The sequence below is a fragment of the Lichenostomus cassidix genome, unplaced genomic scaffold, assembly GCF_008360975.1.
Source record: "Lichenostomus cassidix isolate B80296 unplaced genomic scaffold, HeHo_3.0 HiC_scaffold_36, whole genome shotgun sequence".
NCBI lineage: Eukaryota > Metazoa > Chordata > Aves > Passeriformes > Meliphagidae > Lichenostomus > Lichenostomus cassidix.
Window position 1 is genome coordinate 70,488 of NW_028147270.1, and position 67,910 is coordinate 138,397.

At 38.1% G+C, this 67,910-nt stretch overlaps 5 protein-coding genes across 9 annotated transcripts in view; 2 read left to right on the forward strand and 3 right to left on the reverse strand.

Annotated features, from left to right (window-relative positions):
* Positions 1-512: 512 nt before the first annotated feature.
* PABPN1 (poly(A) binding protein nuclear 1) lies at positions 513-11,832 on the reverse strand. Its single transcript, XM_085044415.1, has 7 exons — positions 11,434-11,832; positions 9,620-9,734; positions 8,379-8,446; positions 6,880-6,986; positions 5,151-5,238; positions 2,198-2,349; positions 513-750 (listed from the first exon to the last, which is right to left on the reverse strand). Exons 1-7 carry the CDS (start codon positions 11,803-11,805, stop codon positions 711-713), a joined length of 942 nt encoding a protein of 313 aa, XP_084900541.1. The 5' UTR covers positions 11,806-11,832; the 3' UTR covers positions 513-710.
* Positions 11,833-15,082: 3,250 nt separating this feature from the next.
* SLC7A8 (solute carrier family 7 member 8) lies at positions 15,083-34,192 on the forward strand. Of its 2 annotated transcripts, XM_085044412.1 has the most exons (12): positions 15,083-15,280; positions 17,492-17,696; positions 19,611-19,728; positions 20,101-20,134; positions 21,797-21,922; positions 23,214-23,367; positions 25,841-25,964; positions 28,349-28,452; positions 29,894-29,990; positions 31,210-31,359; positions 33,000-33,183; positions 33,924-34,192. In XM_085044412.1, exons 1-12 carry the CDS (start codon positions 15,163-15,165, stop codon positions 33,992-33,994), a joined length of 1,485 nt encoding a protein of 494 aa, XP_084900538.1. In that variant the 5' UTR covers positions 15,083-15,162; the 3' UTR covers positions 33,995-34,192. The 2 variants fall into 2 exon arrangements, with proteins under 2 accessions (XP_084900538.1, XP_084900539.1); XM_085044413.1 differs by lacking the exon at positions 20,101-20,134 and having other exon boundaries at positions 19,611-19,762.
* A 2,537-nt stretch (positions 34,193-36,729) lies between these two features.
* On the forward strand, positions 36,730-45,646 carry DHRS1 (dehydrogenase/reductase 1). The gene is made up of 9 exons (XM_085044561.1): positions 36,730-36,940; positions 38,067-38,184; positions 39,180-39,239; positions 40,068-40,169; positions 41,806-41,876; positions 42,749-42,800; positions 44,086-44,220; positions 44,879-44,934; positions 45,454-45,646. Exons 1-9 carry the CDS (start codon positions 36,798-36,800, stop codon positions 45,566-45,568), a joined length of 852 nt encoding a protein of 283 aa, XP_084900687.1. The 5' UTR covers positions 36,730-36,797; the 3' UTR covers positions 45,569-45,646.
* Positions 45,647-47,188: 1,542 nt separating this feature from the next.
* On the reverse strand, positions 47,189-56,254 carry NGDN (neuroguidin). Of its 4 annotated transcripts, none has more exons than XM_085044557.1 (10): positions 56,179-56,254; positions 54,790-54,861; positions 53,144-53,536; positions 52,434-52,509; positions 52,024-52,076; positions 51,585-51,696; positions 50,644-50,794; positions 49,372-49,504; positions 48,362-48,428; positions 47,189-47,280 (listed from the first exon to the last, which is right to left on the reverse strand). In XM_085044557.1, exons 1-10 carry the CDS (start codon positions 56,224-56,226, stop codon positions 47,261-47,263), a joined length of 1,125 nt encoding a protein of 374 aa, XP_084900683.1. In that variant the 5' UTR covers positions 56,227-56,254; the 3' UTR covers positions 47,189-47,260. The 4 variants fall into 4 exon arrangements, with proteins under 4 accessions (XP_084900683.1, XP_084900682.1, XP_084900685.1 ...); XM_085044556.1 differs by having other exon boundaries at positions 52,425-52,509; XM_085044559.1 differs by lacking the exon at positions 53,144-53,536.
* A 1,433-nt stretch (positions 56,255-57,687) lies between these two features.
* The window catches only part of ACIN1 (apoptotic chromatin condensation inducer 1), a 35,218-nt gene continuing 24,995 nt past the window's right edge, over positions 57,688-67,910 (reverse strand). The window contains exons 14-21 of the mRNA XM_085044418.1: positions 67,683-67,856; positions 66,275-66,479; positions 64,987-65,135; positions 63,096-63,203; positions 62,459-62,566; positions 59,859-60,237; positions 59,269-59,369; positions 57,688-57,973 (exon numbers count right to left, since the gene is read on the reverse strand). Coding sequence (XP_084900544.1) covers positions 57,716-57,973; positions 59,269-59,369; positions 59,859-60,237; positions 62,459-62,566; positions 63,096-63,203; positions 64,987-65,135; positions 66,275-66,479; positions 67,683-67,856 — 1,482 coding nt within the window. The 3' untranslated portion in view covers positions 57,688-57,715. The remainder of the gene's footprint in view (positions 57,974-59,268; positions 59,370-59,858; positions 60,238-62,458; positions 62,567-63,095; positions 63,204-64,986; positions 65,136-66,274; positions 66,480-67,682; positions 67,857-67,910) is intronic.

The following is a 67,910-nucleotide window of genomic DNA, read 5'->3' on the forward strand; positions in this document are numbered from 1 at the left end:
ATAAATTCAATTTTCATTTTTTCCACAAAAAACTCAAACTCAGTTTTTTTTTTTTCATTTTTTTTATTTTTCCCAAATTTTTTTTTTTTTTAATTTTTAATATTTTTTCTATTTTTTCCTCCTCCCTGCCCCTCCCCCCCCCCCAAAATTATTCTTTTTTTCCAAAATTCCCCAAAATTTTTAAATTTTTTAGATTTTTTTCCTCCTCCCTCCTCCCGAAACCCAAAAAAATTTTTTTTATTTTTATTTTTTCATTTCAGTTTTTTTTTTAATTTTTTTTTTTTCTTCTTCTTTTTCCTTCAACCTGCAAAACAAACTTTTTTTTTTGGGGATTTTTTGGGAATTTTTGGGAAATTTTTTGGGAAATTTCTGGAAATTTTTTGGGAATTTTTTGAGGAATTTTTGGGAAATTTTTGAGGATTTTTTGGGAATTTTTTGGGGAATTTTTGGGAATTTTTTGGGATTTTTTGGGGATTTTTTGGGATTCTTGGGGAATTTTTTGGGAATTTTTTGGATTTTTGGGGGGAAAAAAGGAAATTTTTGGGGGAAAAAAATCAAATTTTTTTTTGGGGAAAAAACTTGAATTTTTGGGGAAATTCTCAGGGATTTTCCTGAGTTTTTCCCCAAATTTTTTGGGGATTTTTTTGGGATTTTTTGGGGATTTTTTGGGATTTTTTTGGGGGGAAAAAAGGGAATTTTGGGGTTTTTTGTTAATATGGAGAATACCAGGAAGTGGCTCTGGATCGACCCCTGCAAGAGAAAAATGGAGAAAAAAATGAGGATTTTGGGAAAATTTGGGGAAATTTTGGGGTGAAAATGATGGAAAATAAAAAAAAAATAACAAAAATATGAAATTTTAGCAAAATAAACCCAAAATGACCCAAAATTAGAGTGAAAAATGGGAAAATAAATTGAATTTTTAATGGAAAAATTTGGATTTTTGGTGGAATTTTTTTTTCCTAAAAATCTCAAATTTTTCTTTCTAAAAATCTCCAATTTTTTCCTAAAATCTCCAAAATTTGTCCTAAAATTCTCAATTTTTCCCTCTAAAAATCCCAAAATTTTTCCTAAAAACTCCAATTTTTTTCCCTAAAAATCTCAAATTTTTTTCCTAAAAATCCCAAATTTTTCCTAAAAATCTCAAATTTTTCCGTAAAAATCTCAATTTTTTTTCCTAAAAACTCCAAATTTTTCCCTAAAAACCCCAAATTTTTACCCAAAATCCCTGAATTTCATCCCAAAGATCCCAAAAGTCCCAAAATCCCTGGAATTTGCCCCAAAATTTCACCTGAGAGAAGCAAAAATCCACCAAAATTCAACAGTAAAAAACCCAAAATTCATCCTAAAAACCACAAATTTCGCTCTAAAACCTCCAAATTTTGTCCTAAAAAATCCCAAATTTTTACCCAAAAATCCCAAAATCCCAGAAACCCCAAAATCACTGATTTTGCCCCAAAACCTCCTAATTGTGACCCCAAAAATCACCCAAAATCCACAATAAAAAACCAAAAATTTGTCATAAAAACCACAAATTTTGCTCTAAAAACCCCAAATTTTTTCCTAAAATCCCCAATTTTTTCCCCAATATTCCCACCACCCCAAAGTCCCAAAATCCCTGATTTTTCCCCCAAAACCTCCTAATTGTGACCCAAAAAAATCACCCAAAATCCACAAAAATTCACAATAAAAACCTGAAAATTTGGTATAAAAACCACAATTTTTTTCCTAAAATCCCCAAATTTTTTCCTAAAATTCCCAAACTTTTTTTCCATATTCCACCTCCCAAAAGCCTCAAAACCAGCAGATTTTCCCCCAAAAATCTCACCTCTATGACCCCAAAAATCACCCAAAAATCTCAATAAAACCACAAAAATTAATCGTGAAACTCATAAAATTTGCCATAAAATCCCCAAATTTCGTCATAAAAACCCCAAATTTTTTCCTAAAAATCCCAAATTTTTTCTGCATGTCCCAGACCTCCCAAAAGCCCCAAAATCCTCCTTTTTCCCCCAAAATCTCACTGGTATGAACCCAAAAATCACCCAAAATCCATCGAAAAAACCCTAAAATTCGCTGTAAAAACCCCAAACTTCGTCATAAAAACCCCAAATTTTTTCCTAAAATTCCCAAATTTTTTCTGCACACCCCAGACACCTGAAAAGCCCCAAATTTGGAGTTTTTTTCCCCAAAATCTCACCGGTACCCCCGTCCCCGGGGCCGGGCGTAGCTGCTGTAGAATCTCGAGCGAGAAGAGCCGAAAGCTCCTCCCCCTCTGCCCCGGAATCGACCCCGGGGGAAGCCTCGGTCTGTGCTGCTGATCCCGGGCCGGTTCGTCCTCTTGGGGATCACCTGGGGGGAGAAAAAGCAAAGATTTGGGGAAAAAAAGTGAAATTTTGGGAAAAATCGGTGAAAATTTGGTGAAAATGGGTGAAAAAATGAGGAAAATCTGCCAAAAAACGGGTAAGAAAGGGTTAAAAACGGGGAAGAAAGGGTTAAAAATGGGGAAGAAATGCAGAAATTAGGAACAAAATGAGAGTCAAAATTAGTTTACCCTTTTTGGGATGAGGATTTGGGGAAAAAGAGTGAAATTTTGGGGAAAAAGGAAAAAAAAATGGGGAAAATCGGTGGGAAAATGGGGAAGAAAGGGTTAAAAATGGGGAAGAAAGGGTTAAAAACGAGCTTAAAAATGAGAATTAAAAATTGGTTCGTCCTCTTGGGGATCAGCTTTGGGGAGAAAAAGCAAAGATTTGGGAAAAAAAAGTGAAATTTTGGGAAAAATCGGTGAAAATTTGGGGAAAATGGGTGGGAAAATGGCCAAGAAAGGGTTAAAAATGGCAATAAAAGGGTTAAAAATGAGCTAAAATTGGAGAAATTGTGAGGAAAATGGGAATTAAAAGGAGTTTATTCTGTTTGGGATCATCTGTTGGGGAAAGAAATAAAGATTTAGGGAAAAAATCCAAAATTTTGGGGAGAAATTTTGAAAATTTGGGAAAAATTGCTGAAAAAATGGTGAAAATTGGTGGAAAAATGGCAAAGAAAGGGTTAAAAATGAGCCAAAAATGGAGGAATTGTGAGGAAAATGAGAATTAAAAATTGGTTTGTCCTCTTGAGGATCAGCTTTGGAGAGAAAAAGCAAAAATTTGTGGAAAAGAGTGAAAATTTGGGGAAAATCGGTGAAAATTTGGGGAAAATCGGTGGAAAAATGGGGAAGAAAGGGTTAAAAATGGCCAAGAAAGGGTTAAAAATGACCCAAAAATGGAGGAATTGTGAGAAAAATGAGGATTGAAATTAGTTAGTTTGGTTTGGGATCAGCTGGTTGGGGAGAAAAAGGGAGATTTTGGGGAAAAAAGTGAAATTTTGGGGGAAAAATGGTGAAAAAATGGTGAAAATTGGGTGAAAAAATGGGAAAAATTGGTTGAAAAATGGCCAAGAAAGGGTTAAAAAATGACCCAAAAATGGAGGAATTGAGAGGAAAATGAGAATTAAAATTAGTTAGTTTGATTGAGAATCATCTAAATGGGAGAAAAAGGAAAGATTTGGGGAAAAAAGTGAAATTTTGGGAAAAAATGGTGAAAAAATTGAGAAAATTGGGTGAAAAATGGGGAAGAAAGGGTTAAAAAATTGAAAATAAAATTGGAAAAAATCAGAAAAAATTTGGGAAAATTTGGGAAAAATTTGGGAAAATTTGGGGGAAAATTGGGAAATTTTTTTGGGAAATATTGGAAAAAAATTCTCCAAAAATTGAGCAAAAATACACCAAAAAAGTTGAGGAAAAAATGGTGAAAAATCGGGGAAAAATTGGAAAAAATGGTAAAAAATGAGGAAAAATTTCGGGAAAATGAGGGAAAATTTGGGGAAAAATTGGGAAAATTTTGCAAAAAATTCCTCCAGAAATGGAATAAAAATCCACAAAAAATTGGGGAAAAAAAGGCGAAAAAAATCGTAAAAAATTTGAAAAAATTCACCCAAAAAATTGAAAAAAAAATCGTAAAAAATGGTAAAAAAAGGGTAAAAAAATTTGAGAAAATTTGAGAAAAATTTGGGAAAAATTTGGGAAAAGTGAGGAAATTTGGGGGAAAAAATCCTCCAAAAATTGAGCAAAAAGAAACAGAAAATTTGGGGAAAAAAATGGCGAAAAATTGGAAAAAAAATCGTAAAAAATTGGAAAAAAAAAAGGTAAAAAATGAGGGAAAAATTGGGAAAATTTTGGGAAATATTAAAAATAATTCCTCCAAAAATTGAGCAAAAATACACCAAAAAATTGGGGAAAAACATCACAAAAAAATTGGGAAGAAATGGCAAAGAATTGGAAAAATATCAACGAAAAATTGGAAAAAAAATTACAAAAAATGAGGGAAAATTTGGGGAAAAATTGGGAAAATTTTGCAAAAAATTCCTCCAGAAATGCAGTAAAAATACACAAAAAATGGGAAAAAAAATCACCAAAATATTGAAAAAAAAATCACAAAAAATTGGAAAAAACGGGAAAAAATTGGGAAAAATTAGGAAAATATTGAAAAAAAATCCTCCAAAAATTGCCCAAAAAATTGAGAAAAAAAATCACCAAAAATTGGAAAAAAAAGGTAAAAAATGAGGGAAAATTTGGGGGAAAAAATGGGAAAAATTTGCAAAAAATTCCTCCAAAAATTGAGAAAAAATACACAAAAAATTGGGGAAAAAAGGCGAAAAAATCGTAAAAAATTGGGGGAAAATCGCAAAAAATTATTTTAAAAAATCATTAAAAATTGCAAAAAATGGTAAAAAATTTGGGAAAATTTTGGGAAAAGCGAGGAAATTTGGGGGAAAAAATAATCCAAAAATTGAGCAAAAAGAAACAGAAAATTTTGGAAAAAAAATGGCGAAAAACTGGAAAAAAAATCACCAAAAAATCGTAAAAAATGGTAAAAAAAGGTAAAAAATGAGGAAAAAATTGGGAAAATTTTGGGAAATATTAAAAATAATTCCTCCAAAAATTGAGCAAAAATACACCAAAAATTGGGAAAAAATCACAAAAAAATTAGAAAAAAATCACAAAAAATCGGAAAAAAATCACAAAAAATGGTAAAAAAATGGTAAAAAAATTGGGGAAAATTTGGGAAAAGTGAGGAAATTTGGGGAATTTCAGGAAATTTGAGGAAATGTTTTCCTACCTTGATTTGCCTCCCCCTGAAGAGAGATTCATCCAGAGCCATGGAGGTTCTGACAGATTCCTTGTCCGAAAATTCGATGTAGGCGAAGCTGGAAAATGAAATAAAATTGACCAAAAATTGACCCAAAAATCACCCAAAAATGAGGAAAAAAATCACCCAGGAATTAGTAGAAAATCACCCAGAAATCAACTGAAAAATCATTTAAAAAATCACCAAAAATCACCAAAAAATCACCCAAAAATCACTAAAAATTTACTCCAAAATCAACAAAAAATCACTAAAAAATCACCAAAAAAGCAACAAAAAATCACCAAAAAATCACTGAAAAATCATCAAAAATTGAGAAAAAATTGACAAAAAATTGACAAAAATCACCAAAAAGTCATCAAAAAATCACCCAAAAATCACTCAAAAATCACCCAAACATCACTAAAAAATCACCCAAAAATCACTAAAAAATCACCCAAAAATCACTAAAACATCACTAAAAAATCACTGAAAAATCACTGAAAATTGACAAAAAAATTGATAAAAAAATCACCAAAAATTGACAAAAAATCATCAAAAATCCCTAAAAAAATCCCAAAAAAACCCCTAAAAATCACTAAAAAAATCACTATAAAATCACTTAAAAAATCACTAAAAAAATCACCAAAAAATTAATTCAAAAATCGACAAAAAATCATCAAAAATTGACAAAAAAATCACCAAAAAACCACCAAAAAATCACCTAAAAATCACTCAAAAATCACCCAAAACCACTAAAAAATCACCAAAAAATCACTAAAAAATCACCCAAAATTGACCAAAAAATCACTAAAAAATCACCAAAAATTGACAAAAAATCCCCAAAAATCCCTGAAAAAAACCCCAAACTTCACTCTAAAAACCCCAAATTTTTCCCACATCTTCCAGAGGTGCTTAATTAGCATAAATTAGCATAAATTAGCATAACTTCTCCTACCCCTTGGGGTGGCCGCTGTACTTGTCACACAGCAATTAATAACAAATCACCCAAATTTAATTTAAAAATCACCCAAAAATCACTAAAAAATTACTAAAAAAATTACCAAAAATTGACAAAAAATCAACCAAAAAATCTCTGAAAAATCACTAAAAAGTCAACGAAAAATCACCAAAAAATCACAAAAAAATCATCAAAAGTTGACAAAAAAATCACCCAAAAATCACTGAAGAATCACCCAAAAATCAACCAAAAAATCACTAAAAATTGACAAGAAATTGATAAAAAATCCCCTAAAAATCACCAAAAAATCACTAAAAAATCACTAAAAAATCACCAAAAATTGACAAAAAAATCACCAAAAAATCATCAAAAATCACCAAAAATCAATTAAAAATCACCCAAAAATCACCCAAACATCACTAAAAAATCACTGAAAAATCATCAAAAATTGACAAAAAGTTGACCCAAAAATCACCAAAAATCACTAAAAAATCAACGAAAAATCACCCAAAAATCACTAAAAAATCACTTAAAAAACGACAAAAGAATCCTAAAAATCCCTGAAAAATCACCCAAAAATCAACAAAAAAATCACTAAAAAATCACCAAAAATTGACAAAAAATCACAAAAAATCCCCAAAAATCCCCGAAAAAAACCCCAAACTTCACTCTAAAAACCCCAAATTTTTCCCACACCTCCATGAGTGTATAATCCCCATTAAATTAGCATAAATTAGCATAAATTAGCATAATTTCTCCTACCCCTTGGGGTGGCCGCTGTACTTGTCACACAGGATTGTCACTCTGTTCACAGAGCCGCAGCCATGGAAATGAGCCTCCAGCTCCTCGGCTGTCGCCCCGTAATCCACCTGGAAAACCAAAATAAATGGGGTTAAAATGGGCTTTGGGAGCTTGGGGGAGTTTGGGGAATTTTTGGGAATTTTTTGGGAATTTTTCAGAATTTTTTCGGATTTTTTTTGCGTTTTTTTTTAAATTTTTTGCAATTTTTTGGGCAATTTTTTCCCGATTTTTCGCTAATCCAGGTGCCACAATCCACTTGGAAATTCCCAAAAAATGGGGTTGAAATGGGGTTTGGGAGGCTGGAGGAGTTTGGGGAATTTTGGGGAATTTTTGGGATTTTGTCCAATTTTTTTTGCATTTTTTTTCGAATTTTTTGGGGGTTTTTTCAGATTTTTTAATGGATTTTTTTGGATTTTTAAAAAATTTTCTTGCATTTTTTTTTCAGATTTTTTTCAGATTTTTTTTGCATTTTTTCCTGATTTTTTTCCTTTTCCTGATTTTTTCATTTTTTTTTCAGATTTTTTTTCCATTTTTTCCGATTTTTTTCCGAATTTTTTCAGAATTTTTCACAATATTTTTCATGATTTTCTTGGGATTTTTCTCCTAACTTTTTGCTGGTTTTGCCAATTTTTCGCCTGGAAAAATCAAAATAAATGTTCCAAAAAGGTTTTAGGGACTTTGGGGGATTTTGGGGATTTTTTGGGATTTTTTTTGGATTTTTTTGGGATTTTTTTTGGATTTTTTCCGAATTTTCGCGACATTTTTTGTGATTTTTCTTGGGATTTTTTCCTAATTTTTTGCTGGTTTTGCCAATTTTTCGCCTGGAAAAATCAAAATAAATGTTCCAAAAAGGTTTTAGGGACTTTGGGGGATTTTGGGGATTTTTCTCCCATTTTTTCCTCCATTTTTACCCCCAAAAAATCCAAATTTTTCCCCCCAAAAAATCCCATTTTTTCCCCTAATTTTCTAAAACTTTTAAAATCAAATTTTCCTCAAAAAATCTTTCCTCTAAAAATTCAATTTTCTCCATTTTTTCCCCTAAAAAATCCAATTTTTTCCCCCCAAAAATCCAATTTTTCTCCTATTTTTTCTCCCAAAAAATCCAATTTTCCCCCATTTTTTCCCCAATTTTTGCGCTAAAAAAATCCACATTTTCCCCCCAAAAAATCCAATTTTTCTCCCATTTTTCCTCCATTTTTACCCCCAAAAAATCCAAATTTTTCCCCCAAAAATTCAAACTTTTTCCCCAAAAATCCAATTTTTCCACCCAAAATATCCCAATTTTTTTCCCCAAAAAATATCCAAATTTTCCCCCAAAAAATCCCAATTTTCCCCTATTTTTTCCCCCAAAAAATCCCATTTTTTCCCCATGTCCCCCAAACCTCCCAAATTTCCCAATATTTTCTGGTTTTTTCCCCAAAAGTTTGATTTTCTCCAAAAATAATTGGAATTTTTCTCACGTTTCCCACGTAGATGGATCGAGCATCTGCCTCCATCTTCTCCTCCAGAGACATGATCACAGGGCCAGCTGGAAAATGGGGGGAAAATGGGGTGAAAAATGGGAATTTTGGGAAAATTTGGGAATTTGGGGAAAACCTGGGGAAAATTTGGGGGAAAAAATGGAGATTTTAGGTGAAAAAATGGAGATTTTCGGGGAAAAAATGGAAATTTTAGGTGAAAAAATGGGGATTTTGGGGTGAAAAGTGAGAATTTTTTAAGTCAAAATGGGAATTTGGGGAAAATTTGGGGAGTTTTGGGGATATTTTGGGGAATTCTTGGGATGTTTTGGGAAATTTTGGGAGATTTAGGGGAAAAATTGGGGGAAAAAAAGGAGAGTTTAGGTGAAAAAATGGAGATTTTGGGGGAAAAATGGAGATTTTTAGGGGGAAAAGTGAGAATTTTTTAAGTCAAAATGGAAATTCTGGGAAATTTTGGGGAAAATTTTGGGAAAACTTGGGTAATTTGGGGGAGAAAATTGGGGTTTTTAGGGGAAAAATGGGGATTTTTTTGAGTTGAAATGAGAATTTTTGGACCCAAAATGGGAAGTTTTGGAAGGAAAAATGGGAATTTGGGGTGAAAAATGAGGATTTTTGGGAAAATTTGGGGAATTTTTCCCATTTTTGGGTTGATTCTTTCCCATTTTTTGGGGATTTTTTGCCTTTTTTTCCCATTTTTTGGGTGATTTTTCCCAATTTTGATGTTTTCCAGGTGGATTTTTGCTGATTTTTTGTGGTTTTTCCCCATTTTTGAGCTAATTTTTTCACATTTTGAGGTTTTTTGGGTGTTTTTTTCACACTTTGGGGGGTTTTGGGTCAATTTTTTGTGATTTTTCCCCATTTTTGGGTTGATTTATCTCCTTTTTTGGGGTGATTTTCCCAGATTTTGATATTTTCCAGGTGAAATTTTGTGATTTTTTTCCCCATTTTTGGGTCAATTTTTCCCATTTTTCCTCAGTTTTTGGTTGAGTTTTTCCCATTTTTGGGGGATTTTTTGCCTTTTTTTCCCATTTTTTTCCATTTTTTGGTCGATTTTTTGCCTTTTTTTCCCATTTTTCCTCATTTTTAGGTGATTTTTCTCCATTTTTTAGTCAATTTTTTCCCATTTTTGGGGGATTTTCCCCCATTTTTGGGATATTTTTCTCACATTTCAGGGGTTTTTGGATGGATTTTTGTGTTTTTTGCCCATTTTTTGGGTTTCTCACCATTGCCAGGAGGAGGACTCATGTTCATCTGTTTCTCCACCTCGTTCTGAAGCTCTTTCAGCTTTTCTGCTTCTTCCTCCATTTCCCTCACTCGAGCCTTGATGGCCTCCAGCTCCTGGAAATCCCAAAAAAACCATAAAATCAACCCAAAAGTTTAATTAGGAATCGAAAAATCCACACAGGGATCAAAAAACCCACAATTTTTCCACAATAACCCCAAATTTTCCCCCAAAAATCCCATTTTTCCCTCCAAAAATCTGAATTTTCCCTAGAAAAAATCAGATCTTTTCCCCAAAAATCCAATTTTTCGCCCCAAAAATCGGGATTTTCCCATGAAAAAAATGGATTTTTCCCCCAAAAATCCAATTTTCCCCCAAAAAAATCCAATTTTTCCCCAAAAATATCTTTTATCCCTCAAATTCCCACTTTTCCCCTCAAATTTCAGCTTTTACCCCTCAAATCCCCACTTTCATCCCTCAAATTCTCACTTTTCCATCACAAATCCTCATTTTTCCTCCTCGAATCTCCACTTTTATCCCACAAATCTCCACTTTTAAACCACTTTTCCCTCACAAATCTCACTTTAATCCCTCAAATACTCACTTTTCCCTCACAAATACCCACTTTTAGTCCCTCAAATCCACAATTCTACCCAACTTTTCCCTCACAAATTCCCAATTTTCCCCTCAAATCCCCACTTTTAAACCACTTTTCCCTCTCAAATCCTCACTTCTATCCCTCAAATCCTCACTTTTCCCTACAAATCCCCACTTTTAACCCTCTTTTCCCCTCAATTTCCCACTTTTATCCCTCAAATCCCTAATTTTCGCTCACAAATCCCCACTTTTATCACTCAAATCCCCACCTTTCCCCTCAAATCTCCACTTTTAATCCACTTTTTCCCCTCAAATCTCCACTTTTCCCCTCAAATCTCCACTTTTAATCCACTTTTTCCCCTCAAATCTCCACTTTTCCCCTCAAATCCTCGCTCTTCCCTCACAAATCCCCACTTTTAACCTGTTTTTTCCTCACAAATCCCCACTTATCCCCTCAAATCCCCACTTTTAACCCACTTTCCCCTCACAAACCCACACTTTTCCCTCACAAATCCTCACTTTTATCCCTCAAATCTCCACTTTTATCCCTCAAATCCCCACTTTTAACCCAATTTTTCTCCTCAAATTCCCAATTTTCCCCCCAAATCTCCACTTTTATCTCTCAGATCCTCAATTTTCCCTCACAAATCCCCACTTTAGCCCACAAATCTCAACTTTTCCCGTCAAATCCACACTTTTATCCCTCAAATCCCCACTTTTAACCCACTTTTCCCCTCAAATCCCGACTTTTAACCCCCTTTCCCCTCACAAATCCCCACTTATATCCCTCAAATCCTCACTTTTCCCGCAGAAATCCCCACTTTTCCCCTCAAATCCCCACTTTTATCCCTCCATTTCCCACTTTTCCCCTCACAAATCCCCACTTTTCTCCTCAAATCCCCACTTTTATCCCACTTTCCCCTCACAAATCTCCACTTTTTCCCTCACAAATCCCCACTTTTCCCCTCAAATCTCCACTTTTATCCCACAAATCCCCACTTTCCCCTCACAAGTTCCCACTTTTCCCCTCAAATCCCCACTTTTAACCCACTTTTTCCCCTCAAATCCCCACTTTTTCCCTCAAATCCCCACTTTTTCCCTCACAAATCCCCACTTTCCCCCCACTTTCCCGCCCTTTCCCCCCCTCACGCTTTCCCGCCTTTTCCTCCCCCTCACGCCTTCCCGCCATTTCCCCCGCTCTCCCCTCACGGCACTCACCGGATCCTCAATGGCAGCTTCTCCCGCCTCGCCTTCCCCCAGCCCCGCTTCCTCCTCCAGCTCCTCGCCTCCTCCCTCGTGCTGCGGCCCCGGCACCGAGCCGGACGCGGCGGCGGCGGCGGCGGCGGCGGCGGCAGCTCCGCTCCCGAGCCCGCTTCCCCCCGCCGTCCCTCCCGTCCCTCCCCCGGCCCCGCCGCGGCCGCTCCCTCCCCGAGCCCGGCTCCCCCCTTCGCCCAGCGCCGCCTCCTCCTGCCCCGCGGCCGCCAGCCCGTTGCCGTAGGGCGGAGAAGGCTCTCCGGTTCCGCCGCTAAGCCCCGGGCCTGCGCCGCTCGCCGCCGCGGCTCCTCCGGCAGCAGCCGCCATGGCCGCCATGGCCGCCCGCCCGCGCTGTGAGGGGCCCTGAGGGGGCGGCCAATCAGGGAGCGCCTTACTACATAGTGGGCGAGTCCAGACAGGCATTACCCAATCAAAACGACGCGTCTCTGATTGACGGCTAAACCACCTAATAAAATTCCCGAACATTGAGAACCAATCGCAGCGGGGTGACTCCGCTTCCGCCAATAGGATTAGAGACAGGCGGGGCTAAGCGGCCGACAGCCAATAGGAACAGCGGAAAGCCGGGAGGCGGGAAGAGCGGCAGCCAATGGCAGCGGCGAGGCAGCGGCTAAATCAGGGGTTGGACTGTGGCTAAGACAACCAATAGAAACGCGCCTTACATCGATAGAGGGGCGGCGGCCAATAGGAACTCGCGTAACGGCAGGAAGGGGTGAACCCTCAGCCAATCAGCGCGGGGAGGCGGGGTCAAGGCGGAGCTGACCAATAGGAAAGCACGGGGGGCGGAGCTTGGTGTTAAAGGCCTCACGCCGCTTCTTCCTCGCCTGCCGTTAATTAATTATGTTAATTAGCGCGCTAATTAGCGGGCTAAAACGGGAGCGGGCCTGGTGGCGCGGAGGGGGTTAATTACCGCGTTAATTAGCATATTACCGAGCAACGGGCTCATTAAACCGCCGCGGATCGAATTATTAATTACGATTGAATTATTAATTAGCGGCGCGGAGCTTCATTAGCGGCAAGGGTTAATGAAATCCGGCCGCGGCCCCCTTGAGGCGCCCCGCGGGGTTAATTAACAACCGCTAATCAGCGGGGCGGCAGTTAATGAGTGAGCTATTAACCCGCCGGGGAGCAATTAATGAGGCGTTAATTGCGGTGGGGGATGGGCAGGGCGCTGAGGGGAGGGGGCGTGGCCAGAGCCGGTGGGCGTGGTTTGAAATCCCATTGGGAATAATGGGAGGGGGCGTGGCTTAAGCACTGGGCGGTGTTTACCTTATAAGGAGATTGTGGGCGTGGCTTAAATCCCATTGGGAGCAATGGGAAGGGGCGTGGCTTGTGGAGTGGGCGTGGTTTTACCTTATAAGGCGATTTGGGGGCGTGGCTTAACGCAGAGCACCACAAAGCCTCATTGGTTACAATGGGTGGGCGTGGTTAAGGGAGGGGGCGTGGCTTGGTTGCCATTGGGTTGAATGGAGGGGGCGTGGCCAGCGCTGAGGGGAGGAAAAGAGCGGGAAAAGGCTCGCGCCGGGGGGCGTGGCCAGCGCTGAGGGGAAAATGGCGGGAAGGCGTTGAGGCGAAAATTGGGGTGAGAAAAGGGGAAATTTGGGGTGAAAAATGGGGAATTTGGGGTTTTTGTGAGGGGAGTTGGGGTGAAAAATGGGCATTTTGGGTAAAAAATGGGGATTTGGGGTGAAAAAATGGGGAATTTAGTGTGAAAAATGGGGAATTTGGGGCGAAAAATGGGGAATTCAGGGTTTTCATGAGGGGATTTGGAGTGAAAAAAGGGAATTTCAGGTAAAAAATGGGGAATTTGGGGTGAGAAATGGAAATTTGAGGTAAAAAATGGGAAATTTGGGGTTTTTGTGAGGGAATTTGGGTTAAAAAAATGGGAAATTTGGGGTTTTTATGAGGGGATTTGGGGTGAAAAGTGGGAAATTTGGGGTGAAAATGTGGGAAATTTGGCGTTTCCATGAGGGAATTTTAGATTTTTCTGAGGGAGTTTTGGAGTTTTATGGGGAGAATTTGGGTTTTTTTGAGAAAATTTGCGTTAATTTTCCCCAATTTTGGTCACTTTGGGATCTTTGTAAGGCAATTTTATTGATTAAATATAAAAATTAATATTTTTAAATTGAATTTTTAGTGATTAAAAATAAAAATAATTTCTTTTTAGGAACTTTGTAGTGACTAAAAATGAAAATAATTTTTATAGGAAATTTTACTGATTGAAAATGAAAATAATTATTTTTAGGAACTTTTAGTAATTAAAATAATTTTTTAGTTATTTTTAGTGCTTAAAAATAAAAATAATTCGTTTTAGGAACTTTTTAGTGATTAAAAATAAAAATTATTCTCTTTTAGGCAATTTTTAGTGATTAAAAATTTAAAAATTGAATTTTTTAGGTATTTTTTAATGATTTTATCTCACTTTTTGTCCATTTTTTGCCATTTTTGGGTCATTTTTTACCTTTTTTCTCACTTAACAACCAAAAATCACTTTTAATAATTTTTCCCTTTTATTTTCTCCCCAAATTTCCCCAATTTTGGTCACTTTGGGATCTTTTTAATGATTAAAAATAAAAATTTGATTTTTTCAGTTATTTTTTAGGTATTTTTTAGTGATTTTATGTCACTTTTTGGTCACTTTTTGGTCATTTTTAGTCATTTTTTCGTCATTTTTTTAGCATTTTTTCTACTTTTCTTCCTCCAAAATCACTTTTTATAATTTTCTCTTTCATTTTTCTCCCCAAATTTCCCCAATTTTGGTCACTTTGGGGTTTTTTTTAATGATTAAAAATAAACTATTTTTTTGATTTTTAAAAGTAATTTTTAGTGATTTTTTAGTGATTTTTTTGTCACTTTTTGGTCACTTTTTGTCCATTTTTTGTCATTTTTTGGTCATTTTTTTGCTTTTTTCCCATTTTTATCACTCAAAAAACAGCTAAAATTAAAATAAAATCACTTTTTACAATTTTCTCTTTCATTTTTCTCCCAAATTTCCCCAATTTTGGTCACTTTGGGATCTTTTTAAGGCAATTTTTAGTGATTTTGTGTCACTTTAGGATTTTTCTAATGCAATTTTTAGCGATTAAAAATAAAAATAATTCTTTTTAGGAACTGTTTAGTGACTAAAAATCAAAAAAAGTTATTTTTGGGCAATTTTTAGTGATTAAAAATTTTAAAAAAACGATCTTTTTTGTTATTTTTCAGTGATTTTATGTCACTTTTTGATCATTTCTTGTTCCATTTTTGTCGTTTTTGAGTCTTTTTTTCCCTTTTTTTCCCCATTTTTATTCCTCTAAAATTAATAACAATTTTTTAAAAATCACTTTTTACAATTTTCTCTGTGATTTTCTCCCCAAATTCCCCCAAATTTCCCCAAATTTCCCCATTTTATTTTAAATTTATTTTTATTTTTTTCCCCTTTCCAATCCCCTCCTCCTTCCCCTCCTCCTCCTCCTCCTCCTCCCAAAGTTCACCTCCGGAGGCCGAAGGTCATCCTCAAGAAAACCCCAAATTTTCCCCCCAAAAAAAACCCCAAAAACCCCCAAATTCCCCCCAAAAAAACCCCAATTTCCAACCCCCAAAAACCTCCTTTTCCCCTCATTTCCCAACCGATTTTCACCATTTTTTTTTTGTTTTTCGCCCCAAAAAAAGGAGGAAAAAAACCCCCAAATCCTCATGGATCCCAAAAAAAGGGAAAAATCCCCAAAAAGGGAGGAAGAGGAGGAGGAGGAAGGAGGAGGAGTTGCTCTGAAGAAGGAAATCGGATTGCTCAGCGCCTGCGGCATCATCGTCGGTGAGTTTTTCACCCAAAAATCCCTTTTTTCCACCCAAAAAAAACCCCAAAAATTCAATTATCTCCCACCCGGAATCCCAAAATCCCCAAAAAACCCCAAAACCCCCCAAAAAATCGGCGGAAATTGGGGGAAAATCGGCGGAAAATGGCGAAAAAAAGTTGTTTATTTGGATTTTTTTTTCTCTGTCGTCCCTCGGAAATCCCCCGGAAAGTTTGGGATTTGGGGAAAAAAACCCCAAAAATCTCATTTTTCACCCCAAAACCCTAAAAATTTCCCCAAAACCCTAAAAATTTCCCCAAATTTTGGGGTTTTTTCCTCATTTTTTCCCATTTTTCCTCATTTTTTGTCATTTTTTTTGCTTTTTTCTGTCGTCCCTCGAAAACCTCCCAGAAAGTTTGGGATTTTAGCGAAATTTTGGGGAAAAAACCCCAAAAATCTCAATATTGAACCCAAAATCCTAAAAAACCCCAAAATCCCCAAAAAATCCAAAAATTTTTGGAAAATCTTCCTAAAATGGTGTTTTTCTCACTTTATTTTGCTTTTTTCTGTCGTCCCTCAAAAATCCCCCAGAAAGTTTGGGATTTTCACCGAAATTTGGGGAAAAAAACCCAAAAAATCTGATTTTTCACCCAAAACCTTCAGGATTTGCCGGAAATATTAGGATTTTCCCAAAATTTCGGAGTTTTTTCCTCATTTTTTGTCTTTTTTTTGTCATTTTTGGTCATTTTTTTTTCTGTCGTCCCTCGGAAACCTCCCGGAAAGTTTGGGATTTTAGCAAAATTTTGGGGAAAAACCCCAAAAATCTGATTTTTCACCCAAAAACATTTAGGATTTATCAGAAATATTAGGATTTTCCCAAAATTTTGGTGGTTTTTTGGGATTTTTTCCCAATTTTTTGTCTTTTTTAGTCACTTTTTTTGCTCCTCCATGTTGTCCCTCAAAATCCCCCCAGAAAGTTTGGGATTTTCACCAAAATTTGGGGAAAAAACCCCAAAAATCTCATTATTTCCCCCAAAACACTAAAAATTTCCCCAAAACCCTAAAAATTTCCCCAAATTTTGGGGTTTTTTCCTCATTTTTTCTCATTTTTTCTCATTTTATGTCACTTTTTTTTGCTTTTTTCTGTTGTCCCTCAAAAACCTCCCAGAAAGTTTGGGATTTTTACCAAAATTTGGGGAAAAAAACCCCAAAAATCTGATTTTTCACCCAATTTTCTCTTTTTTCCCAGGAAATATTAGTGGCTCTGCTGCTCTGGGAGCTCCAAAAACACCCAAAATCCCCAAATTTCACCTCAAAATCCATTTTTTTCAGGCAACATCATCATCCTCAGGATCTTCTTCACTTTCCATCCCAAAATCCCCAAAAATTCACATTTTTCCCTCTAAAAATCACATTTTTGGTCATAAAAAAGTCATTTTTTCATGTAAAAACTTCATTTTTTTTGCTAAAAACTCCAAATTTTTTACTAAAAATTCATGTTTTTTTCAGGGATCATCATCGACTGTAAAATCCTTATTTCACCCCAAAAATCCCCTAAAAAATCACATTTTTCCTCCCAAAAATCACATTTTTTGCCATAAAAAAGTCATTTTTTCGCGTAAAAACTTCATTTTTTTTGCTAAAATAACCAATTTTTTTACTAAAATCTTCTTTTTTCCCAGAGATAATCATCGACTGTAAAATCATCATTTCACCCCAAAAATCCCCTAAAAAATCCCAATTTTTCCCTCTAAAATTCACATTTTTCCCTCTAAAAATCACATTTTTCATCATAAAAACTTCATTTTTTCGCCTAAAAACTTCATTTTTTCACCTAAAAACTCGAAATTTTTTACTAAAATCCCCAAATTTTCTCTTTTCTTCCAGGAAACATCATTGGCTCGGGGATTTTCGTCTCCCCCCGGGGAGTTCTGGCTCACTCAGGCTCGGTTGGCTCTGCCCTGGCAGCTCCAAAAACACCCAAAATCCACAAAAATCCCCAAATTTTCCCCCAAAATCCCCAATCCTCCAAAAATTCCCAATTTTCCCTAAAAAAATTCACATTTTTCCTCCGAAAAGTCACATTTTTTGCCATAAAAAAGGCATTTTTTGCCAAAAAAAGGTCATTTTTTGCCGTAAAAAAAGTCATTTTTTCGCCTAAAATCTTCATTTTTTCACCTAAAAACTCCAAATTTTTTGCTAAATTTCTCTTTTTTTCCCTTTTTTCTCAGGTAACATCATTGGCTCTGGTATTTTCGTCTCCCCCCGAGGGGTTCTGGCTCACTCAGGCTCGGTGGGCTCTGCCCTGCTGCTCTGGTTCCTCTCCGGATTCCTCACAGCTTTGGGATCTCTTTGCTATGCTGAGCTGGGAGTGGCCATCAGCAGGCCTGGGGGGGATTATGCCTACGTGGGATACGCCTTTGGACCTCTGGTGGGGTGAGTTTTGGGGGAAAAAACTGAAAATTTGGGAGTTTTGGGGTCAGGAGGAAAAAAACTGCATCAAAATCGACCTTACTATGGCGAAAATGTGAATTTTTTAAGGCATTTTTTGGCCATTTTTTGCCATTTTTCCTGATTTTTTGGGGATTTTTTTTTGATTTTTTGCGATTTTTTGGGGCTTTTTTTGGTGATTTTTGGGGATTTTTTTCTGATATTTTTTGGGGATTTTTTTGTGATTTTTTGGGGTGTTTTGGCGATTTTTTGGTGATTTTTTCTGACTTTTTAGGAAATTTTTTGTGATTTTTTCTGATATTTTTGGGGGAATTTTTCTGATTTTTTGGGGATTTTTTTTCTGGTTTTTTGGGGCATTTTTTGTGATTTTTCGCCATTTTTTGGTGATTTTTTTCTGACATTTTTTGGGGATTTTTTCTAATTTTTGGGGGATTTTTCGCCATTTTTGTGGTTTTTTTCTGACATTTCTGGGGATTTTTTGGGGGATTTTTTTCTGACAGTTTTTGGGGATTTTTCTGAGTTTTTGGGGATTTTTTGCCATTTTGGCTGAAGGTTTCCCAAGGTTCCCCATTTTCCCTCATTTTTTCCCATTTTTTCCCCAAAATTTCTCACTTTTTCCCCCATTTTTTCCCCATTTTTTTCTCCATTTTTCTCCAACTTTTTTCGCCATTTTTTCCCCAATTTTTCTCCCAATTTTTCTCCCAATTTTCCCCATTTTTTCCCCAATTTTTCCCCATTTTTTCCTATTTTTTTCCCCATTTTTTTCCACTTTTTTCCCCAATTTTTCCCATTTTTTGCCATTTTTCCTCACATTTCCCCCAAATTTCCCCAAACTTCGCTATGCTGAGCTGGGATTTTTAACCAATTTCCCCATTTTTCTCCCCAAATTTCTCTTTGTTTTTTTGTGGGATTTTTATGGGATTTTTTTTTTATTTTTATTATTTTCTGGGAATTTTTAGGGTTTTTCAGGTGAATTTTTGGGTTTTTTCAGGTGAATTTTTGGGGTTTTTCAGGTGAATTTTTGGGGTTTTTTAGGGTTTTTAATGGGATTTTTTTGGGATTTCTTTGGGATTTTTTGGGGTTTTTAAATTAGCTTTTTTAGGGTTTTTTTAATAGGATTTTAATGAGATTTTGGGGGTTTTAAAGTGGAATTTTAGTCAGAATTTTTTGGGGTTTTTGGGGGATTTTTTTGGGGTTTTTTCTTCAGCTGAATTTTTGGGATTTTTGAGGTTTTTTAAAATGAGATTTTAATGGGATTTTTTCCTCTCTTAATAGGATTTTTTTGGTTTTTTCCAATGGGATTTTTTGGGGGATTTTTAAAATTTTTTAGGGTTTTTTATTGGGATTTTTGGGGGTTTTTTGTGGGATTTTTGGGGTTTTTTTCTGGGATTTTTTTGGGGTTTTTTGGCAGAATTTTTGGGGTTTTTTCCAGTGGGATTTAATGGGATTTTTTTGGTTTTTTATAGGATTTTTTTGGGTTTTCTTATGGGATTTTTTCTGGGATTTTTTGACAGGATTTAGTGGGAATTTTTGGGGTTTTTTCAGCCAAATTTTGGGATTTTTCTAAACACAATTTTTCTGCTTTTCCCAATAGAATTTCCATGCGAATTTTCCATTTTTCCACCAATTTTTAGGCTTTTTTCACCCAAATTTTCACCTTTTTTCACCCAATTTTTTTTTCCTATTCTCCCCAAATTTCCCCCAGTCGTAATTTTACCAAAATCTGGTTTTTTTCCTTTAGGATTTCCATGAAATATTTCCATTTTTTCACCGAATTTTAGGTGGTTTTTTGCCCAAATTTTGCTCTTTTTTCACCAAATTTTCACCTTTTTTCACTCAAATTTTTTTCTAATTTTTTTCCTTTGGATTTTTAACCAAAATCCCGTTTTTTCTCCCCAGATTCCTGCGGCTGTGGATCTCAGTGCTGGTGATCTACCCAACCAACCAGGCAGTGATTTCTCTCACCTTCGCCAACTACGTCCTGCAGCCTCTTTTCCCCTCCTGTGCCACCCCTGAGGCTGCCCAGAGGCTGCTGGCTGCTGCCTGTCTCCGTGAGTTATCCCAAAAAATCCAAAATTTGGGAAAATTTGGGGATTCCCAAAAAAAACCCCAAAAAAATCCGAGAAAAAACGGCGAAAAAATGACCAAAAACGACCAAAAAATGGCAAAAAACGACCAAAAAATGACCAAAAATTGACCCAAAAATTCACCTGAAAATTGTGATTGATCCCAAAAATGCCAAAATTTGGGAATTCCCAAAAAAAAACCCCAAAAAAATTGGAAAAAATAGCGAAAAATGGTGAAAAATGATCCAAAAATGACAAAAATCGGCAAAAATTGACCAAAAAAGCACAAAAATGGAGTAAAATTGATCCCAAATTCCCCTGAGGCTGCCCAGAGGCTGCTGGCTGCCGCCTGTCTGCGTGAGTTATCCCAAAAAACCAAAATTTGGGAAAATTTGGGGATTCCCAAAAAAACCCCAAAAAAATCCGAGAAAAAACGGCGAAAAAATGGCCAAAAATGACCAAAAAACGGCAAAAAAAGGGTTAAAATTGACCAAAAATTGACCCCAAATTCAGCTGAAAATTGTGATTGATCCCAAAAATGCCAAAATTTGGGAAAATTTGGAGATTCCGAAAAAAAACCCCAAAAAAATCAGAAAAAATAGTGAAAAAGACGAAAAAATGACGAAAAATCGCAAAAATTGGCTTAAAATGACCCAAAAATGAGGAAAAATTGACTCCAAATTCACCTCATTTTGGGATTTATCCTAAAATTTGGGAAAATTTGGGGATTCCCAAAAAAAACTCCAAAAAAATCGGAAAAAAAAATCAAAAAATGGTGAAAAAATGACAAAAATCAGCAAAAAATGACCAAAAATTGACCCAAAATTCACCTGAAGATTTGGAGTTTTCCCAAAAATTCCCAAAAATATGGAAAAATTTGGGAAAATTTGGAGATTCCCAAAAAAAATCCCAAAAGAATCCAAAAAAAATCCAAAAAATGACAAAAATTTGAGTCACTTTTGGGTCAATTTGGGTCATTTTTGGGTCAAATTTCCCCATTTTTTCCTTTATTTTTCCCATTTTTCCCCCAATTTTCTCCAAAATTTCACTTTTTTTCCCCAAATTTTCCCCAAAATGTCCAAAATTTTCACCTGAGCCTCACCTGGGATGAATTTTGGGTCAATTTCTCACAATTTTGGGTCAACTTGGGTCAAATTTCCCCATTTTTTGCTGTTTTTTCCCCATTTTTTTCCCCAATTTTTGCCAAAATTTCACTTTTTTCCCCAGATTTTCCCCAAAATCTCCCAAATTTTTCCCAAATTCTCATCTAAACTTACTTTGGGGAAATTTTGGGTCAATTTTGAGTCAATTTGATCTATTTTTGACTCATTTTTGGGTCGAACTTCCCCATTTTTTGCTCTATTTCCCCCAAATTTTCTCATTTTTCCCCATTTTTCCCCCCAAAATCCTCCAAATTTTATCCAAATTTTCACCTGAGCCTCACCTGAGCTCACCTGGGATGAATTTTGGGTCAATTTATCCCAATTTTTGGATAATTTTGATTCATTTTGAGTCAATTTTCCCCATTTTTGGGTGTTTTTTCTCCATTTTTTCCCATTTTCCCCCAATTTTAAACCCAATTTTCCCATTTTTTCACTTTTTTTCCCCCAAATTTTTACCTGAGCCTCACCTGGGATGAATTTTGGGTCAATTTATCCCAATTTTGGGTCAATTTGATTAATTTTTTCCTCTAATTTCCCCATTTTTTGGTGATTTTTCTCCGTTTTTTCGCCATTTCTTCACCGTTTTCACCCAATTTTCGCCCAATTTTCACGAAAATTTCACTTTTTTCCCCAATTTTTCCCCAAAACATCCCAAATTTTTCCCAAATTCTCACCTGAGCCTCACCTGGGATGAATTTTGGGTCAATTTTGGGTCAATTTGAGATCAATTTGAGTCATTTTTGGGTCGAATTTCCCCGTTTTTCCCTCTATTTTCGCCATTTTTTCACCGATTTTCACCATTTTTTTTTCCAAATTTCACCAAAATTTCCCTTTTTCCCCCAAATTCTCTCTCTAGTGCTCCTCACCTGGGTGAACTGCAGCAGTGTGAAGCTGGCCACTCGAGTTCAGGATGTTTTCACAGCCGGGAAGCTCCTGGCTCTGGCGGTGATCGTGGGAGCTGGGCTGGTGCTCATCTGCCAAGGTGAAATTTGGGGGGAATTTCGGGGATTTTGGGCAAATTTACAGGATTTGAGGGGATTTGGGGAGAAAAAATGGGGTTTGGAGAAAAAAAAATGGAGGTTTTAGGTGAAAAAATGAGGATTTTAGGTAAAAAAATGTGAATTTTGCGCCAAAAAAAAGTGAATTTTTAGGTAGAAAAATTTGGATTTTAAGTGGAAAAATTAGGATTTTTTAGAGAGGAAAAAATGAGATTTTTTAGGTGAAAAAATGGAGTTTTTAGGTGAAAAAATGGAGATTTTAGGTAGAAAAATGGGGACTTTTGGGGGAAATGGGAGCTGGGCTGGTGCTCATCTGCCAAGGTGAAATTTGGGGGGAATTTCGGGGATTTTGGGCAAATTGACAGGATTTGAGGGGATTTGGGGAGAAAAAATGGGGTTTGGGGAAAAAAAAATGAAGTTTTAAGGTGAAAAAATGAGGATTTTATGCAAAAAAATTCGTAAAAAATTCAAATAAAAAGCTAAAAACTCCCAGAAAATTCCCAAAAAATCCCAAAAAATCCAATTTTTTCCTGTTTTATTCCATTTTCCAGGAGAACATTTCTGGCTTCGTCCCTCTCAGGCTTTCCAGAGATCCTTTGCTTCAAAAATTCCCAAAAAATTCCTAAAAAATAATTAAAAATTCCAGAAAAAAATCTGAAAAAATCCTGAAAAAAATTGTTTAAAAGATCAGAAAAAAATCCTAAAAAAAAAAACCATAAAAAACCCAAAGAAAAAGCTAAAACATCCAAATAAAATCCTAAAAAAATCCCAGAAAAATCCTAAAAAATCAGAAAAAAATCCTAAGAAAGCCAAATAATAAAATCCTAAAAAATCCCCCAAAAATCGCAAAAAAACCCTAAAAAATCAAAATAAAATCCTAAAAATCCCAATAAAATCTTTAAAAATCCCTACAAAAATCTCTACAAAAATCCTAAAAAATCCAAATAAAAAACTAAAAAATCCCAAAAAAGAGCTAAAAAATCCCCAAAAAATTCATAAAAAATCAAATTGAGATGCTAAAAAATCAGAAAAAATTCGTAAGAAATCCAAATGAAATCCTAAAAAAAATCCCCCAAAAAAAGCTAAAAAAAAAGAAAAAAAAATCGTAAAAAATCCAAATAAAATCCTAAAAAATCCAAAAGAATTCATTTAAAAATCCCAAAGAATTCGTAAAAAATCAAAAAAAATTCATAAAAAATCCAAATAAAAAGCTAAAAACTCCCAGAAAATTCCCAAAAATCATGAAAAATTTGTATTTTGTTTTATTTTTTCCAGGAGAACATTTCTGGCTTCGTCCCTCCCAGGCTTTCACTCCCTGGGCAGAGCCTGGAGCTGCTGCTCTCTTCTTGGCTCTGCTGCAAGGATCCTTCGCCTTCGGGGGATGGAACTTCCTGAATTATGTCACTGAGGAGATGAAAAACCCTCACAGGTGAGATGGAAAGTTAATTAGGGATTTTGGGGAATTTTTGGGGAATTTTGAATTTTCTGATTTTTCGATTTTTCGATTTCGATTTTTTCGATTTTTTTCCATTTTTTACCAATTTTTTTTCGATTTTTTTTCGATTTTTTTCGATTTTTTTTTTATTTTTTTCTCCAATTTTTTCCCAATTTTTTACGATTTTTCTTCTGATTTTTTTTTTCAATTTTTTGGGGATTTTTCCTCATTTTTTTCCCATTTTTTGGGGAATTTTTCTGACTTTTTCGATTTTTCTGAATTTTTACCAATTTTTCCGATTTTTTTCAATTTTTTCTGATTTTGTGCCAATTTTTAAAGATTTTTTCTGATTTTTTCATTTTTTCGGGGATTTTGGGAAATTTTTTACCAATTTTTTGGGAATTTTTCAGAATTTTTTCAAATTTTTTTTCGAATTTTTTGCGATTTTTTTTCTCATTTTTCCATCCTTCGCCTTCGGGGGATGGAACTTCCTCAATTATGTCACTGAGGAGATGAAAAACCCTCACAGGTGAGATGGAAAGTTAATTAGGGATTTTGGGGATTTTTGGGGAATTTTGGGGAATTTTTCTGAATTTTTTCTGATTTTTTTTCAATTTTTTTTGAAATTTTTTTTCCATTTTTTTCGATTTTTTTAGATTTTTTTTTCGATTTTTTTCTCCAATTTTTTCCCAATTTTTTACGATTTTTCTTCTGATTTTTTTTCAATTTTTTGGGGATTTTTCCTGATTTTTTTCCCATTTTTTGGGGAATTTTTCTGACTTTTTTTCGATTTTTTTTCTGAATTTTTACCAATTTTTTCCGATTTTTTTTCAATTTTTTTCTGATTTTGTGCCAATTTTTAAAGATTTTTTCTGATTTTTTTTTCTATTTTTTCGGGGATTTTTTGGGAAATTTTTTACCAATTTTTTGGGAATTTTTCCGAATTTTTTCAAATTTTTTTTCGAATTTTTTGCGATTTTTTTTCTCATTTTTCCATCCTTCGCCTTCAGGGTTTGGAATTTCCTCAATTATGTCACTGAGGAGATGAAAAACCCTCACAGGTGAGATGGAAATGAGTTAGGAAAATTTGGGATTTTTTGGGGATTTTTTGGGATTTTTTGGGAATTTTTCTGATTTTTTTTCGATTTTTTTTGGATTTTTTTTGGATTTTTTTTTTAATTTTTTCCGATTTTTTTCCCAATTTTTTACGAATTTGTTTCTGATTTTATTCAATTTTTTTGGGATTTTTCCGGAATTTTGGGTCAATTTTTGGTCAAATTTTTGAGTCAATTTTGAGTCAATTTTTGTGTCAATTTTTGAGTCCATTTTGGGTCAATTTTTTGGTGATTTTGAGTCAATTTTGGGTCAATTTTGGGTCAATTTTGAGTCAATTTTTGGGTCATTTTGAGTCAATTTTTAAGTGAATTTTGAGTCAATTTTTGGGTCAAATTTTGAGTCAATTTTTGAGTGAATTTTGGGTCAATTTTGAGTTAATTTTGAGTCAATTTTGGGGTTTTTGAGTTGATTTTTGACCAAATTTTGAGTCAATTTTGGGTCAATTTTGGGTCATTTTTGGGTCAATTTTTGGTCATTTTGAGTCATTTTTGGGTCAATTTTGGTCATTTTGAGTCAATTTTAAACTGACTTTTGACTCAATTTTTTAAGTTAATTTTGAGTCAATTTTGGGTCAATTTTGAGTCAATTTTGAGTCAATTTTGGGTCAATTTTTGAGTCAATTTTGAGTCAATTTTGGGTCATTTTCAGTCAATTTTGGGTCAATTTTTGCTGGTTTTACTCATTTTTTCCCCCTTTTTTTTGCTTTTTTTTTCCAATTTTCACTATTTTCAGACACACAAATAAATAAAACATTTTTTTTGGACTAAATTTTCCCATTTTTGTGTGTTTTTTCCCCAGAAACCTGCCCCTGGCCATCGCCATCTCCATCCCCCTGGGGCACTTTGGGTCATTTTGGGTCAATTTTTGGTAATTTTAGGTCATTTTGGGTCATTTTGAGTCAATTTTTGAGTGAATTTTGAGTCATTTTTTGGGTCAATTTTTGGTCATTTTGGGTCATTTTTTGAGTCAATTTTTGAGTCAATTTTTGAGTGAATTTTGGGTCAATTTTGAGTCAATTTTGAGTCAATTTTGGGGTTTTTGAGTTGATTTTTGACCAAATTTTGAGTCAATTTTTGAGTCAATTTTGGGTTAAATTTTCGGTCAATTTTCAGTCAATTTTAAATCAAATTTTGGTCAATTTTAAATCAATTTTTGGGTCATTTTTGAGTCAATTTTGAGTCAATTTTAACTCAATTTTGAGTCAATTTTGGGTCAATTTTCAGTCAATTTTGGCTGGTTTTACTCATTTTTTCCCCATTTTTTTTGCTTTTTTTTTTGAATTTTCCCTCTTTTGGGACACCTGACCATTTTTTAATCTAAATTTTCCCATTTTTGTGTGTTTTTTCCCCAGAAATCTCCCCCTGGCCATCGCCATCTCCATCCCCCTGGTCACCTTCCTGTACATCGCTGCCAACGTGGCTTACCTGGCAGCTCTGAGCCCCAGGGAGATCCTGGAGAGCGACGCCGTGGCTGTGGTGAGACTGAATTTGGGGTGAAAAACGGGAAATTTGGGAAAAAAGAAAAAAAAATGGTGAAAATCGGTGAAAAAATGGCGAAAATAGAGCGAAAAATGGGGAAAAAATGAGAAAAAAATGAGATTTTTTAGAGCAGAAAATGGAGGAGAAATGGGAAAATTAAGAGGAACAATTTGGGGAAATTTCAGTGAAGATTTGAGGCCAAAATTTGGGGAGAAATGGTGAAAAAATGGGAAAAATTGGTGAAAAAATGGTGAAAATCAGTGAAAAAAAGAGGATTTTAGAGCAAAAATGGTGAAATTTGGAGGAAAAATGAGTGAAAAAGTTGAGGAATTTAGGATGAGAAAAATGAGGAAATTTGACCAAATTTGGGGAATTTTGGGGATTTTTGGGGGAAATTTTGAAGGAATTTGGAGAAAATTTGGTGAAATTTTGACAAAATTTGGGGAAATTTTAGGACATTTGGGGAAATTTTGGGGAAATTTTGGGAATTTTGGGGATTTTGGGTTTCCCTGGCAGCTCTGAGCCCCAGGGAGATCCTGGAGAGCGACGCTGTGGCTGTGGTGAGACTGAATTTGCGGTGAATTTGGGGAAATTTGGGAAAAATGAAAAAAAAAATGGTGAAAATCGGTGAAAAAATAAGGATTTTAGGGCAAAAAATGATGATTTTAAGGCCAAAAAAAAGCCCAAAAAATGAAGAAATTAGGAGGAAAAATTTGGGAATTTTGGGAAATTTGGATGGGAATTTTGGGAAACTTTTGGGACTAAAATTTGGGGGGAAAATGGGAAGATTTGGTGAAAAAATGAGGATTTTAGAGCAAAAAATGGGGAAAAATGGTGAAAAATGGAGAAAAAATGAGGAAATTGGGAGGAAAAATTTGGGGAATTTGGATGGAAATTTTGGGAAACATTTGGGACCAAAATTTGGGAAAATTTGTGAAAAAATGGGGAAAATAGGGCAAAAAATGAGGATTTTGGGGGATTTTTTGGAGATTTTTTTGTGGAATTTCAAGGGGGAATTTTGGGAATTTTTTTGAATTTTGGGGATTTTTTGGAGGAATTTTTGGGATTTTTGGGGATTTTTTGGGGGGAATTTTTGGGTGTTTTTGTGGGATTTTTTTGGGAATTTTTTGGGGAATTTTTTGGGATTTTTTTGGGGAATTTTGAGGAAAAAAATGGGGAAAAAATGAGGGAAAATCGCAGGAAAACTGCCAAAATTTTGGGGAAAATCCTGGGAATTTTGGGGAAAAAATTGGGAAAAATTTTGGGGAAATTGTGGAAATTTTAGGCAATTAGTGGGAATTTTTGGAAAAATTGTGGGAAATTTGGGAAAACTGAAGAAATTGGGGAGGAAAATGACCAAAAAATGGGGAAAAATGTGGCAAAACCTCCAAAAATTGCAGGGAAAACGTGAAAATTTTGGGAAAAATTTGGAAAAATTTGGGAAAAATTTGGGAAATGTTGGGAAATCTCTGGAAGTTTTGGGAAAAATTAGGGAAAAATGAGCAAAAATGTGGCAAAAATGAAGAAAAAAATGTGAAAAATCATTTAAAAAATGGCAAAAATTTCGGGAAAAATCCCAGAAATTTCGGGGGAAAAATGGAAAAAATTGTGGAAATTTTGGGAAACCTTCAGGAATTTTGGGAATTAACGAAATTTTGGGAATTTTTCCCTGCAGACCTTCGGGGAGAAGCTCCTTGGCCCTGAAAAAAAATTTGGGATTTTTTGGGGGAATTTTTGGGAATTTTTTTTTTAATTTTTTGGGATTTTTTGGGGAAATTTTCTGGGATTTTTTTGGGGGAATTTTAAAATTTTTTTGGTGAATTTTTTGGGGATTTTTGGGGTGAATTTTGGTGACATTTTTGGGATTTTTTGGGGGGAATTTTGAGGCAAAAATGAGGCAAAACCTCCAAAAACTGCAGGAAAAATGTGAAAATTTCAGGAAAAATCCTAAAAATTTCGGGAAAAATTTGGGAAAAATTTGGGAGAAATTGTGGAAATTTTGGGAAAATAGTGGGAATTTTGGGAAAACTCTGGAAATTTTGGAAAAAATTAGGGAAAAATGAGGAAAAATGTGGAAAACTGGGAAAAATTGGAGGAAAAATTATAGGAAAAATGAGGAAAAGCTGGGAGAAAAGTGAGGAAATTTTGGGAAAAATCTGAAAATTGTTGGAAAATTGTGGGAAATTTGGGAAAATAGTGGGAATTTGGGGAAAAATTAGGGAAAAATGAGGCAAAAATGAAGAAAAAAATGGGAAAAATCATAGAAAAACCACAAAAAATTCAGGAAAAATCCTAAAAATTTCAGGAAAATTTTGTGGAAATTTTGGGAAACCTTCAGGAATTTTGGGAATTAACCAAATTTTGGGAATTTTTCCCTGCAGACCTTCGGGGAGAAGCTCCTTGGCCCTCTGGCCTGGGTGATGCCATTGGCTGTGGCTTTGTCCACCTTCGGGGGAGTCAATGGATCTCTCTTCACCTGCTCCAGGTCAGAATCCCTCAATTTTCCTGAATTTTCCATAAATTCCCAAAATTTCCCTGCTTTCCCCAAAATTTTTCCCGAATTTTCCCATTTTTTCCCCAAAATTTCTGCATTTTTCTGTCATTTTTTGCCATTTTTCTGTCAATTTTTGTCATTTTCGCCCCAAATTTCTGCTGTTTTCCCGTTGAATTCCCAATTTCTAACCTGAATTTCCCTAAATTTCCTAAATTTCCCAAAATTTCCCCAAAATTTTCCCAAATTTTCCACTTTTTTCCCCAAAATTTCTGCATTTTTCTGTCATTTTTTGCCATTTTTCTGTCAATTTTTGCCATTTTTAGCCCAAATTTCTCTTCTTTTCCCATTGAATTCCCAATTTCTAACCCAAATTTCCCAAAATTTCCAAAATTTCCTGGTTTTTCCCAAAGTTTCCCAAAATTTTTCCCGAATTTTCCCATTTTTTCCCCCAAATTTCTGCATTTTTCTGTCATTTTTTGTCAATTTTCCCCATTTTCGCCCCAAATTTTCCCATTCCAATTCCCCAACGTTTCTCTCTTCACTTGCTCCAGGTCAGAATTCCTCAATTTTCCAGAATTTCCCAAAATTTTCCCAAAATTTCTGCCTAATTTTCCCATTTTTTCCCTGATTTTTCTGTCATTTTTTGCCATTTTTCGGTCATTTGTTGTCATTTTTCACCCCAAATTCCCTCATTTTTTCCCATTTTTTTTCCCCATTTTCTCTTCCCCAAATTTTCCCAAAATTTCTCCCAAAATTTCTCCCAAAATTTCCCCAAATTTCCTCATTTTTTCCCCAAATTTCCCCCAAATTCTCTCTTTTTTTTCTCATTTTTTCCTCAATTTTTCCTCATTTTTCCTCATTTTTTTCTCATTTTTCACCCAAATTTATTCATTTCTTCCCCAAAATCTCCCCAAATTTCCCCCAAATTCTCTCATTTTTTTCTCATTTTATCACCATTTTTTTACCAATTTTCACCCAAATTTCCCCATTTTCCCCCAATTTTTCCCCAGATTTTCTCATTTTCCCCCAAATTCACTAATCTTTCCTCATTTTTTCCTCATTTTTTCCTCATTTTTTCCTCTTTTTTCCCCCATTTTTCACCCAAATTTCCCATTTTCTCCCCAAAATGTCTCATTTTTCCCCAAATTTCCTTTTTTTTCTCCCAAACCTTCCCATTTTCACCCAAATTCCCTAATTTTTTCTCTTTTTCCTCGTTTTTTCCCCAATTTTTCCCCAAATTTCCTCATTTTTTCCCCAAATTTCCCCCAAATTCACTGATTTTTTTCCCATTTTTTCCCCAAATTTTCTCATTTTTTCCTCATTTTTCCCCAATTTTCACCCAAATTTCCTCATTTCCTCCTCCTCCCCCTGGATGACGTCATCCCCCGACCGATGACGTCACCGATGACGTCACCGATGACGTCACCACCAGGCTGTTCTACGCCGGCGCTCGGGAAGGTCACCTGCCTGCCCTGCTGGCCATGATCCACCTGAGGAGACACACCCCCGTGCCTGCCCTGCTCGTCACCGTGAGATTTGGGGAGAAAAAATGGGAATTTGGGAAAATTTGGGAAAAAAAATGGGGAAAATCGGTGAAAAAATGGGGAAAATAGAGCGAAAAATGGGGAAGAAAGGGTTAAAAATGGGGGAAAAAATGAGGGAAAATTTGAGGAAATTTGGGGGAAAATTGGGGAAAATTGGGACAAAGAAGGTGAGAAGGTTTTGGGGAGAATTTGGGGGAATTTGGGAAAACTTGGGGAAAAAAAATGGGGAAAATTGATGAAAAAATGGGGAAAAGACGATAAAAAATGGGGGAAAAATGGGGAAGAAAGGGTTAAAAAAGGGGGGAAAACAGGGATAAAATGACCAAAAAATCAGGAAAAATTGGGGGAAAGAGGGTGAGAAGGATTTGGGGAGAATTCCGGGGATTTTGGGAAAATTTGGGGAAAAAAATGGGGAAAATTGGAAAAAAAAAAATAAAAATGGGGAAAAATGGAGAAAAAATGGAGAAAAAAGACAAAAAATGGGAAAAAACTGCAGAAAAATGGGAAAAAATGGGGAAAAAATGGGAAAAATACAGGAAAAAATGAGAAAAAATGAGAAAAAATGAGAAAAAAATGGGGAAAAAATGGTGAAAAAAATGGAGAAAAATGGAAAAAATGGAAAAAAAAATGGGGAAAAATGAGGAAAAAATAAATAGAAAAAAAAGGCAAAAAAGGAAAAAAATGGGAAAAATTGGGAAAAAATGGGAAAAATGGGAAAAATTGGGAAAAAATTGGGAAAAAGAAAAAATGAAAAATATAGGAAAAAATGGGGAAAAAATGGGAAAAAATTGTGAAAAAATGGGGAAAAAATGGGGAAAAATTGGGGAAAAAATAGGAAAAAAATGGGGAAAAATGGGAAAAAAATTGGGAAAAAATGGGGAAAAATTGGGGAAAAATTGCCCAAAAAATGGGAAAAAATTGGGAAAAAATTGCGAAAAAATTGGGAAAAAATGGGAAAAAATTGCAAAAAAATTGGGAAAAAATGGGAAAAAATTGGGGAAAAATTGCCCAAAAATTGCCCAAAAATTGGGAAAAATTGGGGAAAAATTGGGAAAAAATTGGGAAAAAATTGGGGAAAAATTGGGGAAAATTGCCCAAAAAATTGGGAAAAAATTAGGGAAAAAATGGGAAAAAATTGCAAAAAAATGGGAAAAAATTGGGAAAAAAGTGGAAAACCTCCAACCCTCCCCAATTCTCCCCCCAGTGTGTCTCGACGCTGCTGATGCTGACAACAGGCGACATCTACACCCTGATTAATTACGTGGGCTTCGTTAATTACCTGTGGTATGGAATCACCGTGGCTGCGCTGCTGCTGCTGCGCTGGAGGGAGCCAGACATGCCCCGCCCCATCCGGGTAGGCCACGCCCACTGCCGGGTTAAACCACGCCCACTTGGCCCTTCTAACCACGCCCATTTATTGTTAAGCCACGCCCAGTTTTTGGTTCTAACCACGCCCGTTTAGGCCCGAAGCCACGCCCACTTTGCCCCCGAAGCCACGCCCACTTGGCCACTAAGCCACGCCCACATCCTGGCTGAAACCACACCCAGTTAGCATTTAAGCCACGCCCACTTTTCGGCTCAAACCACGCCCCTTTAGCCTTTAAACCACGCCCACTTTCGGGGCTGAAGCCATGCCTACTTGGCCACTCAACCACGCCCATTTAGGTGCTTAGGCCACGCCCACCCCAGGGCTCAAACCACGCCCATTTAGCCGGGAAGCCACGCCCACATTGCCCCTGAAACCACGCCCACTTGGCTGCTAAGCCACGCCCACTTTGGGGGAAGCCACGCCCACTTCCTGGCTCAAAACCACCCCCATTTAGCATTTAAACCACGCCCACTTTTGGGCTTAAACCCCGCCCATTTCGAGTTAAGCCACGCCCGCTTTTCAGATTTAACCACGCCCATTAGCATTGAAACCACGCCCACTTTTGACCCGCAAGCCACGCCCACATGGCTGCTAAGCCCCGCCCTCCATTGATTAAAAAAAATTTTCCCACGCCTTCCATTGATAAATAATTCACTTTGGGGTTTTCCCACGCCCTCCATTGAGAACACCAAATTTTCCCACGCCCTCCATTCATAAAAATAAACTTTCCCACGCCCTCCATTGCTAAAAATCAACTTTCCCACGCTTTCCATTGATGAAACCAAACTTTCCCACGCTCTCCATTCATAAAAAAATTTATTCCCACGTCCTCCATTGATGAAAATAAACTCTCCCACGCTCTCCACTGATAATTCCAAATTTTCCCATGCCCTCCATTGATAAAAACCACTTTCTCGTGCCCTCCATTCATAAAATATTCCACCCTGAAACTTTCCCACGCCCTCCATTCACAAAAACAAACTTTCCCACATCTGCCATTCATAAAAAAATTTATTCCCACGCTCTCCATTGATAACAAAACCACACCCAGAAACTTTCCCACGCCCTCCATTGATAAAAATAAACTTTCCCACGCCATCCATTCACAAAAATAAACTTTCCTATGTCCTCCATTGATATGAAAACCACACCCAGGAATTTTCCCACGCCCTCCATTGATGAAAATAAACTTTCCCACACCCTCCATTCATAAAATCAAACTTTCCCACGCCCTCCATTGATAAAATATTCCACCCAGAAACTTTCCCACATCCTCCATTCACAAGGATAAACTTGCCCACACCCTCCATTGATAAAACTAAACTTTCCCACGCCTTCCATTGATAAGAAAACCACACCTAGGAACTTTCCCACGCCCTCCATTCATAAAATATTCCACCCTGAAACTTTCCCACGCCCTCCATTGATAAAAAAAAAATTAATTCCCACACCCTCCATTCATAAAAAAACACCACGAGAAACTTTCCCACGCCCTCCATTCACCAAAATAAACTTTCCCACGCCCTCCATTGATAAAAAATAAACTTTCCCACACCTTCCATTGATAAAATTAAATTCTCCCACGCCCTCCATTGATAAAACTAAATTCCCCATCCCCCCCGCAGGTGAATCTGCTCTTCCCCATCCTCTACCTGCTCTTCTGGGCTCCTCTGCTGCTCTTCTCGGCCCTGCTGGAGCCGCTGGTCTGCGGCGTGGGTTTGGCCATCATGGCCGCCGGGGCGCCAGTCTACCTCATTTGCATAAGGGGAGGAGCCAAAGCCAAGCCGCCAGTGCTGAGGAGAGCTGTGGGTGAGTTTGGGGGGAATTTGGGATTTTTTTGGGGTTTTTTTTGGGGATTATTTTGTGGTTTTGGGGATTTTTTTGGTAATTTTTGGGGGTTTTTTAAAAATTTCGGAGAGTTTTGGGAATTTTTGGGGATTTTTTTGGTTTTAGGAACTTTTTTTATTTTGGGGGTTTTTGGGGACTTAGAGGGAAATTTTGGGGATTTTTTGGGTTAAATTTTGGGGATTTTGGGGGTTAAATTTCAGGGATTTTTTTGGTGAAATTTCGGGACTTTTGGGGATAAATTTTGGGAATTTTTGGGTAAATATTGGGATTTTTTGGGTTGAATTTTGGGTTAAATTTTGTGGATTTTTCGGATTAAATTTCGGGGATTTTGGGGGTTAAATTTTGGGGATATTTGGGTCAAATTTCAGGAATTTTTGGGATACATTTCAGGAAATTTTTAGGTTACATTTGGTCATTTTTGGGTTAAATTTTGGGCATTTTTTGGGTCTAAATTTTGGGAATTTTTTGGTCAAATTTTGGGAATTTTTGGGTCAAATTTTTGGAATTTTTGGGTCAAATTTTGGGAAATTTTGGGTGATTTTTTGGGGGAATTTTGGGGAATTTTTGGGCGCATTTTTGGGTCAAATTTGGGGATTTTTTGGGATAAATTTCGGGGATTTTTGGGTTAAATTTCGGGATATTTTGGTGTCAAATTTCGGCAATTTTCGGGTTCCTCTAACTCCTCCCCTCCCCCCTTCCAGCCTCTCTCACCCGATTGGGTCAGCTCCTCTGTCACGTGATCTACCCGGAAGTGGGCGTGGCCTCTGAGTGACGTCACCGCGCCCCTCCCCCCCCCTTTTCCCCTCCCCCCACTTCCGGCCTCACACCTGAGCCCCGTGGGGTCGCCCCTCCCCCACCCCGCTGCCTTACCGGTGACGTCATCGCCCTCTTGTGACGTCATCGCCCTCCTGTGACGTCATCACCGCCGTTACTGATGACGTCATGGGGCGGAGCCGGCTCCGCCCCTCCCCCACACCCCTTAAAAATCATTGTTAATTAGTTTAAATAATTAATTGATTAGTTTGTTAATGAAGAAATGAATTAATTTATTGGTTTCAGGAGTGGGCGGGGCTTGGCGGGAAACGGAAATACTCCTTTGGCAAGAAAAAGAAAATAAAATAAAAAGATAAAAATATAAAAAATGTGGAGTTTTTGGTGGTTTTTTGGGGGTTTTTTGGTGACTTTGGAAATTTTGGGAATTTTTGGGAATTTTTTCTGATTTTTTTTGGAATTTTTTTCGGATTTTTCGTGAAATTTTTCACTTTTTTTATTCCTTAATTTTTGAATTTTTCCCATAATTTTTCCCCTTAATTTTTCCCATTTTTTCCCATAATTTTTTCCGCTTTTTCCACATAATTTTTCCAATTTTTTGCCCATAATTTTCCCGTAAATTTCCCGATTTTTTTTCCCCATAATTTTCTCGATTTTTTTCTCCTATTTTTACGATTTTTTCCCCATAATTTTTCCAAATTTTTTACCTAATTTTTCCCCGATTTTCCCTTTAATTTTTCCCATTTTTTCCCCATAATTTTTCCTGGTTTTTTCCCATAATTTTCTCGATTTTTTCCCATAATTTTTCTCCTTTTTTCCCCATAATTTTCCCAACTTTTTCCCCTAATTTTTCCAATTTTCTCCTATTTTTTATAATCTGAAAATTCCAGGAATTTCTCGGAATTTTTCTAAATTTTTTTTCCCATAATTTTCCGGATTTTTCGTCAAATTTTTCACATTTTTTATCCGTTAATTTTTGAGTTTTTCACTCAATTTTCCCGAATTTTTCCTACAAGTTTTTCACAATTTCCCCTTTAATTTTTCCCATTTTTTTCGCGTAATTTTTTCCACAGAATTTTTTCCAATATTTTCCTCATAATTTTTCTCCTTTTTCCCGTATTTTTTTCCAAAACATTTCCAATAATTTTCCAATTTTTTCCTCATCATTTCCCCGATTTTTTATCACATTTTTTTCCAAATTTTTTTCATCATTTTCCCCTTCTTTCCCCATAAATTGCCCGACTTTTTTTGTCCTAACTTTTCTGATCTTTTCCCTAAATTTTTCGGATTTTTCCCCACAATTTTTCCAAACTTTTCCTCATATTTTCCCCATTTTTCCCCATTTTTTCCTATTTTTCCCCCATTTATCCCCTCCTTTTTACAATTTTTCCCCATTTTTCCCTATTTTTCCTCATTTTTTCACCGTTTTTCCCCATTTTTTCCCCATTTTTCCCCATTTTTCCCCATTTTCCCCATTTCCCCATTTGCCCTCACCCAACATGGCGCCTCTCCCTCACACCCTCACCGCGCATGCTCCGCCGCCATTTTGCCCTCACCGCTTTGCCCTCACCCAACATGGCGCCCACACCCTCTGCCCTCCCTTCCTCTCCCTTCTGCGCATGCTCAGCCTCCATTCCCCCATTCACCCCTATTGCCCTCACCCAACATGGCGCCCGCCGGCCTCACTCCCGGCCGCCATTTTCCCCCCTCAGCATTTCCCGCCTTTCGTCTCCCCTCAGCGTCCTCCCGGTATAAACCAGTAACCCCCAAATCCCCATTTCCCCCTTTTTTCCCCTCAATTTTCCTCATTTTTCCCCCAATTTTCCTCATTTTTCCCCCTTTTCCCCTAATTTTTCCCCATTTTTTCCCTTTTTGCCCCAATCTTTTCCCATTTTTCCCCATTTTTTCCATATTTTTTTCCCATTTTTCCGCTATTTTTCCCCAATTTTCCTCATTTTCCCCCTTTTTTCCCTTTTTGCCCCAATCTTTTCCCATTTTCCCCTAATTTTTTCCGTATTTTTTCCCATTTTTCCCAATTTTTTCCCTCATTTTTCCCTCATTTTTCCCCATTTTTTTCCCATTTTTCTCCTCCCACTGACCCCAAATTCTCCTCCCAGTTCCTCCCAGTATAAACCAGTAACCCCAAACTCCATTTCCCCCTTATTTTCCCCAATTTTCTCCCCATTTTTCTCCATTTTTTCCCCATTTTTTCGCTTTTTTCCCTATTTTTTGCCTATTTTTTCCCCTATTTTTTCCCCCATTTTTCCCCATTTTTTCTCCGTTTTTCCCCCATTTCATCCTTATTTTCCCACAATTTTTTCTCAATTTTTTCTCCATTTTCCCCCTTTTTTTCCCCATTTCTCTCTCCCTTTTCCCCCAATTTTTTCCCTATTTTTTCCCCATTTTTTCTCCTTTTTTTCCCCATTTTTCTCCAAATTTTTCCATATTTTTCCCCTTTTTTTCTCAGTTTTTTTCCCTATTTTTTCCCTATTTTTCCCCTATTTTCCCCCCATTTTCCCACAATTTTCCCCCATTTTTCTTCCCCTTTCCCTCCAATTTTTTCCCTATTTTTTCCTCTATTTTTCCCCATTTTTCTCCATTTTTCCCCAATTTTGCCCCAATTTTTTCCCTATTTTTTCCCCATTTTTCCCCCCATTTTCCTCCCATTTTTTTCATATTTTATCCTATTTTTTTGCCCTTTTTTTTCCCATTTTTTCCCCATTTTTCTCGTCCCCCTGACCCCCAAAACTCCTCCCCCTGACCCCAAACTCTCCTCCCAGTACAAACCAGTTCCTCCCAGTTCGATGTTCCGCCCGGCGATCCCCGGAAGGTCAATTTTGGGATCATTTTCGGGGAAATTTTGGGGGAAATTTGGGGGAAAATCGGCGATGAGCAGCGCGAGAGTTCTGGAAGGGAAAGTGGCTTTGGTGACGGCGGGGACGGCGGGGTGAGTGAGCAGGAATTGGCCGAAAATCCCCAATTTTAGCCCAAAAAAAATCGCGAAATTTAACCCAAAGACCGCCTGGAATTGAGCAGGATTTGTAGCGGGAGGTTGGGGATTAAAGGGTTAAAAATCCCGGGAAAAATCCGCCGAATTTACCCCAAAAAATCCCGAAAAAATCCGCAATTTTCGCCCCGAAATTCGCCCTGAAATTGGCCGAATTTAGCCCCCAAAAAATAGCGAAATTTACCTAATAAATAGCGAAATTTACGCCAAAAAATACCCAAATTTAGCCCCAAAAATTGCGAAAATTTATCAGGATTTTTACAGGAAATTTGGGGATTAAAGGGGGAAAAAAATCCACAAAAATTCCGAAAAAATTCCGGAAAAAATCGCATTTTTTCTCCGAAATTCACTCTTAAAGTGACCAAATTTAGCCCCAAAAATAGCGAAATTTAGCCAAAAAAAATCCCGAAATTTACCAGAATTTTTACAGGAAGTTTTGGGAATTAAAGGGGAAAAAATCCCAGAAAAAGTCAGACGAATTTACCCCAAAAAATCAGAATTTTCGCCCCGAAATTCGCCCAGAAATGTCCCGAATTTAGCCCCAAAAAGATAGCGAAATTTAACCCAAAAAATAGCGAAATTTACCTAATAAATAGCGAAATTTACTCCAAAAAATACCCAAATTTAGCCCAAAAAATAGCGAAAATTTATCAGGATTTTTACCGGAAATTTGGGGATTTAGGGGAAAAAATCCCGGAAAAAAATCCCCAAAAAATCGGAAAAAATCGGAAAAAATTTTTTTAAAAAAATCGAAAAATAATTGGAAAAAAAATCTTAAAAAAAAATCCTAAAAATAATTCGAAAAAAATCGAAAAAAAATTCGAAAAAAATCGAAAAAAAATCGAAAAAAATCGAAAAAAATTTCGAAAAAAATCGAAAAAAATCCGAATTTTTTTTTTTTAAATCTGAAGAAAATCGAAAAAATCGAAAGAAATTGGAAAAAATTTTTTAAAAATTGGAAAAAAAAATCGAAAAAAAATCGGAGAAATTCCAAAAAATTCCCCAAAAATTTCCCAAAAAATCCCAAAAATTCCCCAAAATTTCCCAAATTTCCCCAAATTCCCAGGATCGGTCTGGCAGTGTCAGAAGCCCTTGGAGCCGCCGGAGCTCAGGTGTTCCTCAGTTCCCGAAAATCCCAAAATGTCCAAAAAGCTGTGCAGCTGCTGAGGGGGAAAGGGCTGCAGGTGAGAGTTGGGGAAATTTTGGGGAGAATTTGGGGAAATTTGGGGATTTTTGGGATTTTTTGGGAAAAATTGAGGATTTTTTGGTGAATTTTGGGGATTTTGGGGGGAAAATTGGGGAATTTTTGGGATTTTTTGGGTGAATTTTGGGGGAATTTTGGGGATTTTGGGGAAAATTTGGGAGAATTTGGGGGAATTTGGGGAAAATTTGGGGATTTTTTGGGAATTTTTGAGGATTTTTGGGGATTTTTTGGGGGAAATTTGGGTGGAATTTGGGGAATTTCGGGGAATTTGGGGAAATTTGGGGAATTTTTGGAATTTGGAATTTGGGGAATTTAGAGATTTTGAAAATTAGGAATTGATTTTGAAATTTGGAGAAATTTGGGGGATTTTGGGGAATTTTTGGGGGAAATTTGGGGACTTTTGGGGAAAATTTGGGTGAAATTTGGGGGATTTTGGGAGAATTTGGGGATATTTTGGGGAAATTTGGGGATTTTTTTGGGAAAATTTGGGGATTTTGGAGGAAATTTCGGGAAAATTGGGGAAAATTTGCAGGAATTTGGGCAAATTTGGGGCAAATTTGGGGATTTTTGGGGCAAATTTGGGGCAAATTTGGGAGAATTTGGGGAAATTTGGGGAAATTTGGGGATTTTTTTTGAAATTTTAGAAAATTTGGGGAAATTTTGGGGAAAAGTGTGGATTTTGGGGTGAAATTTGGGGATTTTTGAGGGAATTTGGGAGAATTTGGGGTTTTTTGGGGAAATTTGGGGATTTTTTGGGAGAAATTAGGAGAATTTGGGGAATTTTTTTTGTAATTTGGGGATTTTGGGAGATTTTTTTGGAATTTTGGGATTTTTCAAAACACGGGTTTTAAAGGCTAACCGGAAGTAGGCGGGGCTTACGCCGGAAGTGAGGTGGGTTTTACCGGAAGTGGGCGGGGTTTTCAGCGGAACTGCTCTCTGATTGGTTCTCCCGCCCCGGGGGGGCGTGGCCTGCAGGTGAGCGGCACAACGTGTCACGTGGGAGACGCGAAGAGCCGCGAGGAGATGGTGAAGGAGGTGAGAGAGAGAATTTGGGGAAATTTTGGGAAATTTGGGGAAATTTGGGGATTTTTTGGGATTTTTGGGATTTTTTGGGAAAGGTGGAATTTTGGGGATTTTTTTGGATTTTTTTGGAATTTTTTGGGATTTTTTGGGATTTTTTAAATTGTTTTTTGGGATTTTTTTAATGACATTTTTTTGGGATTTTTTTTTGGGGTGAAAAGTGGGAATTTTGGGTGATTTTTGCCGGGAAACTTCAGAAATTTGGGGTAAAATCCGGAAATTTTGGGAATTCAGGAATTTCAGGTGGAAATTTTGGGAATTTGGGTTGAAATTTCAGGAATTTTGGGGTGAAAAGTGGGAAAATTTGGGAATTTTGGGGTGAAAAATGGGAATTTTGGGTGTGAAAATTCGGATTTTCGCTGGGAAACTTCAGAAATTTGGGGTAAAATCCCAAAATTTTTGAAATTTGATGATTTCGGGTGGAAATTTTGGGAATTTCAGGTGTGAATTTTGGGGTAAAAAGTGGGAATTTTGAGTGAAAATATGAGGATTTTAGGGAAAATTTTGCGTGGGAATTTTGGGATTTTTTTTGCGGAAATTTTGGGTCAAAATCTGGAAATTTTGGGTTCGAAATTTCGGGAATTTTTGGGGTGAAAAGTGGGAATTTTGGGTGGAAATCTTGGGAATTTTGGGGTAAAAAATGGGAATTTTGGGTGTGAAAATTCGGATTTTCGCTGGGAAACTTCAGAAATTTGGGGTAAAATCCCAAAATTTTTGAGATTCGATGATTTCGGGTGGAAATTTCGGGAATTTTGGGTGTAAATTTGGGGAATTTCCCGTCAGGCTTTGCGCACCTTCGGCGCCGTCGACATCCTGGTTTCCAACGCCGCCGTCAATCCTCACTTTGGCTCCGCCCTCGACGCCGACCAATCGGTGTGGGACAAGGTCAGGCCACGCCCACCTCGGCCACGCCCACCGGGCCACGCCCACCCCCCAAAAAAACTCCACAATTCACCCAAAATTCTCCCCAAAAATCGCAGAAATCGATCGGAAAAACCCAAAGAACTCCAAATTCTCCTCGAAAAAAACCCCAAAAAACCGAAATTTTTCCCAAAATTTCCAAAATTTTCCCCCAAAAAAATCCCCCGAGAATCACGAAAATCGACCACCGAAAACCCTAAAAAACCCCAAAATTCGGCTGAAAAAATCACAAATCACCCGAAAACGTCACCAAAAAAAATACTTCCTGAAAATCCCGAAAAGTCCCAAAATTCACCCAAAAAAAATTCCGAAATTCACCCAAAAAACCCCCCAAATTCACCCAAAAAAAACTCCAAAATTCACCAAAAAAACTCCAAAATTCACCCAAAAATACTCCAAAATTCACCCAAAAAAACCTCCAAAATTCACCCAAAAAAACCTCCAAAATTCACCCAAAAAAACTCCAAAATTCACCCAAAAAAACTCCAAAATTCACCCAAAAAAACTCCAAAATTCACCCAAAAAAACTCCAAAATTCACCCAAAAAGTCCCAAAATTCACCCAAAAAAACCTCCAAAATTCACCCAAAAAAACTCCAAAATTCTCCCTGAAAAACCCAAAATTCACCAAAAAAACTCCAAAATTCACCCAAAAAAACCTCCAAAATTCACCCAAAAAAACTCCGAAATTCACCCAAAAAAATCCCCAAAATTCACCCAAAAAATCCCCAAAATTCACCCAAAAAAACTCCAAAATTCACCCAAAAAAACCTCCAAAATTCCCCCAAAAAACCTCCAAAATTCACCCAAAAAAACCTCCAAAATTCCCCCAAAAAACCTCCAAAATTCACCCAAAAAAACTCCAAAATTCACCCAAAAAGTCCCAAAATTCCCAAGAAACTCAAATTCACCCAAACTCAATTCCCCAAACCTCCAAAATTCACCCAAAACCCCAAACCCAATCCCAAAACTCCAACACCCAAAACAAAATTCACCCAAAACCCCAAAATTCACCAAAAACCCAAAAAAAAACCCAAAACAAAAACCCAAAATTCACCCAAAAAAACTCCAAAATTCACCCAAAAAAACTCCAAAATTCACCCAAAAAAACCTCCAAAATTCACCCAAAAAACTCCAAAATTCACCCAAAAAAACCTCCAAAATTCACCCAAAAAAACTCCAAAATTCACCCAAAAAACCTCCAAAATTCACCCAAAAAAACTCCAAAATTCACCCAAAAAGTCCCAAAATTCACCCAAAAAACCTCCAAAATTCACCCAAAAAAACCTCCAAAATTCACCCAAAAAACCTCCAAAATTCCCCCAAAAAAACTCCAAAATTCACCCAAAAAAACTCCGAAATTCACCCAAAAAAACCTCCAAAATTCCCCCAAAAAAACTCCAAAATTCACCCAAAAAAATCCCCAAAATTCACCCAAAAAAACCTCCAAAATTCACCCAAAAAAACTCCAAAATTCTCCCTGAAAAACCCCAAAATTCCCCCGAAATGACGTCATAGCCACAAGCCCCGCCCCCAATGACGTCACCCCTCCAGCCCCGCCCCTCCGGCGCTGACCACGCCCCCTCGATGACGTCACGCAGGTGTTCCAGGTGAACGTCACCTCGGCGGCCATGTTGGTTCGGCTGGTTGTGCCTCTGATGGAGAGGAGAGGGTGAGGGGGCGGGGCTAAGGAAAGGGGCGGGGCTAAGGGGAAAGGGGCGTGGCTTCACGGGAAAGGGGCGTGGCTAAGGAAATGTGGGGATTTTTGGGGATTTTTGAGGGAATTTTGGGGGAATTTGTGGGAAATGTGGGAGGATTTGGGAATTTTGGGGGAAATTTTGGGGAAATTTTGGGGAATTTTTGGGGAATTTTGTGGGAAATTTGGGAAAATTTTGGGGAAATTTTGGGGAATTTGAAATGGATTTTGGGAAATTTGGAGTTTTGGGGGAATTTTGGGGAGATTTGGGAAAATTTTGGGGGAATTTTGGGGAATTTTGTGGGAAATTTGGGAGAATTTGGGGTTTTTTTGGGGAAATTTGAGATATTTTGGGGGAAATTTGGGGGAATTTTGGGGAATTTTGGAGAATTTTGGGGGGAGCCAGGGAGGGGCGTGGCTTCGTGGGAAGGGGCGTGGCCTGGAAAATTCGGGAAAATTTGGGAATTTTGGGGGATTTTTGGGGAAATTTGGGAGAATTTGGGGGAAGTTTTGGGAATTTGAGGGAAATTTTGGGGAATTTTTGGGTGAAATTTGGGAAAAATTTGGGAAATTTTGTAAGAAATTTTGGGAGAATTTTGGGGAATTTTGACATTTGGGAACCGGAAGAGGCGCGGCTTGAACCGGAAGTGATGCAAATCGCACCGGAAGTGGGTCTTATTGCCCCCAAAGGGGCGTGGTTTCCACCGGAAGTGATGTGAATTGTACAGGAAGTTGCATCATTAACCCGGAAGGGGGCGTGGCTAGTACCGGAAGTGATATCCCAAACCGGAAATGGGGTTTGTGGGTAATCTGGGCGTGGTCAGGGCTAAGCCACGCCCCCTTTTCAGGGGCGGAGCCATCGTGCTGACGTCATCCATCGCCGGATATCAGCCAATGGCGGTGAGAGATGAGAATTGGGGAGAAAAAATGGGAAAAATAATGGAAAATTTGGGGGAAAAATTGGGAAATTTGGGAAAATTTGGGGTTTTCTTGGGGGAATTGTCTTTATTTTTTGGGGATTTTTTGGGGATTTTTTTGGGGATTTTTTGGACTTTTTCACTGAATTTGTTTTTTATTTTTTGGGGGATTTTTTGGAGGTTTTTTCCTTATTTTTTGGTTTATTTTGGGGGAAATTTTCTTTCTTTTTTGGGGACTTTTTCGGGATTTTTTTTTTTTTACTTTTTCACTTAATTTTTTGGGGATTTTTCTCAACATTTTTTCATTTAAATTTTTTGGGGAATGTTTTGGGATTTTTGGGGGATTTGTTTGGGATTTTTTTGGGGATTTTTGGACGTTTTTTGCACCTTTTTCACTCAATTTTTTTGGGTTTTTTTAGGGAATTTTTTCTGTTTTTTCCCTTATTTTTTTGGGGGGGAGTTTTCTTTATTTTTTGGGACATTTTGGTATTTTTGGGGGGATTTTTTGTGATTTTTTTCGCACTTTTTCAGTCAATTTTTGGGGGACTTTTTTCAGGTTTTTTTCCTTATTTTTTGGGGGGAAATTTTTTTGATTTTTTGGGGATTTTTTGGGGAAATTTTGCTGATTTTTTTGGGATTTTTTGGACCTTTTTCACTCAATTTTTTGGGGATTTTTTTGGGTTTTTTTTTTTGTTTTTTCCCTATTTTTTGGGGGGGATTTTTTGGGGATTTTTTTTTTACTTTTTCACTCATTTTTGGGGGATTTTTTTGGGGTCTTTTTGGGATTTTTTAGGGGATTTTTTGGGGATTTTTTGGACTTTTTTCACTCAATTTTTTGAGAATTTTTTTGGGATTTTTTTCCCTCAATTTCTTTGGGATTTTTTTTTTGGGTTTTTAGGTATTTTTTGCACTTTTTCACTCATTTTTTTGGCGATTTTTTTGGGGTTTTTTTTTTGTTTTTTCCGTATTTTTTGGGGATTTTTTCGGGATTTTTTTTTTACTTTTTCACTCAAATTTTTTTTGGCTTTTTTGGGGGATTTTTTTGACTTTTCTCTCTCAACTTTGAGGGATTTTTTGGGGATTTTTTTGGAGTTTTTTCACTTAACTTTTGGGGATTTTTTAGGGGATTTTTTTGATTTTTTTAGCCTTTTTCACTCAATTTTTAGTCGATTTTTTTGGGTTTTTTTTTGTTTTTTCCCCATTTTTTGGGTTTTTTTGTTATGCTGATGTTATGCTAATGAGGTGGGCGTGTCCCGATGACGTCACAGGGCCTGGGCCCCTACTCGGTGAGCAAATCCGCCCTGCTGGGCTTGGTGAAAGTTTTAACCCCTGAGTTGCTGCCGAGGGGGATTCGCGTCAACGGCGTCGCGCCGGGATTGGTCAGGACCGACTTCAGCGCCGCGGTGAGACCCGGGGGGGGACTGGTTTGTACTGGTTTGTACTGGTTTGTACTGGTTTGGACTGGGAGGGGAAAAAATGGGGAGAAAATGGGGAAAAAATGGGGAAAATCAGTGAAAAAATGGGGAAAATAGAGCGAAAAATGGGGGAAATATGGGAAAGAAAGGGTTAAAAATGGGGAAAATTGGAAAATGGGGTTTGGGGTTACTGGTTTATACTGGGAGGGACTGGGAGGGAACTGGGATGGGACTGGTTTGGACTGGGAGGGGAAAAAATGGGGAGAAATGGAGAAATAATGGGGAAAATCAGTGAAAAAATGGGGAAATATGGGGAGGAAAGGGTTAAAAATGGGGAAAAATGGGATTCGGGTTACTGGTTTATACTGGTTTGGACTGGGAGGGAACTGGGATGGACTGGGAGGGGAAAAGTGGGGAAAAAATGGAAAAAAATGGGGAAAAAAATGAAAAAAATACGAAAAAAATGGGAAAAAATTGGAAAAAAATGGGAAATAAATGGGAAAAAATGTGGAAAAAATGGGAAAAAATTGGGAAAAAATGGGGTTACTGGTTTTTACTGGTTTATACTGGTTTTTACTGGTTTTTCCTGGTTTTTTACTGGTTTTTCCTGGTTTTTTACTGGTTTTTCCTGGTTTTTCTCCTGCAGCTCTGGAAGGACAAAGCAGTGCAGGAAAAAGCATTGGAAGCTCTGGGAGCTGAAAGGTGAGAAACCAGTTTGGACCAGTATAAACCAGTAGAAACCAGTTTGACCCATTTTTCCCCAATTTTCCCCCATTTTTCCCAATTTCTTCCCATTTTTCCCCATTTTTTCCCATTTTTTCCTCATTTTTTCCTCATTTTTTTCCATTTTTTCCCCATTTTCTCCCTAATTTCCCCCAATTTTCTCGAATTTTTCCCCCAAATTTCCCCATTTTCCCCATTTTTTCCAATTTTTCCCCATTTTTTCCTAATATTTTCCCCATTTCTGCCCATTTTCCCCCATTTTTCCCATTTTTTCCCCATTTTTTCCCCATTTTTCTTCCCATTTTCTCCCCAATTTCCTGCAAATTTCTCAAATTTTTCCCCAAATTTCCCCATTTTTTACCATTTTTCCCCATTTTTGTCAATTTTTTCTCCCATTTTTTCCCAATTTTCCCCCATTTTTTCCCCAATTTTTTCCCCAATTTTCCCAATTTTTCCCCATTTTTACCAAATTTCCCGTTTTTCTCCCCAAACTCCCAGGCTGGGCTCTCCGGATGACGTCGCCCAGGCTGTGCTATTTTTAGTTTCCCCAAAAAGCTCCTTCGTGGCTGGAGAGACCCTCGTGGTGGCGGGCGGGGCCAGGAGCCGCCTCTGACGTCATCAATATGCAAATTTATGCAAATCTATGCAAATCTAGGCAAATCTATGCAAACATATGCAAACAGGACACTAATTGATAGGTGAAATATTTGGCAATTAAGGCATTTAATTAGGTTTTGGAGGTGATTAGGAAGGTCAGGAAAGGCCTCTGACATCACAAATATGCAAATCAGCGGATTTATGCAAATTTATGCAAATTTATGTAAATTTATGCAAATGAGGTAAGAGTTGATATGCGAATAATTTGGCAATTAAGGCATTTAATGAGGTTTTCAAGGTGATGGGGAAACGATCAGAAATGGCCTCTGACGTCACAAATATGCAAATTTGCGGATTTATGCAAATGTATGCAAATGAGGGACAAAGTTGATTGGTAAATAAATTGGCAATTAGTGTATTTGATGGAGTTTGGAGGTGGTCGGAAAAGTCAGGAATGCCCTCTAAAGGCATTAGCATGCAAATTAGCGGATTTATGCAAATTTATGCAAATTTATGAAAATTTATGAAAATTTATGCAAACAAGGTGTGAGGTGATATGCGAATAATTTGGCAATTAAGGCATTTAATGAGGTTTGGAGGTGATGGGGAACGATCAGGCATGGCCTCTGCCATCACAAATATGCAAATTTGCGGATTTATGCAAATTTATGTAAATTTATGCAAATTGATTGGTGATTAATTTGGCAATTAAGGCGTTGGAAGGAGTTAGGAGGTGGCAGGAAGAGTCAGGAAGCTCTTCTGAGCCACAGAATGCAAATTTCCGAATTATTTATGCTAATAAATGCAAATTTATGCAAATGAGGAATACGTTCGCAATTCAAATTCATGCAGACGAGGGAAGAGTTGGGTCGCTACACCTCATTATGCAAATGAGGTCGCAATTAAAACACTAATGAGAGGTTTAGGTTGGCTGGCTGGACCGCATGCAAATGTATGCAAATTTATGCAAATGAGTTTGTAATTAAAGCACTGCAGGGATGTAAGGGGCGGTTGGGTGGCCACACCCTAATTATCAATATGCAAATATATGCTAATGAGGGGCAAGAAGGTGATGGGGGAGATCCTGAGCTACGCCACACACCTCATTAATATGCAAATTTATGCAAATGAGCGTCAAAAATGCAAAGGATTTGGTAATGAACTGAGACTTTTTTGGGAGTTTTGGCGTCATTAATATGTAAATATATGCAAATGAGATGCTTTGAAATGGTGTTTGAAAGACTTGAAGACTCTGTTGTATGTAAATTTATGCAAATGAGGTGGAAAATAAATACCAAAAATTCAGAGTTAGCTTTATCGTGATTTTTTTTCCTCTTTCAAATTTATGCAAATGAGGTGGAAAATAAATACAGAAGATTAAAAAGAGAAAAAATTTTAAAAAAAGCAAAATAAAAATTTGCTTTTGTTTGTTTTTCTAACATTCAAATTTATGCAAATGAGGCGCTCAAAGACACGGTGAAAATCGTCGTATGCAAATTAGATGCAAATTTATGCAAATGAGGTTGGGAAAAAACTTTATTTTTATTCAACAAAAACCCCAAAAATAAAACCAAAACAACACAAATTAGATGCAAATTTATGCAAATTAGTCCGGCCACGCCCACTCGATACAATCACCCTTTCCTTATGCAAATGAGATGCAAACGATATGCAAATGAGCCCAAATGGGAGATTTTCCATTGGATCTTCAGCGGCGACGGCGAAACCCTGTGGGGAGACGAAAAATGGGGATTTTTGGGGTGAAATTTGGGGATTTTGGGGTTTTTGGGTTTTTCCAAATTTTTCCAATTTTTGGGGATTTTTTGGGGATTTTTTCTTGATTTTTTGGGATTTTTTTTGGGATTTTTCTTAAATTTTTGGAAATTTTTTGGGAATTTTTTGGGGGATTTCTCCTAATTTTGGGGCTTTTTTTCTAAAGGTTTTGGGTGTTTTGGGGTGAAATTTGGGGATTTTGGGGTTTTTGGGATTTTTTTGGGAGATTTTTTTCCAATTTTGGGGGATTTTTTTGGGATTTTTTTTTTTTTTTGGGATTTTTGGGGGAATTTTTCTTGATTTTTTGGGAATTTTTTCAGATTTTTCTTAATTTTTTTGAATTTTTCTTAAAATTTTTACTAATTTTTTGGGTTTTTTTCTGACTGGTTTTTGGGGTGAAATTTACTGATTTGGGGTTTTTTGGGTTTTTCTAAATGGAAATTAATTTTTGGGGGATTTTTTTGGAATTTTTCCGAATTTTTTTTTTATTTTTGGGAATTTTTCTTAAATTTTTGGGGATTTTTTGGGGATTTTTTGGGGGATTTCTCCTAATTTTGGGGATTTTTTGTAATGATTTTGGGCTTTTTGGGGTGAAATTTGGGGATTTTGGGGTTTTTGGGTTTTTCTTCATTTTTTGGGATTTTTTTGGGAGATTTTTTTTCTAATTTTTGGGGATTTTTTGGGGATTTTTTCTTTATTTTTTGGGATTTTTTTGGGGATTTTTCTCTATTTTTTTGGGCATTTTTTTGGGAATTTTTCTAACTGGTTTTGGGCTTTTTTGGGGTGAAATTTACTAACTTTAGGGTTTTTGGGTTTTTCTTATCCGAAATTAATTTTGTGAGACTTTTTGGGGATTTTTCCTCATTTTTTGGGGTTTTTTTTACTAATTTTTTGGGGATTTTTTTCACTAATTTTGGGGGTTTTTGGGTTTTTTGGGTTTTTCTCATTGGAAATTTATTTTTTAAAAATTTTTTGGATTTTTTTTCTTCCTAAAAAATTAATTTTTTGGGTTTTTTTGGATTTTTTCCCAACTCACCTCTCTTCCCTTTCTTTTTCCCAATTTTCCCTTTTTTCCTCTTTTTCTTCGGAATCTCCGAAGATTCCTGAGAGAAAAAAAAAAACCAAAATTTCCCAAATTTCCCCCAAATTTCTTCAGTTTTATCCCAAATTTTATTCCTCATTTTCATCCTGAATTTCCCCATTTTTCCCCCAAATTTTCCCAATTTTTCCCCAATTTTTCCTGAAATTGTTTTTCTATTTTCCCCCAAATTTTCCCAATTTTTCTTCTCCTTTTTTACCAATTTTTCCCAAATTAATTCTCATTTTTTTATTAATTTTTCCCAATTTTTCTTCTCATTTTTTCCCAATTTTTCCCCAATTATTTCTCAATTTTTTCCGAATTTTTCCAGATTTTTATTCTAATTTTTTCCCAATTCTTTCCCAATTTTTTTCACTTATTTTCCTGATTTTTCCCCAATTCTTCTCTCTGAATTTCCCCATTTTTCCCACATTTTTCCCCATTTTCCCATAATTTTTTCTCCTATTTTTTCCCATTATTCCATGAATTTTTTTCCCCAATTTTTCCCCATTTTTTCCCCATTTTGCCCAAATTTTCCCCCCATTCTCCCCCTAAAATTTTTTATTTTATTCCAAATTTTTCCATTTTCCCCCAAATTTTCATAATTTTCTCTCCATTTTCCCCTTTTTTCCTTAAAAAATTTTTTTTTCCCAATTTTTCCTCAATTTTTCCCCAAATATTCTCCATTTTTCCCAATTATTTCCTAATATTTTCAATACACTTTTCCCCATTTTACCCAAATTTTTTTCCCTATTTTCCCCCAAATTTTCCTGATTTTTCCCCAAAATTTCCCCAAATTTTTCCATTTTTTCCTAAATTTCCCCAATTTTCCTGCAATTTCCCCCAAAATTCCCCATTTTTTCCCAAAATTTTCCCAATTTTTCCCCCAAATTTCCTTATTTTTTCTGCAAAATTTCCCAATTTTTTCCCCAATTTCCCCCATTCCCCCCAAGCCCCGCCCCTCTCACCTGATTGGCTGCCAGCAGGGCAGGGAACGCCCCGAAGTTGGTGACGTCACCCATGCCAGGCCACGCCCCCTTTTTGCGCTTCGGCCGCCAGGGGGCGCCAAGGCGCTGCAGCATCGACTCCTCATAGCGCCGCCTAGTGGAGAGAGAAAATCGGCAGAATTTAGCCCAAAATTTAGCCCAAAAATACCCAAAAATTCAGCCAAAAATCACACAAAAATCACACAAAAATCAGCCAAAATTTAGCCCAAAGTTACCCAAAATTCAGCCAAAAATTCAGCCCAAAATCAGCCAAAATGGAGCAAAATTCAGCCAAAAATGGACAAAAATTGACCTAAAATCACCCAATTCAGCCAAAAGTGACCCAAAATTCAGCCTGAAAATCACCCAAAAATCGACCAAAATCACCAAAAATCACCAAAACCAAAAACCAAAAACAAAACACAAAAACAAAACCCAAACAGCCAAAAATCACCCAAAAATCAGCTAAAAATTACCCAAAAATCACCCGAAAATCAGCCAAAATTCGGCCAGAAATGAGCCAAAAATTACCCAAAATTCAGCCAAAAATGGACCCAAAATAACCCCAAATTCACCCAAAAATTCAGCTGAAAATGGGCAAAAATTACCCAAAAATTGACCAAAAATTACCAAAAAAATCGCCCAAAATTTAGCCCAAAATTCAGTCAAAAATCGGCCAAAAATTACCCCAAAATCACCCAAAATTTAGCCCAAAATTACCCAAAATTCAGCCCAAAAATCAGCCAAAAATTAGCCAAAATACAAAATACAAAAAAATCAAAAAAAAATCCCAAAAAATTCCAGAAAAATTCAGAAAAAATTCCCAAAATTTCCCAGATTTTTCAACATCCCAAAATCCCAAAAAAATCCCAAAAATCTGCAGGAAAATCGCCAAAAAAAAGCCGAAAAAAACCGAAAAAAAATTGAACAAAAATTGAGAAAAATCGGAAAAAAATCGGAAAAAAAAATCGGAAAAATTCCCCAAAAAATCCCAAAAAAATTCCCAAAAAATCCCAAAAAAATCCAAAAAAATTCCCAAAAATACCCAAAAAATTCCCCAAATTCCGAAATTCCTCCAACACCCAAAAACTCAACAAAAATCCCAAAAATTGTGAAAAAAATCCAGAAAAAAATCAGAAAAAAATCGGAAAAAATTCGAAAAAAATTCGGAAAAAATCGAAAAAAAATCATTAAAAATTCAAAAAAAATCGAAAAAAATCCCAAAAAATTCCCAAAAATTCCCCAAATTCTCACCTGTCAATCTCCTCTCTGGATTTTGGGAAGAGCCCCTCCCCCTCCTCCCGGGGCTCCTCCCCCAGCTCCTCCCTGAGCTCTCTCAGCACGGAGCTGCTCAGAGCTCTGCGGCGAAGAGAATCCTTGGATTTGTCCTCAGGATTGGGGAAATCTGGGAAAAAAACCAAAATTTTAGGAGATTTGGGGTTAATTGGGGATTTTGGGGAAAATTTGGGGAGGTTTGGGGGAAAAATGGGAATTTTTGGGGGAAAAAGGGATTTTTTGGGGATTTTTTGGGGGAAAAATGGTATTTTTGGGAAGTTTTGGGGAGGATTTTGGGGGAAAAATGGGAATTTTGGGAAAATTTGGGGAAATTTGGGAGGTTTGGAAGGAAAAAATTTTGGGCTAAAATTGGGGAATTTTTGGGTTGAAATCCAGTGAATTTTGGGGTGAAATTCAGTAAATTTTGGGGTGAAATTCAGTAAATTTTGGGGTGAAATTGGGGATTTTTTGGTCTAAAATTGGGGAATCTTTGAGCTAAAATCCAGTGAATTTTGGGCTAAAATTGGGGACTTTTTGGGGGGATTTTTGGGCTAAAAACCAGTGAATTTTGAGGTGAAATTTGGGGACTTTTTGGGGTGAAATTTGGGGAATTTTTGGAATGAATTTTGGGGATTTTTTGGGTGAAATTTGGAGAATTTTTGGGGGAATTTTTGGGCTAAATTAGAGGATTTTTTGGGGTGAAATTTGGTAATTTTCGGGGAACTTTTGGTGTAAAATTGGGGAATTTTTGGAATAAAACTCAGTGAATTTTGGGGATTTTTTTGGGTTGCAAATGTGTGAATTTTGGGATGAAATTTGGGGATTTTTGGGCTAAAATTGGGGAATTTTTGGGGGAACTTTTGGGCTGAAATTCAGTGAATTTTGGGCTGAATTTGGGACATTTTGGGTCATTTTCTCACCACACATGACAGGAACAATCCTGGGCGGGACGTATCTCCTCCCCCCGCCCAGCCCGGGGGCTTTGGCTCCGCCCACTTCCGGCTCTGACTCCGCCCCTTCCGCCTCCGAGTCCTGGGGGAGGAGTCGCGTTAGCCACGCCCACTTTGGAACCGATGACGTCATTCAGAGGCAAGCCACGCCCATTTTTAAACGTTCAGAATGGATGACGTCATTCCAAACGCAAGCCACGCCCACTCGGGGAGGGATGACGTCATTAGGAATCAAGCCACGCCCACCCTGGCCACACCCAGAAGGGATGACGTCATTAACATACAAGCCACGCCCAGAACTAATTACGTCATTCAAACACAAGCCACGCCCTTTTTGGCCACGCCCAGATTGTATGACGTCATCACCAAGCAAGCCCCGCCCATCCCCCTAGCCCCGCCCACCACTCACCGCGGCGGCCATGTTGGAAGGGGCGGGGCGATAGCTGAGCGGCTCGGCGGCGCCTGGGGAGGATTGAGTGATTGATTGATTGATTGACAGCTGTCAGTCACGCGATCACGGCAGTTAAAGGGTTAAAAGGGGGCGGGGCTGATTGGTTGATTGACAGCTGACAGGTTATCAGGAGGTTTAAGGGTTAAAAGGGGGCGGGGCTGATTGATTGACAGCTGTCAGTCACATGAATACAGACAGTTAAAGGGTTAAACGGGGCGGGGCTGATTGATTAATTGACAGCTGTCAGTCACACCAATAAGGCCGTTAAAGGGTTAAAGGGGCGGGGCTAGCACTGACCACGCCCACCGGAAGTGTGTGATTGGCGGTTAAAGTGTTAAAGGGGCGGGGCTAGCACTGACCACGCCCACCGGAAGTCGCCGCCCTCAGCAGTTTCTCCAGTTGGTATTTGAGGTTCTGCTCCAGGGGGCGGAGCTTCTCCAGCACCTGGAAAAGGGGCGGGGCTTAGAGAAAAGGGGCGGGGCTTGGGGAAAGGGGCGTGGCCAGGGAAAAGGGATGGGGTTTGGGGAAAACCCCAAAAAAATTCACCCCAAAAATCCCAAAATTTCCCACATTTTCCCCCAAAAAACCTAAATTTAACCCCAAAAATTCACCCAAAAAAAGATCATAAATTCCCAAATTTTTCTCCCAAAATTCCCCAAAAACCCAAATTTTCCCCTTAAAAAAACCCAAATTTTCCCCCCAAATTTCCCAAATTTTCCCCAAAACTTCCCCAAAAAACCCCAAATTTTCCCCCAAAAAGTCGCCCAAAATTCCCAACTTTTCCCCCAAATTTCCCCCATATTGGCCCAAAAATCCCAAAATTTCTCCAAAAAACCCAAATTTTTCCTCCAAAAAACCCCAAATTTTCCCCAAAATTCCCCAAAAATTCCAAGTTTCCCCCCAAAAAAACCCTAAAATTCACTAAAAAACCCCAAATTTTTCCCCAAAACCCCCAAATTTTCCCCAAAAAACCCCAAATTTTCCCCAAAAATTCACCCAAAAAACACCAAAAATTCCCATATTTCCCCAAAAACCCCAAAAATTTCCCAAATTTTCCCCAAATTCTCCCCAAACTCACCACTCTGGTCTCCAACAATCTCTCCAGAGCTCCACTGGATGATTTTTGGGTGGAAAAATTGGAATTTTGGGTCGAAAAATTTGATTTTTGTGTCGAAAATTCTGATTTTTGGTTGGAAATTGATGAATTTTGGGTGGAAAATTCTGATTTTTCTGTGGAAAAATCGGAATTTTGGTTGGAAAAAGTTGAATTTTTGCTGGAAATTGAAGAATTTTGGGTGGAAAATGATGAATTTTGGGCGGAAAAATTGGAATTTTGGGTGGGAAAATCGGAATTTTGGGTGGAAATTTGGGATTTGAGGGATTTTCCCCGAATTTTGGTGGAAACCAGGAGAGTCAAGTCCTGCAGGTAACTCAGCAGGGATTGAGAGCGAAGGTGGAGCAGAGAAATGCCCTGAAAAATAGGAAATTTTATACCAAAAATGGGGAAATTTAACCCTAAAATTCGGTGGATTTAGCATGAAAAAAAATTGGGATTTTGAGGGGAAATTTTGGGGTGAAAAGAGAGAAAATTTGATGTAAAAATTGAGAAAATTAACCTAAAATAATTATAAAAATAAAAAGAATTTACCCAAAAGTTACAAAATTTCCCCCAAAAATGACAAAATTTATCACAAAAAAAAATGGAAAATTCTGAGTGGAAAATTTGGGTGAAAAAAGGGAAAAATTGGCACAAAAATTGACAAAATTAGGACAAAAATCCTCAAAATTTGCACTAAAAATAAACTCAAAAATCGAAAAAAAATAGCAGAAAAAAACCCTGAAAAATTCACCCAAAAAATCCCCAAAAATTCACCTAAAATTTCCCCAAAATCCCCAAAAGATTAGTGAAAAATTCACCCCAAAAATAGCCCAAATTTACCCAAAAATCCCCCAAAAAAATCGTCAAAATCACCCCAAAAATCACCCAAAATTCCTACAAAAATCACCAAAAAATTCACCCAAAATTTCCCAAATTCACCCAAAATTTCACCAAAAATCCCCTAAAAATCACTAAAAAAATCTTCCCAAAAATCACCCAAAATGCCCAAATTTATCCCAAAAATGAGATAAATTCATCCTAAAAATTGTGGAATTTTGGGTGAAAAATTTGGGGTGAAAAGAGAGAAAAATTGATGTAAAAATTGAAAAAATTCACCTGAAATTAACACAAAAATTCCCCTAAATTTCCCCAAATTTCCCCCCAAAATTCCCCCAAATATCCCCAAAATTTCATAAACCCCATTTCCCAAAATTTGTACTCAATCCCATCAAAATCCCCAATTCCATTTCAAATTTCCCAAAATTCCCCAAATTTCCCTCAATACCCCAAATATTCCCAAAATTCAACTTCCCAAAATCCCCCAAATATCCCCATCTACTCAAATCCTCAGATTTCCAATTCCCCAAAATCACCCCAAATATCTCCTACCCCCCAAATATCCCACCCCCAAAATTCCCTAAATTTCCCCCCCAAAATCCTCAATTTAAATCCCCAAATTCGTTTCCCTCAAAACCCTCAAGAATTCTCTCAAAATTCCCCAACTATCCCCAAAATTCCAAAATTTGGCCAAAATCCCCCAAAATCCTCCAAATTTCCATATTCCCCAAAATCCCCCCAAATATTCCAAATTTTCCCCAAAATCCCCCAATTTCCCCCAAACTCACCTCTCTCGTCTCCAGCCTTCCTCCCCTGACTCTCCTCAGCATCTCCCTGCCGAGCGATGTGACTTCAGCCGCCTGGAAAACCCCAAAAATCACATTTTTCACCCCATTTTGGGCCATTTCGGGAGAATTTCGGAGATGTTAGTTGGTTTTTTGGGGGTTTTTGGAAGTTTTTTTTGGTTTTTCGGAGGTTTTTCGGGGATTTTTTTGGGGGGTTTTCAGATGTTTTTCGGAGGATTTTTGGAGTTTTCCGGAAGTTTTTTTTTTGGTTTTTTGGAGGATTTTTTGGGGTTCTTTAGGGAGTTTTTCCAGAGGTTTTTTAAGAGATTTTTTTGGTTTTTCAGAGGGTTTTTTTGGTTTTTCGGAGGTTTCTTGGGGGTTTTTTCAGAGTTTTTTACGGAGGGGTTTTTTTGAGATTTTTAAGGGATTTTTGGGGTTTTTCGGAGTTAGTTTTTTTGTTTGTTTTTTTAGGGTTTTTTGAGGGAGTTTCGGGGGTTTTTTTTGGGTTTTTCGGGTTCTTTTAGGGTTTTTGGGGGGTTTCCGGATGTTTTTTGGGGGTTTTATAGGGCTTTTTCGGGGTTTTTTGGAGGATTTTTTACGGTATTTTCGGGGGTTTTTGGGGGTTTTTTGGAGGTTTTTAGGGGTTTTTTTTGGGCAGCAGCGCCGCAGCAGCTCCGCCGCCGTTTTTGGGTAAATTTGGGTCATTTTCGAGGGTTTTTTAGGGATTTTTTAGGGTTTTTGGGGGGATTTGAAGGGTTTTTTAGGGGTTTTCGGAGGTTTTTCGGGGTTTTTTTAGGGATTTTTGGGGGTTTTTCAGACCTGAGCCCTCAGCGAGTCCAGCAGCGCCACAGCCTCGGCCGCCGGTTTTGGGTCATTTTGGGTTATTTTCGATGGTTTTTTAGGGATTTTGGGGGATTTTTTAGGGATTTTGAGGGGGTTTGAAGGGTTTTCTATGGGTTTTGGGAGGTTTTTCGGGGTTTTTTAGGCTTTTTTTAGGGTTTTTTAGGGTCTCACCTGAGCCCTCAGCGAGTCCTGCAGCGCCACAGCCTCGGGCGCCGATTTTGGGCTATTTTGGGTCATTTTCGATAGTTTTTTAGGGATTTTTAGGGGTTTATTAGGGATTTTGAGGGGGTTTAAAGGGTTTTCTATGGGTTTTGGGAGGTTTTTTGGGGGTTTTTCAGGGTTTTTTCGGGGTTTTCCTGACCTGAGCCCTCAGCGAGTCCAGCAGCGCCACAGCCTCTGCCGCCGCCAATTTTGGGTCATTTTGGGGCATTTTTAATGTTTTTTTTGGGGTTTTTGGGGGTTTTCTAGGGGTTTCGAAAGGATTTTTGGGGTTTTTTTGGGGTTTTTGGGGTGTTTTTTAGGGTTTTTTGGGGTTTTTTAAGGTCTGACCTGAGCCCTCAGCGAGTCCAGCAGCGCCACAGCCTCGGCCGCCGCCATTTTTGGGCGGGAAAGTTAGTATAGGGAGAATCGACCAATCAGAGCCCGGGATTCGCACCGAGAGGCGGGGAAGGATGATTGACATGGCGGATAACCAATCAGCGGTCAGAATTTGAGCATAACTATCCAATCAGCAAAGCAGGAAGGCGGGGTTGGGGTAACAACCAATGGCGGCGCTGGGGGTGATGATTGACAGGCAGCGCAGCCAATCAGCTGCCAGAATTCCCCTCTGATTGACTCCTAATACCGCAGGGTCCTAAAGGCTTCAATAAAAACCCAAAATTCCCATTTTTTACCCCAAAAATCCCAATTTTTCCACCCAAAACGTCATCTGAGCCACCCGAAGTCATTGGGGCTTTGAGAATTATTTGCTGGAGGTTCAAAAATCAGTTTTATTGACCAAAAAAATCCATTTTATTTAACTAAAAATCCATTTTTTTTGGTCCCAAAAACCTCCTCCAATCTTTGCTTCTTTTCCACCCCAAATTTCCTGGTTTTGCCCTCAAATTTCTTCCATAAATTTCCCGAATTTGCCCCAAATTTCTTTCAAAATTTCCCAAATTTCTCCACAATTTCACCCAAATTTTTCCCATAAATTCCCCAAATTTTTCCCATAAATTTCCCAAATTTCTCCCATAAATTCCCCAAATTTCTCCACAATTTCCCCAAATTTCTCCACAATTTCCCCAAATTTTTCCCATAAATTCCCCAAACTTTTCCCATAAATTCCCCAAATTTCTCCCATAAATTCCCCAAATTTTTCCCATAAATTCCCCAAATTTCTACCATAAATTCCCCAAACTTCTACCATAAATTTCCCAAATTTCTCCACCATTTCCCCAAATTTCTCCCATAAATTCCCCAAATTTTTCCCATAAATTCCCCAAATTTCTCCATAAATTCCCCAAATTTCTCCCATAAATTTCCCAAATTTCTCCCAAAAATTCCCCCAATTTTTCCCATCAATTTCCCAAATTTCTACCATAAATTCCCCAAATTTTTCCCATAAATTCCCCAAACTTTTCCCATAAATTCCCCAAATTTTTCCCATAAATTCCCCAAATTTTTCCCATAAATTCCCCAAATTTCTCCACCATTTCCCCAAATTTCTACCATAAATTTCCCAAATTTCTCCACCATTTCCCCAAATTTCTCCCATAAATTCCCCAAATTTTTCCCATAAATTCCCCAAATTTTTCCCATAAATTCCCCAAATTTCTCCCACAAATTTCCCAAATTTCTCCACCATTTCCCCACATTTTTCCCATCAATTCCCCAAATTTTTCCCATAAATTCCCCAAATTTCTCCCACAAATTTCCCAAATTTCTCCACCATTTCCCCACATTTTTCCCATCAATTCCCCATCAATTCCCCCAAATTCCCCCAAAATGAAACCGCTCCACACCGGGTTTTTTTCCAGCCGTTTTATTCCACCTCTCCCGTCCCGCTTTTGCCCAAAATCCCGGTTTTTCCCCCCAAAATCCTCTCTCAGCGCCTCCCCCTCTCCCTCCCCTGCGCGCTGCGGCTGCGCCGCTTCCTCCCGCCACCAGGGGGCGCCCTCCCCCCGCCGGCCACGCCCCCCGAGCCACGCCCGTGGGCGGCGCCGGAAGTGCCGCCGGCCGAGGCCACGCCCCCCTGGGCCGAGCAGCCAATCAGGCGCTGCCGCTGCTCCTCCTCCTCCTGCTCCTTGCGGCGGCGCTCTCGTTCCCGCGCCCGGGCGGCGCGCTCCGCCTGCTTCTGCTGCAGCTGAATATGCAAATTTATGCTAATTAGGGACTCGTCCGGCTCGTTTCCCATTGGCTCGATCGATTCCTGCTGATTTGCGGTTTTTTCCCCCAAAAAAATCCCGTTTTTGTAAGAGATTTTGTCAATTTTTTACCTATTTTTCCCCATTTTTGATTGCTCCGCCTGCTTCTGCTGCAGCTGAATATGCAAATTTATGCTAATTAGGGACTCGTCAGGCTCATTTCCCATTGGCTGGATTAATTTGTGTTCGTCTGCATTTTTTTCCCCCCAAAAATCCCATTTTTCTAACTCACGTTATCACTTTTTTTACCGAATTTTATCAATTTTTCACCAAATTCTGTCGATTTTCTAATAGGTTTTGCCCATTTTTGAACGAAATTCCCCAAGTTTTGACCCGAATTTCCCAACTTTCCCCATCACTGACTGCTCCGCCTGCTCCTGCTGCAGCTGAATATGCAAATTTATGCTAATTAGCAGGTGACCATCGTCAGCTGCCATTGGCTGGACGGCTCAGTGGTGATTTGCATTTTTTTCCCCAAAAAAATCCTGGTTTTTTAAGAGATTTTATCAATTTTTTACCAAATTTTGCCGATTTTAGACCAAATTTTGCCGATTTTGGAGCAAATTTTGCCGATTTTAGACCAAATTTTGCCAACTTTGGAGCAAATTTTGCTGATTTTAAACCAAACTTTCCCGATTTGTGACCAACTTTCGCTGATTTTATCCCAAAAAATCTGGGATTCGGACCGAAATTTCCGAGTTTTCGTTTTTTTGACCAAAAATTCCACATTTCCTTCCCCCATTTTCATTCCGTTTTTATTTTGTTTTCCAGAAATTGTTGAAAAAATTTTGGGAAAAATTTCCTGGTTTTCCGTTAGTACGAAAAACCTCCAAATTTCCCCAAAACTCCAAAAATTTCCCCCCAAACTTCCATCCAGATCTCTCCTTCCCGATATGCAAATCGGCCTCATGAATATGCAAATCTGCCAATTAGAAAACCTAAATTTCCCTAAAATCCCTAATTCCCCCTAAAATTTTCTCAAATTCCCTGATTTTCCCCCCAAAATTTCACCCCAAATTTTCCCATTTCCCCCATAAACATGCAAATGACAGCTCATGAATATGCAAATAAGCCCTATAAATATGCAAATCCCCAGCCTAGAAAACCCAACATTTCCCCCAAAATCCCTTTAAATTCACCAATTTTTCCCCAAAAAACCCAAAATTTCACCCCGAATTCCTCCTTTCCCTCATCAACATGCAAATCAGCCTCATGAATATGCAAATGAGCTCACCTGGGAGTCGGTCAGCGGCAGCCAATAGATGCAGGGCGCCGCCTTGGTCTTGCGGAACAGATCGTCCAGCAGCTTGGCGGGCGGCTCCTCGGGGGGTTTCTCTGGGGGGCGGAGCCAAGGGGGTGACGTCATCGGCCACGCCCACCCACCAGCGACCACGCCCATCACCCATAACCACGCCCCTTGCTCCTTGGCCACGCCCACCACCCGATAAATCCAATGAACTGGGGTTTGGCCACGCCCACTTCGGGTTAGACCACACCCAGATCTAACAGATGACGTCATCGGCGGTTTGGCCACGCCCACATGGCCATATAAGGGAAACGGAATTGGGGTTTGGCTCCGCCCACCTGCCCTGAGAAGGGAATTCCAGGTGCAAACCCCGCCCACCTCCCTCTGGCCACGCCCACACTCCCATATATGGTGAGCCAATGCTTTAGCTCCTCCCACCTCACCTTAACTCCGCCCACATGACCATAAAAGGCAATTCCACCCCTTTAGCTCCTCCCACATTGCCATAAAAGGAAATTCTTCCACAAGCCACGCCCACCGCCCAAGCCCCGCCCCCTTCCAACCGAAGCCCCGCCCACCTTTCCTCTCGGCCCGGCTCTCCCTGGCTCCTCCTCCTCCTCCCGCCGCCTGGCCACGCCCCTTCTCCTTCTCCCCGCCCCCCGGGGGGCGTGGCCTGGCCGTCCTCCCTTCCCCCCGCTGGGGGGCGTGTCCCGCCGAGGCCCCGCCCCCGGGTGGGCGTGTCCCGGCGGAGGGGGCGGGGCTCTTGCCGCGGTCCCACTCGCGCTGCTCCCGCGCCTTCTCCCGCCGGCAGCGCTCGCGCTCGCGCTCCGCCCACTGCCAGGGCTCCGCCCCCCGCGGGGCGTGGCCGGGCGGGGAGGAGGGGGAGGGGCCGAGGGGGAAGGGGGAGGGGCCGGCGGGGGAGGGGGGCGGGGCGAGGAGGCCGCGGTGGAAGTCGAGCTGCGGGAAAAAAGCGAAAAATTGGGGGAAATTTGGCCCAAAATTGGCCAAAACTGCCCCAAAATTGAGAAAATTTGACCCAAAATTTAGCACGGAATTTGCTAAAAATTCCCAAGAAATTGACTAAAATTTGACCCAAAATTCCCAAAAATTCACACAAAAAGCACAAAAAATCTCCCCAGAAATTGACGCAAAATTGAGAAATTTGACTAAAAACTTAGCGGGAAATTAACAAAAAATTCTCAGGAAATTAACCAGAAATTGACCCAAAATGGTGGGAATTTGACCCAAAATTCATCGTGAAATTCACAAGAATTTTCGAAGACATTGAGCAGGAATTCCCAGAAATTTCCCAGAAATTGACCCAAAATTGGGGGAATTTGACCCAAAATTTGGAGCGAAATTGTCAAGAATTTCCCAGGAAATTGACCCAAAATTCTACACAAATTGACCCAAAATTCCCAAAAATTGACCCAAAATGCAAAAAAAAAAGCCAAAAAGTGACCCAAAATTGGGGGAATTTGACCCAAAATTTAGCGCGAGATTCACAAAAAATTCCCAAGAAATTGACCAAAAAATTAACCCAAAATTCCCAGAAATTCACACAAAAAGCAAAAAAAAATTCCCCAGAAATTGACCCAAAATTGAGAGAATTTGACCCAATATTAGGATGAAATTGACAAGAATTTCCCAGGAAATTGACCCAAAGATCCCCAGAAATTGATGCAAAATTGAACCAAAATTCCCAGAAATTGACCCAAAACTCAAAAAAAAAGCCAGAAAATGACCCAAAATCGAGGGAATTTGACCCAAACTTTAGTGTGAAATTGACAAAAATTTCCCAGGAAATTGACCACAAATTGACCCAAAATTGAGGGAATTTGACCCAAAATTTATCACGAAATTTGCAAAAAATTCCCAAGAAATTGACCCAAAAAGCAAAAAAAAAGCCCCAAAAAATGACCCGAAATTGACCCAGAAATTGACCCAAAGTTGAGGGAATTTGACCCAAAATTTAGAGTGAAATTGACAAGAATTTCCCAGGAAATTGACCCAAAATTCCCAGAAGTTTGACCAGAAATTCCCAGAATTTGACTCAAAAAGCAAAAAAAAACTTCGCAAAAATGACCAAAACAGAAATTGACCCAAAAATTGACAAAAATTGAGCGAATTTGACCCAAAATTTATCCCAAAATTCACAAAAAGTTCCCATGAAATTGACAAACTTTGAGAAATTTTGCCCCAAAATTTATCCTGAAATTAATAACTTTCCCAGGAAATTGACAAAAATTGAGGGAATTTCACCCAAATTTTCCCTCAAAAAATCCCCCAAACCCTCAAATTCCCCCAAATTATCCCAAAATCCCCCAAATTCCCCCCAAATTCCCCAAGAAATCCCCCAAATTTCTCCCAAAATAAAAAAAGCCCAAAATAAAAAACTCCAAAAAATCCCCAGAAAATAAAAACCCTAAAATCAAAAAATCCCAAAAATCCCCAAAACCCCAAACCCCAAACCCCCAAATTTTCCCAAAACCCCAAATTCCCAAATTTCCCTCCCAAAATCCCAAAATTCCTAGAAATCCCAATATTTCCAAAATCCAAAAATCCCAAAGTCCCAAAAAATCCCAAAATCCCCCAAACCCCACTTCCCCAAACCCCCGAATTCTCCCCAAATTTCCCTCCAAAAATCCCAATATTTTCCCTAAAATCCCCCAAATTTCTCCCAAAAATTTGCAAAAAAATCCCCAAAAAATCCCCAACAAATCCCCCAAAAATCCCAAAACCCTCAAATTTCCCCAAAACCCCAAATTCCCCCAAACCCCAAATTCTCCCCAAATTCCTCCCAAAAAATAAAAAAAAAATCCCCAAAAATCCCCAAAAATAAAAAAATCCCCCAAAATAAAAAAATTCCAAAACAAATCCAAAAAACCAAAAAATCCCCAAAAAAAACCCCAAAATCCCCCAAAACCCCAAATTTTCCTAAAACCCCAAATTCCCCCAAATTTCCTCCAAAATCCCAAAATTCCCTAGAAATCCCAATATTTCAAAACCCAAAAACAAAATCCCCAAATCCCCCAAAATCTCAAAATCCCCAAAATCCCCAAAACCCCAAAAAATCCCCAAAAATCCCCAAAATCCCCAAACCCCCAAAATCCCCAAAACCCCCAAACCCCCAATTTCCCCAAAACCCCCCGAATTCTCCCCAAAATCTCCTCCTCACCTCCTCCTGCTGGGCGAAGTCAGCCGAGAGCACTTTGGGGTTGGACTGAGGCCACTTGACCCCGTGGAGAGCTTCCCGCGTGGCCACCGCCTCCTCCACCGAGCAGTACTGCAGTTCGGGGGAAATTTGGGAATTTTGGGGATTTTTGGGAAAAAATTCGGTGAATTTCGGTGAAAATTTGAATTTTTTACGATTTTTTAAAGTGATTTTTTGGCGATTTTAAGGTAATATTTTGGCATTTTAAGGGTTAAATACGGATTTTTTTTTTTTTTTTTAAACGATTTTTCAAATAACTTGGGAAGTTTTTTTGGGTTTTGGGATAATTGGGGATTTTTGGGAATTTTTGGAAAAAAATCGGGGGAATTTTGGTGAAAATTTGAGTTTTTTACGATTTTTTAAAGTGATTTTTTGGTGATTTTAAGGTAATATTTTGGCATTTTAAAGGTTAAATATTTTTTCACTGAAAACTCTCATTTTTCCCCCAGAATTCCCCATTTTTTTTCCCAAATTCCTTGTTTTTCCACCCAAATTTCCCGTTTTTTCACCCAAATTCTTCCTTTTTTTCCCCAAAACACCAATTTTTGGGTTCAATGAATTGAATTTTGGGTGAAATTCTGTGGATTTTGGTGAATTTTACCGTGACAAAGCAGTGAGATTTGATCCTGTCGATCCAAAATCCATCTTCCTTCAGCCTCCCGGTGCGACCCAGCAGCTCCTTCAGCTGCCCCAGCGTGAAGGGACGGACCTGGATTGGGGCAAAAAACGCAGATTTTGGTTAAAAAGGAGAAAATTTGGGGAAATTGAAAAAAAAAATGAAGAAAATCGGTGAAAAAATGACCAAAATATGGCAAAAAATGACCTAAAAGTGACCTAAAGTGACCCAAAAATGACCCAAAAGTGACTTTAGGGTGAAGGGAAGGACCTGGTTTGGGGGAAAAAAGGCAGATTTTGGTTAAAAAGGAGAAAATTTGGGGAAATTGAAAAAAAAAATGAAGAAAATCGGTGAGAAAATGACCAAAATATGGCAAAAAAATGACCTAAAAGTGACCTAAAGTGACCCAAAAATGACCCAAAAGTGACTTTAGGGTGAAGAGAAGGACCTGGTCTGGGGGAAAAAAGGCAGATTTTGGTTAAAAAGGAGAAAATTTGGGGAAATTGAAAAAAAAAATGAAGAAAATCGGTGAGAAAATGACGAAAATATGAGTTAAAAGTGACAAAAAATGACCTAAAAATGAGAAAAAATGACCCAAAGTGACCCAAAAGTGATGCCAGGGTGAAAAGAAGAACCTGAAATGGGGCAAAAACCAGAGATTTTGGTTAAAAAGGAGAAAATTTGGGGAAAATGAAAAAAAAAATGAAGAAAATCGGTGAAAAAATGACGAAAATATGGCAAAAAATGAAAAAAAATGACCTAAAAATTACCTAAAATGACCCAAAAATGGGAAATAATGACCCAAAAATGACCTCAGAGTGAAGGGAAGGACCTGATTTGGGGCAAAAAGCAGAGATTTTGGTGAAAATCCAAATTTTTCTAGGAAATTGAAAAAAAAAAATGAAGAAAATCAGTGAAAAAATGACCAAAATATGGCAAAAAATGACCTAAAAGTGACAAAAAATGACCTAAAAATGACCTAAAAATGACCCAAAGTGACCCTAAGGTGACCTCAGTGTGAAAGGAAGGACCTGATTTGGGGGAAAAAATGCAGATTTTGGTTAAAATAGAGAAAATTTGGAGAAAATGAAAAAAAAAAGAAGAAAATCAGTGAAAAAATGACCTAAAAATGGCAAAAAATGACCCAAAAATGACCCAAAATTATCCTAAAATGACCCAAAAAGACCCAAAATCACCATAAAATGACCCAAAATTGCCGCAAAATTACCAAAAATTACCCTAAAATGACCCAAAATTACCTTAAAATGACCCAAAATTATCCTAAAATGACCCAAAATGACCCAGAATTGCCCTAAAATGACCCAAAATTACCCCAAAATTCCCCAAAATTGGCTAAAAAAACAAACCTAATTAACCCTTTAGTGACTAAAGGATCCCAAAAAACCCCAAAAATTAACCCCAAAATGACCGAAATTCGCTGGAATTAACCTCAAAATGACCAAAAGTCTCCAAAATTCCCCAAAATGACAAAAGAAAAAGTAATTAACTCTTTAGTCACTAAAAGATCCCAAAAATTAACCCCAAAATGGCCAAAATTCACCCAAAATCCCCAAAAATCCCCAAAATTCCAAAAAAAAGTAATTAACCCTTAAGTGACCAAAACCAACCCAGAAAATTCCCAAAAAAATAACAAAAATTAACCCCAAAACGACCAAAATTCCCCAAAATGGCTAAAAAATAAACCTAATTAACCCTTTAGTGACTAAAAGATCCCAAGAAACCCCAAAAATTAACCCCAAAATGACCAAAATTAACCCCAAAATGACCAAAATTAACCCCAAAATGACCCAAATTCACCCCAAAATCCCCCCAAGCTCCCCCCAATTAGCCCCTAATGAGTTAATTAGCGACTCACCAGGTTGCAGAGGTGCACGATGGGGGAGGGGCGCTGGCGGGGGGGGGAGGGGCGGGGCGCCGCCCGCACGGGTTCGTCCACCGGCAGCAGCAGGGGCGTGGCTCCCCGCCAGGGGGCGGAGCCTGGGCGCCGGGGGGGCGGGGCCTCGCCTGGGGGCGGAGCCAAAAAACGGTGACGTCATCGGCTTTTTACGGAAATTTTTTCGGGTTTTTTTCGGATTTTTTTCTGATTTTTTTCGGATTTTTTGTGAATTTTTTTGGATTTTTTGTGAATTTTTTCTGAATTTTTGTGATTTTTTTTGGATTTTTTAATGATTTTTTTTAGGATTTTTTAATGATTTTTTTCTGTTTTTTTCCTTAAATTTTTCTGATTTTTTTCTTCAATTTTTCTGATTTTTTTTCGGGAATTTTTCAGATATTTTTAACGACCATTTTTGCGATTTTTTTCCCGATTTTTTTCCGATTTTTGTCAGATTTTTTTCTGAATTTTTCTGAATTTTTCAGCAATTTTTTCCGGTTATTTCATGATTTTTTCTGATCTTTCTCTGAATCGTCTTTGATTTTCTCTAGAATTTTTCAGATTGTTTTTTCTGACTTTTTTCTGATTTTTTTTCTGAACTTTTTCAGAAATTTTTTTCTGATTTTTAATGATTTTTTCTCATTTTTTCCTAATCTTTTTCTGAATTTTTTTTCTGATTTTTTCTAAATTTTTAATGATTTTTTTCGGATTTTTTTCCCATATTTTTATCAATTTTTTTCAGTTTTGTTTTCTGAAGTTTTTCTGGGTTTTTTCTCATTTTTTTCTCATTTTTTCCAGATTTTTTTCAGATGTTTTTCTGAAATTTTTCTGGGTTTTTTCTCATTTTTTTTCAGTTTTTTCAGAGATTTTTTCAGCTATTTTAATCAATTTTTATCAGATTTTTCTGCATTTTTCTCTTTTTTTTTCGCATTTTTTTTCACATTTTTTCCTGATTTTTAAATGATTTTTTCTAGTTTTTTCCTGATTTTCTTCTGAATTTCTTCAGATTTTTTTCACTCTAAAAATTCGCCTAAAATTACTCAAAAATTTCACAATTCCACAAAAAATCCCAAAAATTCCCCAAAAAATCCCCAAAATACCCAAAACAACCACTGAAAAATTCCCCAGAAAAATAAAAAAAAATCCCCCCAAAAAATTCCCAAAAATCTCCCAAAAATCCAAAAAAATTCCCAAAAATCCCAAAAAATTCCCAAAAAAAACCCCAAAAAATTCCCAATTTTCCCCAAAATTTCCCCAAATTCTCTCTCACCTTTCCCCTCCCCCTCGGAGGGCGTGGCCAGCCCGGCGGTGGGCGTGGCCTGGGCGGGGTGGGCGTGGCCAACTTCCGGTCCCCCCTCGGGGCGTGGCTTGGGCTGGCCACGCCCACCGGTGACGTCATCCTCCTCCGGCTCCGCCCCTTCCTCCTCGGGCTCCTCCTCCTGCCCCTCCCCCCGGCCGTTCTGCCGCTCCACCACCTAATTAACCGTAATTAGTTAATTAAATATGCAAATGAGGGTGATAGCAAGTAGTTATAAGTATGCAAATGAGGTGGGCGTGGCCAGCAGTTATGCAAATGAGCTTGGAAAGGGATGTCACATATGCAAATGAGCTCTTAGAGGTATGCAAATGAGGGATGGAGAGATAATGAGTATGCAAATGAGGTGGGACTGACCTAATGGTTATGCAAATGAGGACAGAGATGAATGAGTATGCAAATGAGGTAGGCGTGGCTTAGGGGTTATGCAAATCGGAAAAGAGGGGAATTAATGAGTATGCAAATGAGGCGAGCACGACCTGGTGATGATGTAAATAACACACAGAGATAATTAACGAGCATGCAAATGAGGTTACAGTAGCCTGGAGATATGCAAATGAGGTGGGAGGGGCTTGGGAATTAGCTAAATGAGATGGAAATGTCCAAGTGATTATGCAAATGAGGCGGAAGGGGAATTAATGAGTATGGAAATGAGGCAGGAGTGGCTGGTGGATTATGCAAATGAGCTTGGATGCTACTTAATGAGTATGCAAATGAGGTGGGTATGACTAAATATGCAAACGAGGCAGAATGGGAATTAATGGTATGCAAATGAGGTGGGCGTGGCTAGCTGTATATACAAACGAGACTGAAGACTGATTAATTATATGCAAATGAGGAGGGGCGTGGCCTGGTAATGACACAACTGAGGCTAAAAGCAATTCGTGAGTATGCAAATGAGTATGCAAATGAGATGGGCGTGGCTCAATTATTATGCAAATGAGCACAACTGAGCGATGAGTATGCAAATGAGGACAGAGGACAATTAAGGAGTATGCAAATGAGGTGGGCGTGGCCAGGTGCTAACGCAAATGAGAGCTGACGATATGCAAATGAGTCCAGTGGGTAATTAATGATATGCAAATGAAGCAGGCGTGGCTCAAAGCTTATGGAAACGATATGATTGGTGATATGCAAATCAGGGGGTGTGGCTTGGTGATTGTACAAATTAGGCAGGAGGGTAATTAAGAAATGCAAATGAGGTGGGCGTGGCCTGTCTGCCATGCAAATTACACAAAACTACAATTAACGATATGCAGATGGTATGCAAATGAGGTGGGCGTGGCCTGTCTGCCATGTGAAGGATCCAAAAGGCCGATTACTGATATGCAGATGATATGCAAATGAGGTGGGCGTGGCCTACCTGGGTGACAGTCCTGCAGATCTTCAGCCCGGGGTGGGGGGAGGGGCCGGGCGGGGAGGCCACGCCCCCGAGGATGACGTCATCAGGCCCCTCCCCCGGCGCCACGCCCACCTCGTCGGGAAGCTCCGCCCCGCCGGCCGCCCCTCCCCCAGCCCGGAAATCCGGGATCAGAGTCTGGAAATTCGGGAAAAAACGGGAAAAATGTGAGGTTTTGGGGATTTTGGGAAA

What these genes read in the sequence shown, in the direction of transcription:
- SLC7A8 (XM_085044413.1), top strand. Translation starts at nt 15,163, where the DNA reads ATGGATCCCAAAAAAAGGGAAAAATCCCCAAAAAGGGAGGAAGAGGAG. An exon ending in GCCTTTGGACCTCTGGTGGG is followed by an intron (nt 17,697 to 19,610) that starts GTGAGTTTTGGG and finishes TTTTCTCCCCAG; the next exon opens with ATTCCTGCGGCTGTGGATCT. An exon ending in TGCCTGCCCTGCTCGTCACC is followed by an intron (nt 29,991 to 31,209) that starts GTGAGATTTGGG and finishes TTCTCCCCCCAG; the next exon opens with TGTGTCTCGACGCTGCTGAT.
- DHRS1 (XM_085044561.1), top strand. Translation starts at nt 36,798, where the DNA reads ATGTTCCGCCCGGCGATCCCCGGAAGGTCAATTTTGGGATCATTTTCG. An exon ending in GTGACGGCGGGGACGGCGGG is followed by an intron (nt 36,941 to 38,066) that starts GTGAGTGAGCAG and finishes CCAAATTCCCAG; the next exon opens with GATCGGTCTGGCAGTGTCAG. An exon ending in CCGGATATCAGCCAATGGCG is followed by an intron (nt 42,801 to 44,085) that starts GTGAGAGATGAG and finishes ATGACGTCACAG; the next exon opens with GGCCTGGGCCCCTACTCGGT.
- NGDN (XM_085044556.1), bottom strand. Translation starts at nt 56,226, where the DNA reads ATGGCGGCGGCCGAGGCTGTGGCGCTGCTGGACTCGCTGAGGGCTCAG. An exon ending in GAAGGCTGGAGACGAGAGAG is followed by an intron (nt 53,537 to 54,789) that starts GTGAGTTTGGGG and finishes CCTATTTTTCAG; the next exon opens with GGCATTTCTCTGCTCCACCT. An exon ending in GAAAAAGAAAGGGAAGAGAG is followed by an intron (nt 47,281 to 48,361) that starts GTGAGTTGGGAA and finishes GTCTCCCCACAG; the next exon opens with GGTTTCGCCGTCGCCGCTGA.
- PABPN1 (XM_085044415.1), bottom strand. Translation starts at nt 11,805, where the DNA reads ATGGCGGCCATGGCGGCTGCTGCCGGAGGAGCCGCGGCGGCGAGCGGC. An exon ending in GATCCATCTACGTGGGAAAC is followed by an intron (nt 6,987 to 8,378) that starts GTGAGAAAAATT and finishes TTGGTTTTCCAG; the next exon opens with GTGGATTACGGGGCGACAGC. An exon ending in CCCCGGGGACGGGGGTACCG is followed by an intron (nt 751 to 2,197) that starts GTGAGATTTTGG and finishes TTTCTCTTGCAG; the next exon opens with GGGTCGATCCAGAGCCACTT.